This window comes from Abramis brama (genome assembly GCF_963993115.1).
Source record: "Abramis brama genome assembly, chromosome: 9".
NCBI lineage: Eukaryota > Metazoa > Chordata > Actinopteri > Cypriniformes > Leuciscidae > Abramis > Abramis brama.
In genome coordinates, this window is record NC_139971.1 from 33841056 (window position 1) to 33912769 (window position 71714).

At 38.6% G+C, this 71714-nt stretch overlaps 5 protein-coding genes across 10 annotated transcripts in view; all 5 read right to left on the reverse strand.

Annotated features, from left to right (window-relative positions):
* Nucleotides 1-1163: 1163 nt before the first annotated feature.
* On the reverse strand, nt 1164-24041 carry uacaa (uveal autoantigen with coiled-coil domains and ankyrin repeats a). Of its 2 annotated transcripts, XR_014607644.1 has the most exons (17): nt 23835-24041; nt 22660-22787; nt 19894-19982; nt 12540-12604; nt 11737-11794; nt 10544-10614; nt 10305-10411; nt 9425-9606; nt 8807-8844; nt 8174-8236; nt 8005-8032; nt 7847-7887; nt 6317-7285; nt 6092-6216; nt 5418-5546; nt 3728-3793; nt 2722-3613 (listed from the first exon to the last, which is right to left on the reverse strand). XR_014607644.1 is itself a non-coding variant. In XM_084123653.1 (16 exons), exons 1-16 carry the CDS (start codon nt 23868-23870, stop codon nt 3551-3553), a joined length of 2358 nt encoding a protein of 785 aa, XP_083979779.1. In that variant the 5' UTR covers nt 23871-24041; the 3' UTR covers nt 1164-3550. The 2 variants fall into 2 exon arrangements, 1 of the variants encoding a protein (XP_083979779.1); XM_084123653.1 differs by having other exon boundaries at nt 1164-3613; nt 6092-7285.
* Nucleotides 24042-25637: 1596 nt separating this feature from the next.
* On the reverse strand, nt 25638-31737 carry morf4l1 (mortality factor 4 like 1). The gene is made up of 12 exons (XM_084124299.1): nt 31579-31737; nt 30714-30760; nt 29933-30000; nt 29691-29777; nt 29429-29509; nt 29278-29303; nt 28929-29017; nt 28704-28805; nt 27170-27258; nt 26902-27074; nt 26168-26252; nt 25638-26070 (listed from the first exon to the last, which is right to left on the reverse strand). The coding sequence occupies exons 1-12, from the start codon at nt 31616-31618 to the stop codon at nt 25986-25988; spliced, it is 972 nt and encodes a 323-aa protein (XP_083980425.1). The 5' UTR covers nt 31619-31737; the 3' UTR covers nt 25638-25985.
* Nucleotides 31738-33850: 2113 nt separating this feature from the next.
* rxfp3.3a3 (relaxin family peptide receptor 3.3a3) lies at nt 33851-34900 on the reverse strand (the record flags this gene model as incomplete). Its single annotated transcript, XM_084124254.1, has 1 exon — nt 33851-34900. The coding sequence occupies one exon, from the start codon at nt 34898-34900 to the stop codon at nt 33851-33853; it is 1050 nt and encodes a 349-aa protein (XP_083980380.1).
* Nucleotides 34901-37946: 3046 nt separating this feature from the next.
* Nucleotides 37947-55996, reverse strand: pias1b (protein inhibitor of activated STAT, 1b). 2 transcript variants are annotated; one of them, XM_084124300.1, is made up of 14 exons: nt 55942-55996; nt 48151-48595; nt 45773-45857; nt 45403-45450; nt 44938-45028; nt 44357-44491; nt 44143-44248; nt 43490-43563; nt 42980-43140; nt 42442-42572; nt 42097-42277; nt 41732-41871; nt 40520-40560; nt 37947-40342 (listed from the first exon to the last, which is right to left on the reverse strand). In XM_084124300.1, the coding sequence occupies exons 1-14, from the start codon at nt 55963-55965 to the stop codon at nt 40025-40027; spliced, it is 1980 nt and encodes a 659-aa protein (XP_083980426.1). In that variant the 5' UTR covers nt 55966-55996; the 3' UTR covers nt 37947-40024. The 2 variants fall into 2 exon arrangements, with proteins under 2 accessions (XP_083980426.1, XP_083980427.1); XM_084124301.1 differs by lacking the exon at nt 55942-55996 and adding an exon at nt 48691-48729.
* A 2663-nt stretch (nt 55997-58659) lies between these two features.
* skor1b (SKI family transcriptional corepressor 1b) overlaps nt 58660-71714 on the reverse strand; it is a 53291-nt gene continuing 40236 nt past the window's right edge. Inside the window, exons 7-14 of one of the 4 annotated variants that reach the window (XM_084124001.1) lie at nt 62357-64103; nt 61683-61770; nt 61468-61578; nt 61313-61387; nt 61058-61132; nt 60406-60447; nt 59844-59918; nt 58660-59287 (exon numbers count right to left, since the gene is read on the reverse strand). In XM_084124001.1, coding sequence (XP_083980127.1) covers nt 59193-59287; nt 59844-59918; nt 60406-60447; nt 61058-61132; nt 61313-61387; nt 61468-61578; nt 61683-61770; nt 62357-64093 — 2298 coding nt within the window. In that variant the 5' untranslated portion in view covers nt 64094-64103 and the 3' untranslated portion in view covers nt 58660-59192. Of the gene's footprint in view, nt 59291-59843; nt 59919-60405; nt 60448-61057; nt 61133-61312; nt 61388-61467; nt 61579-61682; nt 61771-62356; nt 64104-71714 lie in introns of all 4 variants that reach the window. The other 3 variants (XM_084124000.1, XM_084124002.1, XM_084124003.1) reach the window with 3 other exon arrangements.

The following is a 71714-nucleotide window of genomic DNA, read 5'->3' on the forward strand; positions in this document are numbered from 1 at the left end:
GTTAGTAGCACTTAGTAATATGATTTTTCAGGACATCAGAGATGGCTATGGAAGCTTGTTTCCTCCACTGAATAAAAATTAGAAAAGGTAATTGCAACTTTTTAAGAATTGAGAGATATAATCTTACAGTCGCAATTACAAGTTATAGGCCCAGTTTCACAGACAGGGCTTAGATTAAGCCAGGATTAGGGCATTTAAATTGCTTTTATAAACGTGCCTATAACATTACTGGTGTGCATCTTGAGACAAAATGCCAGTGTCATATTTTAAGATATGGAAACATGCATTTTAGTCTGAAACTATAGGCTTAAGCCTTGTCAGTGTAACCGGGGGATGAATTCCAAAATGCAAGGTATAAACTCACAATTGTGAGTTATAAAGTCTGAATTTTTCTACACACAAACACTGAAAATATCAGAACTGTGAGCCAACTTTGTCCCCCCTCAGAATTTGACTTAATCTCCTTGTTTTACAGATGAGGTTTAAGCCTAGTTCCAGACTAAAATGCATGTTTAAGCTGTTTAACAATGAAAGCAACTTGCACTGACATATCTTAAAATATGTCACTTACATTGTTTTGTCTCAAAAATGCACACCTGTGATTTTTTTTTTTCTAGGATGCATTTATAAAATCTACTTAAAATGTCCAAATTAAACTAAGACCTAATCCTGGTTTAATCTAAGCCCTGTCTGTGAAACCAGGCCTATTGCGAGTTAATAACAGTTCTGAGGAAAAAAGTCAGAATTGCAAAATGTAAACTCGCAATTACGATTGTAAAAAATCTGAATTGTGAGATAAAGAGTCACAATTACCTTTTGTGTTCTGTGGTGGTGTAAGGATGAAAATAAACACAAGACTTTTGCTTTCCTGTCCCAACCCACTCCAAGGGCCATTTAAAATAAAAGCAAAGAGGTGCTGATAGTGATCAAGGCCTGTGGGCCAGGTGTGTGTGCATCAGTGGTCTGCTAACTGTCACACCTTTAGTTTGGCAGGGGAAGCTGTAATCTGCTGATTGATCAGTTTGAATGTCTTACATTATGGTTTCAAAGTCACTTGGTCAAGGAAGGGATAAAAGAAGATTGGAACTGTTGCTCTGGCGCTTCTTGTCTCTGGGATCTGGGGAGTAGCAGTGGGTGTTAATAGACAAGAAATGCACAGTTTTCCACAATCATACTGATAATGTTTATTTAGTCATTCGCAATCCTGCAGCCTTAACTAATGTAGTGAAACAACCCTTACGGCAGAAACAACAATATTACTCACCACTCTACATTCATTCTCACAGCAAAATATCGACCCTAGAGACACAAAAGGCATTTTCATCAAAAGACAACGTGTGTTCAGAACACAAGAGGGCAGTCTAAGCACGGTGCGGCTTTGTAAAAGGTCTGACTGTTCCATCATTACAGGGATAGTTCACTCAAAAATAAAAATTCTGTCATCATTACTCACCCTCAAGTTGTTCTAAACCTGCATGAGTTTCTTTGTTCTGTTGAGTTTGTTCTGAAAAATGTTGGTATCCAAACAGTTGCTGGCCCCCCATAGTCCAAAAATAAATAAAAATACTATGAAAGTCAATGGGGGCCAACAACTGTTTGGACATCAACATTCTTCAAAATATCTACTTTTATGTTCAACAGAAGAAAGAAACTCATACAGGTTCATAACAACTTGAGCGTGAGAAAGTGATAACAGACTTTTCATTTTTGGGTGAACTATCCCTTTAATGAACTACGCAATATTAACATTCTAACTACTATTGACTAACAAGAAACTCTGATTAACGTACAAGTAAGTAATGGCACTCAGCTGAATGTGGTAGTCCACTATTAGCTAATCAATAACTACTAATTTTTTCATACCTCCCAGAGGACTATAAGAACTACTATACAGGTTCATAATTAATGTGAACAAGGCATAATGTATAATTCATTCTAAAGTGAAGATTGTGGTAACCCACTAGTTATGACTCAAGTATTAGCATATCAAATCTTTCAGAATTAATTACTAATTATTTGTAACAGTATTCTAAAGTGAAAAGCATAATAACTCCCTAAAACAATTACAACTCTCCTTTTGCAATAATCCTTATTTTCGAGCCCTGACAGGTGAGTTAAACGAGAATGCATGCATTGGCGGTAATGCATACTGTAGATGGACATTGTGAGAAAATGTGGAGAGTCGAAATAAAGACGATTTCTTTTTACGTGTTGCATTGATACATCGCATCATTAGTCATTTGATCAATATATCAATCCATTTATATCGATGTATTGTTCATGTATTGATGTATTGTTTGGAATAAATCACCAAAAACAAATATACACATATTTATACAAGTAAAACTCAAAAAGCCCTAAAAAAGAGATTTTTTTACAGTGTAGATATATTTCAACATGTTTAATATTTTGTTTAATTTTGTTACAAAGAGCAACAGTTAATTTGCACAAGACACTGAGATGAAAGGGGGACATAAATAAACCTAAATTACACCAAATTTGATTCTTTGTTTTCTGTTAAAGATCTAGTGATTAACATTGATACTAGGTTTAAGGTGGGGGTTATGGTGTGTTTGGCCCTCCTAGCTCCACCAATTAGGTCCAGAAAGCTGGACCTCAATGGATTTACAATGGTCTCTTCGTCGTGTTCATTGTAGATACAGTGTAATGTATATATTTACTCTACATTTCAAAAGTTAAGGGTCAGCAATGTATTTTTTACAGAAATAAATGAACACTTTTATTCAGTAACAATGTATTAAAGGTAGGAGAGGCAATTTTCAGCATGAAAGCATAAGATCCCACCCTCCATTCAGAGCACTCTACAAAGCCACGCCTCCTCCAAAATATGAACACGTACAGAAGGGAGTAAAGCGTCACACTTCTGTTTCTGTTGCGGTGCTCTGTGACTGATGTCTGTCTAACTCTGCATAACATGAAACGCGAACCGAATGCAATGATTGGATGAACATTTATGGTCCTATGCCTTCCACGGACAAATATATATACATATAAATACATTTAGACCACTTAACTTAGTGATCACTATCAGGATGTGAAAAGACTTTCAACCAGCATTACAAAAAAAATCTGGAACTAATCGCCTACCCTGCCTTTAAATTGATCAAAAGCGACAGTAAAGACATTTAGAATGTTATTTCTATTCAATTCATCAAAGAATCATGAAAAACATTTATCACAGTTTCCACAAAAACATTAAGCAGCACAACTGTTTTCAACATTGACAATAATAAGAAATGTTTCTTCAAATCAGCATATTAGAATGATTTCTGAAGGATCATATGACACTGAAGACTGGACTAATGATGCTGATAATTCAGCTGTGCCATTACAGAAAACTGTTGACATGTTTAAATAGAAAGCAGTTATTGTGAATTGTAACAACATTTCACAATTGATCAAAAAAGGCAGCCATGGTTAACATATGAGACTTCTTTCAAAAACATTACAAAAATCTTACCAACCCCAAACATTTGAACAGTAGTGTCTATACATATATGCATATGCACAATGAATGCTCAGCACACACTCAGCACTCTCTCATCTTGGCAATCTGAAGCAGAGCCACTCTGGCCTCTTCATCCATGAAACCCTGCAAAAGAAGACCACAGCTTCTAGAACATAAACACTGCTATTTTCATGGGTTTACTTTTGAAAGCACATTAGATAATAAGAAAATATACATCATAAAATAATAAAATGTTACCTGTGCTGCACTGAGCAACCGTGTTCGGTATATTGAAAGCACATGTCTGTAATGCTTTTCCGAGTTCTGGCAATAAAAGTAAGAGAACAAGTTCATAATGCATTGGTTTTCACATCAGTTACAAAAGAAAAATGATTAATGCTTAAACTTGCATTTAATTTAGAAATGTACAATACATGTCAAAGTGCTGGATTACAGTAAAAGCATTGTGGGCGAGTACTTTAATGAAAGTTAACATGTCTCCTGAGAGTGATTACTCTGTGGGAGAGCAAAAATTGCTTCTGTGAAGTTACCAGCACGGTGTACCCTGTATGAGCTTTCCTTACTACTCCCAGTTCTCTCTAACAGCAACAGGCTTGACTCAACTTAAAATCCAGTCTCCTCTGGGGCATATGACATGGTCTATTTCCAGTGGTAAAATGTAACAAAAGTACATTTACACAAGAACTGTACTTTTCTTAAGCATTTCCATTTAATGTAACTTTATGCTTTTACTCCATATGTCAGAGACTTTTTACTCTACTACACTTGTTTGACAGTTTGACACTTGTTTGGCTCACGTACACTTCATTTTCTGTGTTCTGCTCCATCTCACAGTTGGGTGCACAAGCCTTTCAAAGTATACTCCTTTGGCTGTTAGCAAAAAAGAAGCGTTCTGCGTATGCACACTATCCAGTAGACTTTGTTTTCAAGTGCTAAAGTCACTCGCACGTGCTGTTGTACACAAACCGTCCGCATGGACACGAAAATTGGGCTGCACACAAACGTTCGCGGACCCTATTACGTCATGTGGACAGTGCACGGGCCGTCGCAAAACGCGACCAGCCGAAGTATACTTAGGGCTTTAGGTACTACAGTAGTTACTTTTCAGTGTACAATTTTTCATACCATTTCTGTCCAGTGAAAACCACGCATCTCCAAATGTGGTGATTTAATAAAAATGTTATGATAAACTGATATGTTTATGAAAAGATTAAGTGTTTCCTTTATGGTTTGGGAAAATTCTCCTACTTAAACTAAACCAACTATTAAACCCAGAATGAGTGCCGACAGAAGGAACCACTTATCTACCCTCTCCATGGATGTATTATGTAATAAAATGTGTTGTTAAGTGAATTGGCTGTCTTGTTTTTTTGCACAACCAAACTTCTTTCTTGGGTTGAATTGAGCAGTTGTTGGTATTTATTGACATTTATTTGCTGTGTGTGCTTGTGTGTGTCTTAATATAAAAATATAAATATGACCATAAAAGCATGAGAAAAATATTAATGCATTCATACTGTAAATGTATTCTATATTATAGGAGCTTATATTATGGGAGTTATGGAAACAATCCACCTTCCCTCCAAAGTTAAACACAACTGATTAATGCTGGTTCTCCAGAAAAAATGCTAACATAAATGTAGTCAACGAAGTAATCAGTGCATATTATGCGTTAATATTTACAAAAATTGCTGCAAATAAACAAGCTGCTGCTATCTGTCCTGCTTAAACCCAATCAAACAGGTTGACAGTGTAAGTTTGTGGTGGCAAAATCCCAGTGTGTCTCTCTTTTTCAACAACTCTGCCTATACTAAAGAATCCTATCAAAATCCACTAAAAGCACTGACTTCTCAAGTCTAACAAAGCTTAAACAAAGCAGACTCTCAAAAACAGCCCTAAAGAATAGAGCGACCTGTGAGTAACTAACCTCTAGCTGCTGTTGTAGGCTGTAGACCTGAGCCTGGAGGGAGCTGTCTGATTGTGATGGTTCACAGGAGCCGACGGCTTCTGATATGTTGACCTGAGCCGACCTCTGTCCCTCATGCTTCACTGATGACTGAGATAGAGAACACATGTAATTACATTTTTACAATTTCTTTAGGCTATTTGCTGATATTAGAGATATTGCTCATTTCCCATATTTTTATATTTTGATTACCTTCGCTGCCATCTAATGCTCACTTAAAGTTGATTTTTTAAAAACATTAACAATTGAATTACACTTCAATAAAATGTCATCTATGGCAAATCTCAAAATGAATAGAATTTTTCTATACTGTGCACATTATAAAGTTGTGATGCCTAAATGTACTTGTAGCATTTAAAATGACTAATTTTTGTTTTTAGTTTTAGTTAGACAAAAACGTATAGAATTTGAATATCTGCCATTTATCAATCATTTGAATTCATTCGAATTTTAGTATTGGTGCATTCCAAAACATTTTAATAATATGCTTGTAAATGACAAAATGATACATTAAACGTTTATTAATATAATCTGCATTGATTTCTGCATTTTGGGACAATCTCAATGTATTGATGATCTGTGAGGAAAAAAAAATAGTCATGAATATAATAAATATACAAGCAATAATCATTAACCTTGACAAATTGATCTGGTGATGTTCTCCCCTGGTCCTCAGTTGTGCTACTTTTGCTTTCTATTTCACTTGGCTGCACGTTTTCCGCTGCAATTCTAGTGACTTCACATTCTGCTCTGTCACTCCCTGTAGAAGAAGATACTTGGTTATGCTGTACTTCACTTGCGCATGGCTGCCTGTGTTCTTCTCTCTGAACACCCTCCTCTTTTGTGTTTGAGATGCTCACACTGGCCTGGTTCTGTCTCTTCTCCATCTCTTCAAGGGCTAGTTTGAGTCGTTCCACCTCTTTCTCCTTTTCCTCCACTAAGACAACAGGAGCAAACTTGGATTTCAGAGCCTCCTGGATTGTGTCCAGCTCTGTCTTTTGCTCTTGAAGTTCTCTCAGCAGGCTCTGGTTCTCTTCCTGGGCGCACTGGTACTTCTGTAGAGCCTCGTCAGCTTTGGTTTCAGCATGTTGCAGTGCATTGTTCAGTGAGCTAGTTATGACTGTGTGCTCACCCTTGCTGATGTAGTTCTCCAGATCTACGGTCGGTTCGCTGGTCTCCGTGATGAGGTCAGTCATGGTGCTCTTCGCATGTGTCGGGCACCATTCTGATGGGGTCTGAGTTTCTTTACACAACGTCTCAGCCTGCTGTGTCTCCATTCCTGTTAACCTTGTCTTCAGTGTGTTTATTTGCTCTTCTCTGCTGAGCAGCTCCTGGGAAAGCCGGCTAAGTTCCTGCATCAAGGAGCCCTGGTTCTGCTTCTGCTGCTCTACCTCCCTCCTGCTCTGGCTGAGCTCCTTCTGCATCCTCCCTAGTTCAGCTACGGCTGCCTCCCGCTGACCTTTGACTTCTTGAAGCTGGACTCTCAGCTCTTCCACCAAGTGCTCCCTGACGGCTACTAGATGAGCTTGCATCTGTCTCACTCGGGATTCTGAGCCGGCCATCCTTCTCTGCACCTCACCCAAGGCCTCCTCCAGCTCCCATGACCGGTTATGGGACGCATGCAGAGCTTGTTCACTGCTCCTCCTCAGACCTTCGTATTCCTGACAACGCAGAGCCAGTGCCGCGTCCAGCCTGTGCACCTCCGCCTCTGCTACTTCTTGCCTCCTCCGTGCATCTCGTAGTTCTCTCCTAAGGGCCTCCACCTCACCGGGCAATAACTCCACCGGAGTAGATCTTACTGGCGCAGGAGCTGACTGTGCAGGCCTGACCTGAATAATTGACAAGGGTAATGTTGAAGTAAGAAATACTCTTTCGTTTTTCTATTTTAGATCAACTGCTGTAATGTTTCAGTTTGATGAGAATGGGATGTAAATTAAGTCTGATATCAAGTGAAGTTATAACCCTTTAAACTCTATATTCTGGCAGAAAAAAGTGTTCAGATTGTACAAATTATATTACTTGGTTGACTGCATTATATATAATATAATAATGGAAAGTTAATGGAAAGTTTAATTTAACTGCCTGATAAAAGGACTATGAGCAAGATATCAAGGTCACATACATCATTTTTTTTACCAAAACACTAAAAATTGATTGATTGATTGGTTGGTTGATTGATTGATTGATTGATTGATTGATTTTGTGGTGAAGACCGTAAGGTCTTCGTAAAATTGAATTTAAATTACTGATAAAAGGACAAAATGAGAGCAAGATATCAAGGTCACATACTTCAAAAATAAGGAGTTAACTCAATCTAAAAATACTTAATGACACTGTCATAAAGCAAACTCTTCAGACACAGATCAGGTTAGGCAGGTTAGGCAGGATACCTGTGTAGAATCCAGATTATGACCTTGTTTGGCAGCTTTTCCTTCAGGGAACAGAAAACATGTTTAAAATATCAGAGCCCAGACCTGGAAAGCTTTTGTGATATGACTGATTGCAATCATGATGTTCTGCCATTACATATAAACACATTCCAAGTTACCTTCAGTGGAGTGACTGCCATGTTCCTTCTGTAATTCAGACACAACCCTTTATTGATGACATTCACAACTGATCACAATCAGCTACAGGAGAGCAAAATGACAGCCTGATAGCACAGACTTCAAACGTCAATCAAATGAAATCAAATGCCATCCTCTAAAGAAACTCACTGTTAGTGGCTCTGACAAAGCTTTCTCCGTCTTTACTGATCCTGCTTTGGTCCAGGGTTTAGCCTGTGCATTCAAAAAAAAAAAAAAAAAAAACTTTCTATTCTTGACATGGTCTTTAGATAGAAATAAATCTATATTTCCATAATAAATTCTCTAACAATTCTTTAATAATAAATGCATCTCCCTACAGTAACTCATTGAAACATAGTCTGAAGAGTGGATCTATAATAGATGTGTTAGAAGTAAGTAACTATAGATTGTATGGTTGAAATATTCACATGAGCATGAGAATCAGTATTCATCTCCATCAACAGCTGCAGAAGAACACTGAGTTTCATCCGACTGATTTCCATCATTGCAGAGATGGACATAGCACACCATCATCATTCTCAAGTGACCGCAGATTAGGATGGCTCTAATTAAAGTGCACTGCGATTAGCATTTAAGACTCTAGATGGCAGTAAGATCAATAAATAGATGGAGTTCACTTGAGTGCAGTGCAGCAAACTCATGACCTTATTTGTCTGCTGTTACTGCCTTTCCTGTCTTGGATTAAAAATACTTGAACTTGACTGTGAATCCCGCATGCAAATGCGTCAAAGAGTTAAACTGTCAGCAAAAAGTCAATGTTACCTGTTGAATCTTCTGTGAAACATTGGCAGTCTCTTTGGCTGAAAACAAAAAAATGTTATAGCACGTTTTAGCACATAATGCACATTTCAGACAAGATATTATTATTATTAATGTTTAACATGCAATGAATGTGCCTTGATTTACATGGCAATCACTTTATTAAGTAATTGTTGCATTTTAATTGTTGCATTTAATTTTAATCTGGTGATATGGCAGATATTATATGAAAAGCATCTTTCAGGGACCCAAGTGATCTTCTAATAATAAGCGGCTGCTTTGCTTGGAATAAGCCTCTCTCTTTAAATAAGACAGTTCTTGGAAAAGGAATACAGACCGGTCAACTCTAGAAATTGATGCTTTTAGTTAGAATCTGAGAAGTCTATGTGAGCACAGCTGGATCTGTATCTTTCAGACATTTCTCTTAAATTACATGACATAACCCAGTAATGACAGTGTGATTGTTGATATGGGATCTAAATTCAAATCTCGTCTGACCTGCTGCCTGCATGAGCAGGTTCAGCAATTTCTACATGTAATGATAACAAGACTGTCACTTTGCGCTACCTTGCTGGAAAAAAAAAGCACTGCTGGTCACAAAATTACATGGTGTTATTTTACCTTTAGTGGTTGTTTCCAAGGCATGTTGTACAAGAGTGATCAAGTCTTGATTCTGACTTAGTCTGGCATAGTGGTAAGCATCATGGCCATAAATGTCCACTGCTGAAACATCTGCCTTAGTCTTCAGGAGAATCTCCACCACTTCTTTACAGGAGTTCTCACAAGCTAATATTAGCGCAGTCCTAGACAGAACACACACATATACAGAACATCAAATATAACAAGTCAGAAAAACAGAAGATAGAAAAAATTATTGATCAGTTGGTATGGCACAACTCAAGGTCAAACAAACTTTATGATTATTTCCGCAAAGCTTAAAAGATACCTTTACTTGAATGAGCTTTTTCAAGACTCATCAAAAGCAGTTCATGAGTTATACTGAACTATATCATTATATTATTTATTAAATAATTGTAATGCTTTTCAACATTTAATGAATCTCATGAGTTGAATTGGTTTTGGCAGTCCTAAAAATGTTAAAATATTGATTAAAATTGTTTGCTGCACTTTCTATATCATTGAATGCTGATAAATAACAAATAAAGGTATATAGTGAAGCTTCACTAGTTCTGAGAATGAATGCAACATAAGTGTGCTATGCACTTCAGCATTGTTCCTATTGCTGCTTTCTGCTGTGTACACATGCAAATGTGTGCCACTTCAATGGAAAGAAAACAGGTGACTTCCTTGTAGAAGATGGATTTTCTTGCAAGTTGATTCACATTAGTGAACAAAATGAAACTGAATATAAATATATTTGAATTTAAAATGTAATCTTCCTCTTCTGGCTGATACTTTGCTCATGCATATTTGATTTTTGTAAACTCTTTGTGGATCATTATTAATGCACAAAAGAAAATAAGATCATGCTTTCCCTTACTTGCTTTGCTTGTCTCGAAGAACAGTGCGTGCTCCATATTGCACAAGCAACTGGCATGCTCTTGGTTGGCTCATCTTAGCAGCAAGCAACAAAGGTGATCTACCATCCTGAAAAAGGTACATATTTACATGTATTGCAACACTGTGTCAAAATCAATATAACATCTCACTTTCTCACATCGCTTCTTATATATACACAGTGTGCAAAATTATTTGTTCTTTCAAAACCATTTTACTTACTGCATCAGTAGCATCAATAGATGCACCGCTGTCAAAGAGCATTTTGATGGTGGCTTTACAGCCTACATTTGCTGAAAAACAATAACATGACACAAGACGTTATAATTTTCCAATCAACTCTGACAGCTAGACATTATATCGGTCCTTGATGCTCCCTTATGCAGCAGTTGAAGAATTCATAATGAAAGATTTGCCTGAAAAGAATGACAATAATAAATCTGACACACACACCCAAAATGCATCTGAGCATGCAACACCCAAAATTGTGGTATGTCCTCCATTAAGCTTAACAACAAGCAAGCTAGTCTGATGTTGATGTAAAATAGTGTCGTGCAAGGTCGGAAATGTCACTAAAATAATAATAATGCCCCCAAAATTCAAGATATGAATTGCCTTGCATGAGTTCTTGTATTTTGTGTTTATAACATAATAGTTAATCAATACTACAAGAGCAAGAGTGCCATTTTCTCGAATATCAGCACGATTACAAATATGACATTAATTTTATATAACAGTTCAATAAATAATAACCTGATTTTTAGACACAACATTGTAAATTTTGACCGCTTTTGCTCTATTTTGCAACAAATATAGTTCCAAACATAGCAGAAATGCAAGGTCTCCCAGCAACAGACAGCAACGTTTCGTTCTTAAAGGGATAGTTCACCCAAAAATTTAAATTCTGTAATAATTCACTCAAGTTTCTTTCTTCTGTTGAACACACAAAAAAAAGATTTTTTAAAGAATGTTGGTAACCAGACAGTTGACAGTAGCCATTGACTTCCATAGAAGGAAAAAAAAATACTATGGAAGTCAGTGGCTACTGTGAACTGTTTGGTTACCAACATTCTTTAAATGAAACATTGTTGTCGATTAGTCTGAAACAAAAGCAAATGTAGAATTATAAATTATGAGGGAAAAAAATTACTAACATTTTAAAAGGAATATTTTTTTTGTTGGCGTTTTTGCCTTTTATTGGATAGGACAGTAGCTAGACAGGAAGTGAGGTGGGAGAGAGAGAGGGGGGACGTGATCGGGAAAGGTCCACGAGCCGGGACTCGAACTCAGGTCGCACGAAGCGCAACAGCGCTACATGTTGGCGCACTTGCCCACGAGACTATCGGCGCAGACTTTAAATGGAATATTAATAAAATAAATATAAATATAATTTTAAAAAAGAAAAATCCACACACCTGCATCATGCAAAGCTGTACGGCCCTGCAGGTCTGCGCTGTCAACAGGACATTTGCACTGTTGGAAAAGAAAATATTTAACATGCATATGGGCAATATCATACATTCTGAGTTTTCAAATCTTCAATGATTTATTTTACAGCTAAAGTTCATTTACATATTCCTCTGCTCAACAAGCTAAGAAAACTGAAAAAGAATGAAAGACATTGAAAAGAATGTAAATTGCACAAATGCCTCTCAACACACGCTTATCATAAATGCAAATATATATTTAGAATTTGGCTCAATCAAAAGTAAAAAAATTGAATGCTTTAAATTGTTCATGGTTTTAATTATTTTGCTTTTGCACTACTTTAATGCAATTGACTGCCAGTTGAAACTCATTTGCATTCATTTCCTTCGTTTTCACTTGCATTTAATTATAGCTGCATTCACATAAAAGCTTTACGAAAGAAAATTCACATTTCCACACCAGATAACACACCTCGTATTCTTAATGGTGCGTTTGTGAGCAAAAGAATGGTTGCTATATAATATAAAAAAGTGGAGTAAATTGCTTCAGCCCTGCCTTAAGCGCACAGTTTCATGTGGAGATCAAAAGCAAAGGAAAGTCCAGAGAAAGTAAAATAATAAAAAAAAATAAGCAAGGGCTTTAAACATAAAACAGGGTATGAAAAGAAAAGAAAGCATTGAGCGGTCTTTGGCAGAGCAATCGCTAAAGGGGTTGGTTATACGTCAACACTGTGACATTCCATTGCAGTTTCTCATTAGTCTTTCTTCCTGTGATTGTTGTTGGACAGTACCTGCAGAAGTCTCTGCACACACATGGGATGACTGCCTGCTGCAGACAGATGCAAAGCTGTTTTCCCTACAGAGAGGAACAACATACATACAGTGAGGTTTAAAAGTCAGAAACGTTGTTTGCAGCACTTGAGCTGCTTGAATTCCATACGTTTGAGTTCAAACTGATCATGTTCTTCATGATTCTGGTCATCTGTACGAAGGAATCTCATGATCAATTTCACAAATTTGCTTATTTAATTGTTTGTTTAGCGACTTACAAATAGCACAGAATACTATTCATTTTACGTCATAACGCTTCTTTGCTTTACATTTTTCAAAATCGAATCCTTTCTGTTTATTTCAAGGTTTGAATAGATTTTGAATCCCAGTTTTTCAATGTGATCTCAGACCAGGGCTGATCGATTATGTCAAAAATCATAATAATTTTTTTGTCAATATCGTAATTACGATTATTTAACACAATTATGACCAAAACCTAACATGTGACCCTGGATCACAAAACCAGTCACAAGTAGCACAGGTATATTTGTGGCAATAGCCAACAATACATTTTATGGGTCAAAATTATCGACTTTTCTTTTATGCCAAAAATCATTAGGATATTAAGTAAAGATCATAGAGCTTTCCATAAATCTCCTACCGTACATTTATAAAACATTTATTTTTCTGAGTGAATGCAGCACAATCGCGAACATAAAGTTTCTGGTCTCATTGACTTCCATAGTATATTTTTTTCCTACTATGGAAGTCAATGAGACCAGAAACTGTCTGGTTACTGACATTCTTCTAAATATCTTCCTTTCTGTTCAGCAGAAGAAAGAAATTCATACAGGTTTGAAACAACATGATGGTGAGTATATGATGACAGAATTTTAATTTTAAAGTGGAGTATCCCTTTAAAGGCGATTTTCTCAATGTTTAGATTTTTTTGCACCCTCAGATTCCAGATTTTCAAATAGTTGTATCTCGGCCAAATATTGTCATATAGATACCAGCGAAATTTCTCAATTCTCGATTCCAATTTCAATACAACAGCAGAATAATAGACTAACGTCTCGGTTACGTATGTAACCCTCGTTCCCTGAGTAGGGAATGGAGACGTTACGTCGGATGACGACGAATGGGGTTTTCGCTTAGAAAGCCTATCATCTTCGAGTATATAAAACGAGCCAATGGCAATGAAATGCCATGGGTCTGCGGAATTTGCATAGCGTATCTCCGCCCCACGCAGGGGGTATATAAGGAAGTGCGCGAGCAACATGCAGATATGTCTTCGCTGAGGAGCCGAGACTGAACTCAGGCGTTCCAGCGGTACAGCGGAAGTGGCAGGGAGACGTAACGTCTCCGTTCCCTACTCAGGGAACGAGGGTTACATACGTAACCGAGACGTTCCCTTTCGTTGTCACTCCGAGTTTCGTCGGATGACGACGAATGGGGTTCCCAGTGTAATCACGCCACCTCTCGACTGTCTTCCAGTGCCCTGCGTAAGTCTGAGCTCCCTGTCGTGAGACTGGCACGGATGAAGGACTCCTACCTAACACAGGAATACCAAGGTACACTGGGAAGCATATCTCAGTGGAAATATGCAATCATGCCCAACCCGAAGGGGGGGACTTAGAATACACATATGACCCCGAAGGGCTGCATACGGAGTAACACTGGGGTGTCCAGCCGCAGGTGGAATATTTCAACCCCAGGGGTGGCAAGGTGGCTTGCCGAGGGAAAGACACATGCTCAGAGAGGCTTACAGTGGAAATACACATGTGGGGGTCGCCCAGAGGGGGAACCATGCACATGGAGGCACCTAGCCAAGCGCGAAAGCTGCCAGTGGCATAACTCTGGCGTTGACGTCGTCAGTGCTGGAGGAGACTCAGGGCTTATTAGGCTCACCTGAGGAGAATATCGCACGTATCCCGTCCGTGGAGAGGAATGGCGAGCAAGCGAAGACACCTGAGCAGAATCTAGTACCGGCTAGTTGAAGCGAGTACATGAGAAGAAACTGGCTCTACTCGGAGATTGTAGAATCTCGCGAATGTGTTAGGTGTCGCCCAGCCTGCAGCTCTGCAGATGTCTGTTAGCGAGGCGCCATGCGCTAGAGCCCAAGAGGATGCCACACTCCGAGTGGAGTGGGCCGTCACACCAAGGGGGCACGGTCGACCTTGCTGCTGGTAAGCCAAAGCAATGGCGTCCACTATCCAGTGAGACAACCTTTGCTTGGAGAGAGCCTTTCCCTTCAGCTTCCCACCATAACAGACAAAGAGCTGGTCTGAGGTCCTGAAACACTGCGTTCTGTCAACGTAAGCACGAAGGGCGCGTACTGGACAGAGCAGTGCCAAGGCTGGGTCTGCCTCCTCCAAGGGCAGCGCTTGCAGGTTCACCACCTGGTCTCGAAAGGGTGTGGTGGGAACCTTGGGCACATATCCAGGCCGGGGTCTCAGGATCACGTGAGAGTTAGCCGGTCCGAATTCCAGGCACGCTTCGTCAACCGAAAATGCCTGCAGGTCCCCTACCCTCTTGATGGAGGCCAATGCAACCAGGAGCGCTGTCTTCATTGACAGGAACTTAAGCTCCACTGATTGCAGAGGCTCAAAGGGAGCACTCTGCAGGGCAGTTAAAACCACTGAGAGGTCCCAAGAGGGTACGAGGGGAGGACGAGGAGGATTCAATCTCCTGGCTCCCCTCAGGAACCTGACGATCAGGTCGTGCTTCCCTACGGACTTACCATCAACTGCGTTGTGATGTGCGGCAATGGCGGCAACATACACTTTCAGGGTGGAGGGAGACAGCCTTCGCTCCAACCCTTCTTGCAGGAAGGAAAGCACGACACTGATGGGGCATTTCGTGGGTTCAAGATTTTTAGAAGAACACCAGTTGACGAAGAGGTTCCACTTCAACGCATAGACATGTCTCGTGGACGATGCTCTAGCGGAAGTGATGGTAGCCACCACCGCTGGTGGTAGGGTACTCAAACCTACCTCGTCCCGTCCAGGAGCCACACGTGGAGGTTCCATAGATCGGGACGAGGGTGCCATAAGGTGCCCCGTCCCTGAGAAAGCAGGTCCTTCCTCAGGGGAACAGGCCAGGGAGGTGCTGTCGCGAGGAGTACTAGTTCTGGGAACCAGGTGCGGTTGTGCCAATACGGGGCAACCAAAATTACCTGCTCCTCGTCCTCCCTGATCTTGCGCAAGGTCTGCGCAAGAAGGCTCACTGGGGGAAACGCATACTTGCGGAGGCCCCGCGGCCAGCTGTGCGCCAGTGCATCCGTGCCGAGCGTGCCCTCGGACAGGGAATAGAACAGGTCGCAATGGGACGAGTCGTGGGAGGCAAACAAATCTACCTGAGCGTCCCCGAACTGATCCCAAATCAGCTGGACTGACTGGCTGAACTCGAGACAGCTCGTCGGCCGCCTGATTCAGGTGTCCCGGGATATAAATGGCTCGAAGCGACCTCAGATGCTTCTGACTCCATATGAGGAGGTGGCGGGCGAGTTGCGACATACGGCGGGAGCGTAGACCACCCTGACGGTTGATGTACGCTACTGTGGCGGTATTGTCTGATCGGACTAGTACGTGTTGACCCTTGAGCAACGCCCGAAAGCGGTGCAGGGCAAGGCGTACGGCCAGCAACTCGAGGCAATTGACATGCCAAAGGCGCTGGGGTCCTGTCCAGGAGCCCGCGGCAGCATGTCTATTGCACATGGCACCCCAACCCCTGGCGGAGGCATCTGTTGATACAACAACATGCCTGGAAGCTCGTTCTAAGGGAACTCCGGCCCGTAGAAAATTGAGGTTCGACCACGGGGGGAAGGTCTGACGGCAGGCCGGAGTCACTGGGACTCGGAGCGTGCCGTGTTGCCATGCCCACCTCGGGACTTGATCACGAAGCCAAAGCTGAAGCGGTCTCATATGAAGCAAACCGAGCGGCGTTACTGCGGCTGCGGATGCCATATGCCCCAGGAGCCTCTGAAAGAGTTTCAGTGGGACCGCACTCTTGCCCTCGAACTGACGAAGACAAGTCAGCAGTGACTGCGCGCACTCGCTCGTAAGCTGCGCACACATGGCGACCGAGTCGATTTCCATACCGAGAAAAAAGATCCTCTGCACTGGGCAGAGTTTGCTCTTCTCCCAGTTGACCCGAAGGCCCAGACGAGCTAGGTGCCGGAGCACAAGGTCCCTGTGTTCGCAAACCTGGTCTCGAGAGTGAGCTAGAATCAGCCAGTCGTCGAGATAGTTCAGGATGCGAACCCCGTGTTCACGTAGGGGAACAAGGGCTGCCTCGACGACCTTCGTGAAGACGCGAGGAGACAGGGCTAGCCCGAAAGGGAGAACCGCGTACTGGTATGCCTGCCCCTCGAAAGCAAACCGAAGAAACGGTCTGTGTTGAGGAAGAATGGAGACATGGAAGTAGGCGTCCTTCAGGTCGATCGCTGCAAACCAATCCTGTGGCCGTACGCATTCGAAAAGGCGTTTGGCCATGAGCATCTTGAACGGCAGCCTGTGAAGGGAGTGGTTCAAGACGCGCAGGTCCAGGATAGGTCGTAACCCACCGGATTTCTTCGGTACAATGAAGTAAGGGCTGTAGAAGCCGGACCTCATTTCGGCTGGAGGGACAGTCTCGATCGCACCCTTCGCCAGTAGGGTGGCGACCTCCGCTCTCATGACAGGGGCATTGCCACCGACCATTGTGAAGCGGACTCCCCTGAAGCGGGGAGGAGACTGCGCGAACTGAATCGCGTAGCCGAGCCTGATGGTCCTCGCGACCCAGCGGGACAGGAAGCTCTAACCAGGCTCCCCTGAAGCGGGGAGGAGACTGCGCGAACTGAATCGCGTAGCCGAGCCTGATGGTCCTCGCGACCCAGCGGGACAGGAAGCTCTAACCAGGCTCCCAGAAACTGAACCAGCGGGGTCATACGGACCACAGACGTACCGTCGGTGGTGCAGCGAAGCGGAATGACCGGCCCAGGCGTGGGTGGCATAGCGGCCCGGTGCGGGGGCACGGTCATTAGCCGCGTCCTGCCAGAGGAGGCCAGGGGAGGACCAGCGTCCCACGGGGGTGTGCTCTGGCAGGGGTCTGGCGACAGAGGGGGATGAGAGTGGCGGGGCTCGTGAGCGGCGCGCACTGTCATCCGAGAACTCTGTGTGCTCAGAGATGGGGGTGTGAGTTCTTTCTTTAACCATTTTAGGGTGCTGCCCGTCGTGGGACGAGCAGCGGGAATGGGATAACCAAGGATTCTCCCCCGGCCCTCCACCGGGGGAAGGAGCGGCCCTGCTACCGTCTCCTGAAAAGAACTCAGTGCCATCTCTGAGCAGCCCGTCTCAGGAGCGCCGCTTGGCCTGGCGTTTAGCGGGGCGCAGGGCGGGAGAGGGCTGTGGCGCCTTCCTGCGGCTTCCTCCACGACGCGACCCGGAAGCAGCGGACTGCTGGGGCCGATCGGGAGGGGCGGGAGCCGCAGGAGGGTGCCCTCGGCGGCGAGCAGGCTGAGGCACCTGTGCCGACGACTGCGCTGCCGGAGCAGCGGGCCGCCGGGGCAGGACATGTTTTAAAGCCTCAGTCTGCTTCTGGGCAGTCGAGAACTGCTGGGCAAAGTCCTCGACTGCACCAGCCGAAGAGGCCGCCGAAGAGGCCAGCGGCACGCAACTCATCGAAGAGTGCTGGGTCAGTCCTCCCCTCGTGCATGTCACGTAACAACTGGGCCTGGTAGACATGCAGTGTCGCCATGGCATGCAGTGAAGAGGCTGCCTGCCCCGCAGCTCTGTAGGCCTTCGCCACAAGGGTGGAGGAGAACCTACAGGCCTTGGAGGGGTGCTTTGGGTCGCCACGGGAAGAAGCACTCTGAGGACACAGTTGCATCGCAACAGAGCGTTCAACCTGGGGAACCCCAGTGTACCCTTTAGCAGCCCCCTGATCGAGAGGAGGAAAGGCGGAGGAGGTCGCCGAGCGATCACGGGAAGACAATGGTGCCTTCCAGGACCTCGTGACCTCCTCATGCACATCCGGGAAGAAAGGTATTGGGGTTGGGCGGCGACGAGGGTCAGCGGCCGCTCCCAAAAACCAATCATCCAGCCGCGAGCGCACTGGACCAGGTGGCGGGGACCACTCAAGGCCAATGGCCGCGGCTGCCCGGGAAAGCATGGCCGTCAGCTCGGGATCAGACTCGGGCAATGCTGGGACACCCGAGGGTGGCAGCACAGCCGAATCGTCACTTCCCAAGGACTCCTGCCCACCTTGTGATGCAGCGATCGACATACGGTCCTCCTCTGGAGCGCCAAAAGAGACATGCGGCAAGTCAGAGGACTGTACTGCAGGCTCATTTGAAACACTCGCGGGTTGCACGGCGCTAGAGGACGGTGTGGAGCGTGGAATAGTCGGCGCTTTGTTCCACACCGTAACCCTCAGGTCACCCTGGCCGCCAGCCGAAGTACCAGCTCTCGTGGAGCTCGTAGATCGGGGTGCGGGTGAGGGGACTCTACCACGAAGGTCATTGAGTCTCGACCGCAACCGTGCGATGGGCATGTTCCCGCAATGGGAACATGACTCATCCACAAACGCTGCCTTAGCGTGTTCAACACCCAGACACACAAGACAGCGATTGTGCCCATCAGAGTCAGACACATACAGACCGCAACCAGAAATACACGGGCGAGGCATCTTTAAAAAGACGTGCCGCGTGCAATGCTCTTTTGTGAAAGGAGATTTCTCCACAAATGTTGAAGCGACCAGGGAGATGAACACACAAACTCTGGCAAATCACTGCACAGATAAGCAGGGAATGTGCACTCGCTGGAACTCGCTGTCACACCAACACTTGGAGAGAGGCTCGTCTCGAAGAGAATGAAGAGATGAACTCAGAATTGGCTGTGGAGTGAAGAATCAACTTGGCTCCGAAGCGAAAACATATCTGCATGTTGCTCGCGCACTTCCTTATATACCCCCTGCGTGGGGCGGAGATACGCTATGCAAATTCCGTAGACCCATGGCATTTCATTGCCATTGGCTCGTTTTATATACTCGAAGATGATAGGCTTTCTAAGCGAAAACCCCATTCGTCGTCATCCGACGTAACTCGGAGTGACAACGAAAGGGAACTAGTATTCACTAGTTCGCCTGCCCTTTCAGCCTTAAAGGTTAATAGTAAACTAACTTGGCTTGCTGTCCTGGAGGCTCGAACCCGAGGCTCGGCTTGAGCTCCGAGTTAAATTAAGCTTGTCTTTAGGCTAACGCACGAACAACCGCACAACATTTAAACAAAATGTATTGGCTGATTATCCACAGCAGGAGGGTCAGGTCTTCAGATAGAGGAATGAATTATGACTTAAATGGTTCATGAAATGTGATTACTTCTGAAAGTCTTACCGGCAGCATCTACAGCCTTCAAGTTGACACCGTTATCCAGGAAAACATTTAGACTGTTTATGAGGCCTTTGCTAGCAGCAACATGAAACCTTAAAAAAATAAAATAAAAATACAAGTAAATTTATTAAATATAAGCATTATATTGCATTATAAGCATTATATTGATTATTACATCAATAATATTGTTAATTAATTTCAATGTCAATACTTTTATTTTACAACATGAATAAAGTATATTTAATGCAGATATTTGCACAGGTTAATATATAGCCTATCATACTTCCATGGAGATCAAAATATGCATTTACAACATATGTGAGTTTACCAGTGATTCACCAGTGATTTTGATTATGTATTAAGAGCCAAGAAACATGAAAAAAAAAAAACATGCAACAACATAGCAGCCAAGGCCTGTTTCAACAGAAAATAGGCACAACCACTCCTTGAGCCTAGTCACAAAGCAGACATGATGCATTTGAGTTAAATAGATCACCAGAACGAACTGTTGAAGCTTGTACGTTGAAATAGTTAGAGCTTAGAGGACAAAAGAAAGATCAAAAAGATGTAGGAGTGGGTATGAACATGTTTTGTAGCAGAAAATAAGAGGAGAAAAAAATATTTTTAAAATCTATTTGAAAAAGGAATGACAATTAAATGCACAGGAGCTAAATATAAAAAAATGACACATTTTTTTATTCCATCATGTTTACTGACAAGGTTAAGGCAAGGAAATACATATTCTATTTGCCAGAAAAACATTGGAAAGTAGGAAATATTTAACATCAACAGAACATGACTAAAATCCTGTCATGAGGCCCGACACACCTAATACAACCCCCTTTAAAAACAGCTGACCGGAAGAGATAAAAGAAGAAACATAGGAAAATCATAGGCTACATAGCACAGTGCACACCATATTTAATACCCACCCATAAACATATTATCACCAGAGCACTGCTGTGCCACACATTTATGATTTAGTTAAACACCTTTGATGTTAGAAAGCTTTATGAAGACATTTACTCTCCGGAACAACTTCTATGCTTCTCATGTTCCTGTTTTGGAACTTCTTTCATGCCTTATTTACAGTTGTGGTCAGAATTCATGGCACCCCTGGTAAATATGATCAAAGATGGCTGTAAAAATAAATCTGCATTGTTCATCCTTTTGATCTTTCATTCTAAAAAAGAAACAAAAATCTAAGTTAAAGAATAGAAAGTGTGTGTGTGTGTGTGGGGGGGGGGGGGGATAATGTTGGCCATAATTATTGACATTTTTTATGAGTAAATATCTCTTAAGTATATTCCCATTAATATTTACATATTTAGCACACCAGGGTGACTAGGAACATGAAATTTTCTATCTATGACTTCTTGTTTCACAGGAGTTTAAATATGTGCAAACACAAAGGCCTAATTCAGTTCTCAGACACGACTGGAACTTCAAAAGGGTCCTGGTTCTACGGTCAGATGAAACAAAAAAAGTGCTTTTTGGCAGCAAACCCACCAGATGTGTTTGGTGCAAACAGGGATAAAAAGTACCCCATGTCCACGGTTAGATATACCGCTAGATCTTTAATGTTGTGGGCCTATTTTTTTTTTTGCTGGAGGTCCTGGACATCTTGTTCAGATACATGGCATAATGGATTCTAGCTAATACCAACAGATAAAAAAATCAAAACCTGACGGCCTCTGCTAGAAATCTTATAATTGGCCATGGTTGGATCTTCCATCAGGACAACGATCCAAAATAAACATCAGAATCAACACAAAAATGTGTCACTGAGCACAGTCCCCTGCCCTGAACCCTATAGAAAATGAGTGGGCTGAACTGAAGAGAAGCACCAACATGGATCTGGGAATCTGAAGGATCTGGAGAGATTCTGTATGGAGGAATGGTCTCTGATCTATTGTCAGGTGTTCTCCAAACTCATTAGGCATTATAGGAGAAAACTCAGAGCTTTAAAAAGGAGTTTTTTTGTGTACCTACTACCTAGTGTACCTTTAAACTGCTTAATCAGAAAGTATACTAATCATCTTGGAGGCTCATGTTTCAACATTTATTTTTGTGCTTAGTTTTTCCTTGTTTACACATACCAGTATTTATCATGAGAAGTGTGCTGCAGGTCCATGGAAGAAATACAAAATACAAAACCCTACACAAGGCAAACAGGGCATTCTATGTAGCTTATCCTTGAGGGTAAAATATAAGAAGAGTAAACCAATGCTGAGGAGAGATTTAAATAGCATTAAGGGTGAAATTGCCTCAAAATTTGTTTGAGGGCACAAAAAAATTGGGCTGTCAAAATTTCTTCCCTCCTCCCCTGGCTGGACATTTGCACTTTTATTAAAAAGCTATGCTGTGGCAAGAGACAAGTGTGATGAAATGCATACAGAAGTAAACACAGGAGTACCAGCAGGGAGGATAGAGAACTGTTTTTGAGATTTACGTCCAATCAAAGAGCGCAAGACCACTTGATCCCAGAGCCTTTCATAGAGGGGTTCAGCTTCCACTTTAAAACATAGTGCGGGAATGAGCTCAGTAGTGCACAGAACCATACAGTAGTGCACAGGACAGTAAAATGAGTTGTCCTTGCACATTATTTTTTTTTTTTTTGCATAAACATAGAATAAAATATAGATTATACTTAGATGGAGAATTATTCTCAGTAAAATTCAAGTAAAGACAATAAAAAAACTGCTATTTGTACATTGGATACAATTTTTTTAAGCATCACAGAAGCTTCATGTTGAAAGTGGCACTTACGCAGAACGGCCCTCTGAGTCTAGTTTGGTGGGATTGGTTCCTTTCTTGAGTGTGGCTGTGAGTTTCTCTATATCTCCATTCTCCACCGCCTTCATGAGACGCTCATCATACTTTCCCCATTCTGTACTCTGAGACAGAGGCAAATATAAGACATCAGAAAACGCAATATTCATTCCATCAATTTCACAACCAACTCTCTTACAGCTCTACAGAGCCATCTCTGAAACTGCCATCACTTTTATCATCGTCTGGTTTGGCTCTGCTACTGAACACTTTCTTTTTGAAAATCCTAAAACTTTCTTTATTTCCATGTCTAAGAGAAACAAATCATATTTTAATGTGAAACCTTCACTATAGTTCAGTATAGCACTAGCAATTGCCATTAACCCCTTATTTTATTAAGCAAAATTCGATGTATTATATTTCCTCCTGAAATAACAGAGCTGCTATGCAAAAAAATAAAATAATGACTCTGCTATACTGAACAGTGATATAGTGAACATGTCCACTATATTGATAAATACAACAGGCTGTAAAGTGTATGAACCAATCAGCATCCAAGACTAGAACTATCCTTTTTATAATGTAATTTATGGCGAGGTGATGCTGAATTATTGATTTTGATGAGCTCACAGACGTTCTAAACTATCGATTATTTTTCAATAACAGCACTATGAAGTATTTCCCGGTCTGTTGACCGCATTACAACTGCATTTCCCAAGTTATTTCAAATATCACAGCAAAGGAACCAGAAAAATAAAGAAATTGGTCAAGCAACTAGGATGAAATTACAAAGAATATATGTGAAATGTTCTACAGTTGTTTAAATTTGCAACAATACAGTAAAGTAAATAATATTTGCTTGTGTCAATCGCTCAAGCGCAAAGTAGGCGTAGCCTACAGTGTCAACCACGGTGAAATCCAGCGATAAAATCTTCTAAAGATACAAGTCAGACGCATGGTTCTTATCACTTTAGCCATAAACATAACAATTCATTCCTGGAGTTCAGCAAAACAATTTAGCAACTTACAACCACGCAGACTGACCACCCACCACAGTCCCATTCTATTACACACACACACACACACAGTTTCAGGACATGTTATGGGCTTGGTCCAAAGTCTTGACAAGCTATTCGAAAGAGTAAAATTTCTATCTAGTCAATAATGTTTACCTCGTTTTTCTTAAGTCGTTGTTTAAAACTTTTCATAGTTCCAGTATACAGTAACTAAGCCCAGTGCACTTGTCCAGGTGTCCAAATGTGCGTCTCTTGTCAAAGTTTGCCTGTAAACTTTATTCCACCCCTTGGTTACAAGGTTCAGGCTCCATTGAGACCTGACGCACTCCCATGAACCAATCGTCAGGAAAAATGTGTAACAATGAGCCAATCGGCGTGGACAGGGAGTCTCCGTATGAAAGTCACCCGTGGAAAAGCTGATTCACATGATTTGGTGGGCTGCAGATTCCACACACTGTAGATGCCTTCAAAAGCAGCTCGACAATGAGTGTTTGTTATGGATATAGCTTCGAGTTATACTGTCAGCAGGCTTGTCCTGTTTGCAAACTTGTAAACACAGTTGCGTCATCAGTGGTTGGTTAGAATGCGTATTTAAAATTTAAATGACTTAAATGAACAAGTATTTATTATTAACTGATATTGCACCTTTTGTAGAAACTGAATTGATGTTCATGTAGCCTATTTAGCTGGCAAATTTTATTATTTTACATGTTTATGAGATTATTCATATCATAATATGTGCAATGTTATCAGACAATTATCTGGGTCAAAGAAGTTTGGCAAAACAGAAAATGATACAAAAAATAGCAACATTTTAAACACAGCTCAAGGGCCTTTGACTATAGCTATTCTCTTTAAAATCCTGTTGTACCATGTTTTGAAGTTTGGACATTGCTCTCACAAATGAAAGGGCAACATTTTTTTCAGTTCAAGCGTTATAAATGAAAATATAAATGATTTTTTCATAGCGCCACCTAGTGTCTGAAGAAAGTGTATCTAAGTACGTTTGATTTGCAGTTGGTCTTTGATTTACGGTCTCTGAAGCCTAAAGAGTTTTAGGGCAGAAAAATAATGAAGAAAAAGATCAACAATTCGGTGTTTGACCCCTAATTATGACCCTAAGCGTTTTACAGCTTCTTTACTAAAAAGCCAATCGAGCGTGTTATGAATCACATCCTTTGTGGTATCATGTAACAGCCCTCTAAACATAAACAAAATGAGACTCATTTCTTTGTTATAGTACAAAAAACTGAACAATAATAATGATGCTGATGCTACTTCTGATATATAAAAAGGGCATCAAACAGGGTTGTTCTTTCTTGAGGGGTAAAGTCTGCCATTTTATGATGTTTGAATGCCTCTAGCTCAAGTCTGGGAACTCGCCAAACCCAGTAGACAAACCAGTTTCAAACATGAGCCTCTTGAAAGACCTCATTCATTCCACCTTTAAAATATGTAACAGCAGCCTCCCAAATAGAGTGTATTCATGGCCGTGTGCCAAAAGTATTTTTAAAAAAACAGTTATATAAGTGTTTTAACTGTCATTGCGGCAATGTTATATGAAGCTGAGCTACACTTTAGACAGTGGTGATGTGTGGATTCTTAACCTTTGCAGTCTGCTGAAAATACAATCCATCTGTACAGTGAACATGCTCTTTAAACTTCAGTGTATTTAAGACCACATACTCAAGTTACAACTACAAATCCCCTAAATCTACATTATCTTGAAGCAAGCAAAGTAAAAATAAAGACTTGAACTTTGCTATTTTAATCAAACTATATTCAAATTTGAACCCAGGTCAACAGCATCTGCTTTCATGTAGCCACATATTGAATTGCTATTGCTACATAACCTTTACTGTTCTTAACATCAAGATATGATTCTGCTTTAAAGCTATTTAACTCCATGAAAATTGGCAAGAGTTTATCTGAAGTTGAATAATGAGACTGAGCCACAGCTGTGAAGGACAATTTATTGACTGACGTTTTTCAAAAAAAAAAAAAAAAAAAAAATTGAAAACAAATAATGCAGCATTTCAACTATACATGACCAGGATCAGTTTATCAATATTACATAAACCAAAAATATGGATCAATAAAATGAGAGCATTACCAGCAGCTTTTAAAGAGATTTAATTTAATTCCTTATCTGGAATACCAGACATTAATTATCCTTAGAGTCCTGAACCAATATCGACTGATGTTGTGAGCACTAAAATCTTCCACAAGACTTATGAATGGATTTTAAATAATAAAAATAAAATGATGATCAGAACGTAGCACCAAACATCCTCGCTGGCTTCGCCCTCAGACAGCTTTGCGATGATATTCCGGAGGTGCAACCTCATAATCACTTGCACAGAACAGACATGACGAATTCTTCACCAAATACCTAAAGCAAGCACAAAATATTTTACATTACAGTCAGTAACTACCTGCAAGTCAAAATATTAAAATCACTTTATACTTACTTACGTACTTATACTTACTTTAAAAAATCTTGCAGGTAGCTGAGAAGCAGGGCTAGACTCTTCTCATCCAGAGGTGTGTAGGCCAGCATTGCTCCAATTCTCACTGTCAAAGGACACAAAAGAGGCCATATCAACAAAGGCTACAATTAAACATAAAAAAAAAAATAAAAAAAACTGGGAAGAATATGCCATTACCAATAATGTAATTAAAACATGGCTCTTTCAGAACTCAATTACATGTTCTTTGCTGTATTTCCATGATTACATTAAGCTTTGAGGATGAATTTATGAGCATGGCCATGGATTATTAATAGTTTGTAGCATTCAAAGCTCATATTCAACAGTTTAAGTTGCCTTTAAATGGTACAATTAGGTTTCAAAACACAATTAGCATTAAAAGTTGGCATGAAATGGAAGTTGCAATAGTCTTTTCATCCCTATTGTGACGTACAGTATATCCAAGTGAAACGGCTTCCCGACCAAGAAATAAAAAATGTAGGGTGGGACTTGATTTTGTCCACTGGGAATTGATTGGATGGGTGTGGTTCGCTATTGCTGTGATCTCATGTGAGTGACAGGTTGTCCCGCCCTCATGACATCATCAGAAAAGAGATGTTGTTGCAAGAGGAAATTATTTTTGATAAAAGATTACGAGGGCACATGATTTTAAAAACAAAAAATACTGCAATTTTAATAAAAAAATATATATAAATAAAAAAAATATTTTGATTTCATGGTGACTAAGTTCATACCAAAAAGCCTCAGCAGGTGCGGCGCCCCGTAAATCTGAGACATGGACGTATCTGGATGGTTTGCTAGGATCTCTGCATACTGCGGCCTCTCAAACTTGTAGAGGAGCTGAGTGCCCAACATGACATTGAAGTACTCACGGATTCCAGCAACCACCTCATTCACGGCAAATTCCCTGAGTAAAGATCAAGTGTGTATGAGTATCTCTTCAGAATCTAACTCTACAGCCTGTTGTTTAAGAATTTCTACAAAATGGATAAGTTGTTATACTTGTTATCACAGTTTCCTCTTGATTTCTTGTAATTTGCATAGTCCTCCAGGACAGCATCCACATTCTTTTTTCCAGGCAAGTGAAAAAGCTAAAAAAAATAAAATAAAAAAAACCACGTAAATATTTTCAGTGCATATTATCTTTCAAAACTCAAATTTTAAAACCAATTTGAGCAGATATCAAGGCAAACTCCAGCAAATGTGCCGTTGGTAAAACTTCAAATACCTAACTATATATTTCCTCTTCTTTGTTTAGTTGCTGCTCTAGACAGCATTCTGTAGTTTAAAGGTGCAGCAAGCGATTTCTGAGAAACGCTGTTGAAAGTGGATCGGACCGAGCACCACAACACACTTGTAGCCAATCAGCAGTAGGGGGCGTGTCAACATGATGGGGGAGGAGAGAGAGTGAGCAAGATAGAGAGTTGAAGCAAGACTGTGGAAAAATAAATGGCTGAGATACAGTACAAAAGAGAAAAGTTCAGAGGAATATCAATGGAAAAAGAAGGGTCATGATCAGGCAAAAGCTTTAGGAGTCACATTAATATTAGAAAAGCTTTCCAGCACTATAGACCCAAGCGGGAAAGCCTGAAAATGGACACCGAGGTTGTGTTTCTGCTCCATATATGTTTTGCTACATTTCACAGAACCAAGATATGCTGCTGTTGTAATGTTAGCTATAGCAACAGGACAGTTTTGAGTGTCATTGTTTGTTTGGAGCTGGTGTGCTGCTAGCGACTAACAACTAACTCTTGCACTCTAAACTAATGAAACTGCATTGAAACTGCATTGAAACGCAGACACATACAGACAGAAGCTTAAACATCACGTGCAGATCGCGCGCACACAGAAACATTCAGTAGCGCAGAAATGTAGTCAACACTGTTCTGTGATACATCAATAAAATAGTTTAGAAACTAAAAAGTTCTAGCATATATTTCTTAGTAACTAAAACCTACAGCTTCACTATAAGTTGAGAGACTATGCCAGGTAGAATTAGTTCACATTCAATCGCTCTCTCACTAATGCATTCATATAAATGTAATCTTTACTGTGCTACTATATCTGTATCTGATTTAGAACGAGCAGAAATCTGTGAGAAATATAACAACCCAAAAGAACTGATACAATTAAGCTGTTATGTAGGAGCAATAGCCTTGTGGGAAGCACTGTGTTATATGCCATAGCTGTGCACAAGGCAACCCGTGTTCAAGTCTCAGCTCGAGGTTCAGGCTTCTATGTTCATTAATGAGGTCATCGGCGACTAGTCGATGTGGACTCGACTTTATTCACAAATGTTCCATGTTAATTGTTTGCTCTTCCTTTTTGCTCATTCGCCATCTTCACATTATTTTTTGATAAAGAAACATCCACTCTTGCATTGCGTGTCCGTTCGTGCAGGGGTTTGTTTGGGCTGATTTCAACAGTGTTTCTCATAAATTGCTTACTGCACCTATAATCATTATGCAATGTATCTGAATGATTGAAGAGCACTGCAGGAGGATTAGGGTGAGCATGGGATGACATTTGTAGTTACCTGCTTCTGTCTAGTGATCAGGTCCCAGTCATCTACCAGCCACGGTTTTAACTCTTCAGGAATTTTTACCTTTACTTCTACTCTGTTAATGAAAGTCTCCTCCTGCACACAAAACCAGTTTGGGTGTCAAAAACAGCCTTATTCTTTACTTATGTAAAAAACACCAGTTCAAAGAGACTCTTAACATTGGCCTATTTGTTTTAAACAGACTTTGAACTGACATACACTCTCCACAGTTGGGTCAACACGTGCCCTCTTCTTACGTGGGGGGTGAGGCATGTCCCCAGTGCTAGTGCCCTCTCCAGACCCTGGCGCTGAGAAGTTAACAAGGTAGAGGTTTTTTATCTTTATTTTTTTATCAGTAACAATAAATAATCAATGGCCCCAAGCCACATTTAATAATGTATGCATCTGCAACTATTAAACTTCTGACAAATACTAATGGGAGAACAGCATGACAGATTTGTATACCATCTGTGAAACTCTTTCAATGGCTTTTTAATCACATTAACACAATCAAACAGCTTCAATAGGTCAAAATACATCAGCATTTGCATAGGGAAATGGAACTTACTCTTTTGCTTGTTCTTCTTTGTTTTTCTAGTGAAATAGAAAGCCCATGGTTAAATATGCACCAGTAAGCATAAGTTTGCAGTTCTGATAGATAAATGTTGAAGTGCCCATAAATGCACTTTGCGTCTTGCCTCAAACAAAGTAATACTCACACATCTACATTTTTTTGCTGCACAGCAGCGATTTTCTTGCTCGGTGCGACACCCCTCATCCTTCCCTCAACATAATGGTCTCTGGAAAACAGTATGTTCTGCAATAAATCCTTCATGCAGATTGTATAAACAATGACGAAAAAACGGATATGGAAGTGTTATGTGCATTAAATTGGCTTTAAATAATTTATTAGGTAAAGGTAATTTCTTTGAAAGATATGTTTATGTCAACAGGCACTTGTTTCCAAACTTTATTACTCACTGATTTGCCTTCTGAAGCTCTTTCTGTTTTTGCAGGTTACTGTCCACATATTTGAGCACACGGCTTTCAGGAACCCATTCGTCCCAACTAGAAACACATTAAACACACATTTTTAGAATTAACTGACCAAACCGTAAAAACAAAACAAAAACAAAAAACATGATCATTGGTGGAAATTACAAAAACATAGGGATGTTAAAGGTGTCCAAACAAGCACTGAATTTTTTAATACTCAAACTTACTTCTTATTCCATCCACTGTAATGAATAAAGTATTTCACTTGTTTGTCCTTGATATTGATTTTCACACACTGTGAAGAGAGAGATAAAATATGTTTATACTTCCAAATTATCTTTCAGAGGAGAACATTTCAAAGGTTTTTCAGGTTTTCAAAGGTCACATTTCAGGTAATATGATAACTAACACGTTTGAAATAATTTATAACATTAAAATTACATTCAAACAACACAACCAGGGAAAAAGGCCTCTTCATGAGAAAACACACCAGGATAACAAAACATCTTAAAGGAATAGTTCACCCGAAAATGAATATTTTGTCATACTTACTCACCCTCAAGTTGTTCCAAACCTGCATGAGTTTCTTCTGTTGAACACAAAAGAAGATATTTTAAAGAATGTTGGTAATCAAATAGTTGAAGGCACACATTGACTTTCATAGTAGGAAAAAGTCAATGGGTGCCGTCAACTGTCTGGTTACCAACATCCTTCAAAATGCCTTATTTTGTGTTCAAAAGAGAACAAAGAAACTCATACAGGTTTGGAAGGACTTCAGGGTGAGTAAATGATGGCAAAATGTTCACTTTTAGGTGAACTATCGCTTTAAGCCCTGACATTTTAAAAGAATTGTTAAATGGATACTTGTGTCCATTTTAAGTGCTTTCCCTGAATGTATACAACTATCAAAAGCATAACCCTGATCTACAAAACCACTACATCAAACACAACATTTACACATATCAATCAGGCTTTTGAAGGATGCATAATGGCATGAATGATTCAAACCTTAGCTTCGTATAGCAATGGCCCATGAAAGCACAGCACTCGTTCACCTGAAATACATCAGAAACATTAACGTGTAATGGCGTCCACTGGTAGGCTAACAAATAAAGAAGAAGCATTTAATTAAAACGTGTATGAGCACAGGAGCAAATGTTAATTATGTATATTTTAATAAATGCATTCAGAACAAGTCACAACACACATGATACATTTTAAAAGTATAAATGGGTTCATTGCATTTTTTTTTTTTTTTTCAATTTCAGTTTAATAATTGACGTGACGTGAAGGCCAAATATGGTAACCAGATCAGTGATGGTAACCCATGCTCGGAGCAGTGAGTATTACAGCCTGAATCAGCTCATTAAAACAAACGTACCGGTACTTAGAACCTAATTCATTTAATTAAATTAATAAAATTAAGTCGAAACGAAACGATTCAACAACACCCCTAACATTATGTTAAGAATAACGATAAATAATAATTCCCGCCAGGAGGACTTCAACGCTATAACTAGAGCTTCCTGTAAACAAGGCCTGCTGGAAGCTAATGGGCTACATAGACAACAGCTAATGTTTTGTTACAGAAACGCGGGGCGCGTGCATGTATAGGGGCTGTTACATATAACGGAAAGCATTAACGTGCAATTATGTATGCACTTGATTGCTTATAAACAATTCTGCACATTTTAAAATAGGCAATTAGAAGTGCTCAGCTAAACAAAACTGCTTTTCTATACACATCTCGCTGTGCACACGCGCCATTGTGCAGTGGCAGCGCCCGCTTCCTTTGCGCGGCTGAATGAGAGGATACACCGAACAACTGATGACTCCATTAGAGGATACAAAGCTATCCTATAGGGTATCTTACCTTCTTGAAATTTAGGTTTAGGGTCCTGTTTAGGCGCCATTCACAGATTAAACAATAAAAATAGCTGGAAAATCAAATCCAGGCATTGCCAGCTCCGATTTAATTCACACAGGGTGAAGGCGTCGCGCTGCGTTTCTATGACGCACTTTTTTGGCGCCCCTGTCAGGTGACTAGAGCATCACAATTTCTTCTTCTTCTTTTCCTTTTTTTTTATTGGCAGCTCGCATTTTTGCATCACATTTTGTTCCCTGTATTAAAACAGAATTCATTTTTTGTTTGTTTTTTGTTTTTAGATGTTAAGATGTATTTTCTATAACTTACTGAAATTTGCAATGCAAAAAATAAATGCTTACAGTTGTAATAAAGTAGATTATTGGTATTTGTATTGTAATTTTGTTTATATGGTGCTGTAAAAAACGGGCATGAGTGTTTTTACTCTCTCAATTACACTATGTATGAGATGAATAATTTTGTTACTAAACACTTCTGATATAGCCTATATATAAAAAATAAATATTTCTAACCCATTTGACCTAAAATATTTACTTGGAAACCCCTGATATTTTAGTACATTTTTCCATAATTTAACCCTTTCATGCATAAATTATGAAAACCTCCGTAAGGATTTTTCTTCTTCTTATGTGTTTTTATTGAAAACACTTCTTATGTGTTTTTATGAAAAACAAGATTTGAACTTTTATTGTTTTATTTTTTTTACACACATTTTTCAGATAGATTTTCAGATGTCAACTTGAGTGGACAGTGCATTTTTGGTTTTAACTGAGGAGATAGATGTATTAAACATAATACAGTTATAACAACAATATTGTGTGTATTTAACAAACCAATGAATAAAATGAATCGCATTACTTTTTTTATGTAACTGCAAATTACATTCTAATAACACAAATACATTTATTTACAGCCAAAAAAGTTACTGCAGATGAAGTATATTATCAAGAACAACAGTCACAGTACTCGTATGAATTGTAGCTGAAATATAGCAGGTGATGCATGATGTCCAATTTAGTGGAAAGATGATTAATCAGAATTCAGTCCCAATCTAAAATCAGTACATGGTAAAATGACCTGCTAGAGTCTCTTAGGATAAAAGGAATGAATGGCTCTCGGCCATCTTGGTTTGGAGAAAAAAAAAAAAAACTTGTATGGGCAATGTATAGGATGATGCATTGTCCACTGTATGTGCAACTATGCCATCAAAACCCATGCATATAAGAAAATGCTTTTAGAATAGCTGTCAACTGTAGAGACCTCTATGTGTGCATTAAGGGTTAATAACACTATTCACAGTTCTCTGATGTTGGATAATGGTCACATTGACATGCAGATGAACAAATCAAATATTAATATTTTTAGTGTTCAGTCGTTTATGTTGATTGTTTTTATTTTCAAATAATTTATTCATTTTATTCTGACATTTTTTATGATTTAATTCATCATCATCTTTTCATCAACTCAATCCACCTGCAGTTTTTTTTTTTTTTTTTTTGAGAAATAGATTGAGGAAATCCTGGCATAATGTAATGCTTAAAGGATTAGTTCACTTATATATATTTATACGGTACACAATAATCTCATTCAAATCTAAGTCATACGAGTTAGGTCAAAAGTAATCAAAAAGTAGTCAGAATACATCACCTAAAATGAGTAGCCTAATCTAGATTACTTACTACAATTTTCGTCATGTAATTTGTAATCAGTACGGAAACTGAAATTGTGGTCAGAAGTGTACTGTTTACATCAATAATGATTTATTCATATTATGCCAACCTTAATCACAACAGGGTCAGGGTTGCTTTGCTTATGTTTTAAAATTGATAAGATTTAATATTTGTAAAGACAGACTGTTGTTGTTTTAATAGTCATATTTAATCATGCATGCATTTTTTAACTTATCAGTTTAGCAAAGGGTGACATTGTTTAAATTACAGATATCAATCATCAATTTGAACATTTTTTAAAACAATATTCACTTTTCAGCTTAATCGATATTGTTTTTATAGCAATACATTCAGTGTGGTCTCTAAAAAATATCACCCAACAATAATTATTATGTTCAACTAAACTTAATAATAATCTATTATTGGTAATAATAATAATAATAATTATAGGTTAATATTGCATCGTTTTATTATAATGATTTTACTATAATTGTGTCAATTAAACATTAAAAATTAAACATTGCTTCAGCATAAATTATTATTAGTCGATATGCATTTTTAATTTCCATGCATTTGTGCCGCATCTCGGTTCACACAGCCCTCCTAGATTTCTGAAGAGACCTTTTTAATAACCAAGGGGCAATATTTGACAGACAATTTTTCAGTTTCTTTCTCAATGCCCTTCTCGTAAGACAATATATAAAAGGATTTAAGGAACTATTAGTATGAGCTAAGCAAACAGTAACAGGGAATACATAAGTATGGACAATATAATAAGCCTCATCCCAGTGAATCACGTTCAGCTTGACCAGCACACCCCAAAATGTAATTGCGTGGTTCGGCATCCAGCAAAGAAAGAATGAAAGAACCACAACAGTGACAGATTTGGTAACATGAATCTTGCGTTTTGAATGAGTGTTATTCAGATTTCGTTTTCTCACAAATCTCAGAAGCAACAAATAGGACACGGAAATTATCAGCATGGGAAGAATAAAAGCAATCGTAATTTTTTGCAAATGATAAAATGCTAGCCAGTAGTGTCCGGCTGGAAACTTTAGTAAACAGAGCTTCTCTCCAGTCACGTTTGTCACAGTGGAGAAAATGGATGTTGGCGCGGTGGCGACTGTAGCAACGACCCACAAAAACGCGCAAACCCATTTGACAGAGCATGATGCTGGTGGCCGGACTCTGTTCTTGGTGGCTGAAGCAACGGAGCAGTATCGAGTGATGCTCATAGCAGTGAGGAAGAAGACGCTGGCGTACATGTTCATCACAGTGACGGATAGTATGATCTTGCACATGGCGTCTCCAAACGGCCAGCTGAAATCCAGAGCGGTATCCACCGCCCAAAACGGTAATGTCAGAACGAACTGGATGTCTGTGACAGCTAAGTTAATGATAAACACATTAATGGTGGTCCTCTGTTTGCAGTGTTTCACCCTCATGATGAGAAGGACGAGCGAATTCCCAACTAAGCCTATTGCGCACACGAGAATGTACACCACGGAGATCATGATCCTCAAGACCGGGCTCCTGTCCGCAGTCACGTCAATGTCCTCCAGATTTCCAAATGTGACATGACCCTGAAGGGTTAGGTTAAACACCCTGCTGCTGCTGCTGCTGTTGAAAGGGTCACCCATAGTTAAGCATCCAATGGCGCGTCCCACCTGCGACATGCGCGCGCAATGCGCTCAGCCAGTGTTCAGTACTACTTCAGTTGTGTTGAAGAGGTTCTCTCAGCGGTTTGCCCACCAGCCGTGAGCTTCTACGATTATATCCAGATGTACACGCGCATTAGCATTACCCGCCCATGCGGGGCAAAGATTGGCTAGAGACATAGCCTATGACTGCAGTCACCCAGGGTGGGAATGATTGGGGTTTGATCCCTTGGTAACGCGGGAATCACGAATGCCAAAAGTTCTTCATTTTTATAGAAACCGACGTTTGGTTGTAGGCTAACTTGCAAGCCATTCAACGGACATACTTATGAAACCTGGGATGATTAGTCTACTGTGAAAGCATGAATTTGATGTAAACAATAGGTCTACATAATATTCACATATGCAGTTCATATAGGGGACATAATAAAGTTTTAGCCCTGTATTTACAGCATAAAATAATTTTTAACATATAACATTTTGAACAACATATAACAATTCTGAGTTTTTTTAACTCTTATGTTAAATGGTCCTGAGAAAAATAGTCATAGCTACTCCTCGCAGTCAAAAATGACCGCATTGGAAACGAATGGGATTGGGATACGAATTTCATCTAATGGAAGCGTTTGGAACTGCGCCCAAAATCTTACTAAAAGCTAAAACATTTTTTTTTAGATATTATTTCCAAAAGTTTTGTGCCTTTACATGCACATGAACTTTAATGACATCCCATTCTTAATCCATAGGGTTTAATATGGAGTTGGCACCCTTTGCAGCTATAACAGCTTCAACTCTTCTGGGAAGGCTTTCCACAAGGTTTAGGAGCTGCTTGTGGACATTTTTGACAATTCTTCTAGAAGCGCATTAGGCACACAAAATCAGGCACTGATGTTGGATGAGAGGGCCTGGCTCACAGTCTCCGCTCTAATTCATCCCAAAGGTCTTCTATCGGGTTGAGGTCAGAACTCTGTACAGGCCAGGCAACTTCCTCCACACCAAACTCGCTCATCCATGTCTTTATGGACCTTGCTTTGTGCACTGGTGTGCAGTCATGTTGGAACAGGAAGGGGACATCCCCAAACTCTTCCCACAAGTTAGGAGCATGAAATTGTCCAAAATGCACTTGGTGATGTGAGGCTTGGATGCAGCTGCTAGGCCATGGAAACCCATTCCATGAAGCTCTCTACGCACTGTTCTTGCGCTAATCTGAAAGCCACACGAAGCTTGCAGGTCTGTAGTTCCCAATTGCTTCCACTTTGTTATAATAACAGTTGACCTTGGAATATTTAGTAGTGAGGAAATTTCATGAATGAACTTATTGCACAGGTGGCAACCTATCACAGTACCACGCTTGAATTCATTGAGCTCCTGAAAGCTACCCATTCTTTTACAAATGTTTTTTGAAGCAGTCTGCATGCCTAGGTACTTGATTTATACAGTTGTGGCCATTGAAGTGATTGAAACAACAGAATTCAATGATTTGGAGGGGTGTCCCAATACTTTTGGCAATATAGTATATTTCATATAAAATTTGAAAATAGAATTTTGTGGAAGTATAGCATGATTGTGAAAGTAATTTATGTTTCAAGTTGAAGAATAGTGTATTTTAAGTTCTTTGACAATGTTTTACATATTGTTTCCCATCTAAATCCAGTTAAAACTAAAGTAATAATGTAACTGGTTGTATTTGAGAGGTAGGAAATCATCCATCCATCCATCCATCCATCCATCATCCATCCATCCATCCATCCATCCATCCATCCATCCATCCATCCATCCATCCATCCACTTGTTCACCCTGATATTATTTTGTCCATTCTGTTATCACTTTATCCACCATTTCTTTTTAAAATCAGCAACAAAAAAAAACATACTAATAATTCAGTGACAATTAAAATGTACAGAAGTATCAATGCTCGATGGTGTTTTAAGCCCCCAATGGCTCCTTAGAGGCAGCTAACCCTACCCTCAACCTTAAACCTACCCATCCCCTCGCTGCCTGGAAGGCGCCGTTGGGGGCATAAAACACCAAACACCAGTATCAATAATGCAGTACTTTAAAAAGTAAACAAAAACGCCTTTTAAGCATTTGTATCTGAAAACGAAAAATGTTAAATGATGTTTGTGAGAAAGTACAATTCATACACAATATTTATATAATATTAATATTATATATTTATATATTAAAGGGACAAAGGTACATGAGTTGTCTAAGATAATGTTCACAGCCCATAAATTATAAAGTATTTGAAACTGTTGTTCATTTGCCCCTATAGGGTGGACATTTTTGCAATTATTTTGTTTAATTAATGGTTAAATCTATTACCCGAGCTTAAACAAAAAGATTTTTTCAAATGTTTTAGGGCCTACATCACCCTATTGTCACACAGACAGACAATGAAGAAGGATAAAGTTCAAAACACGAGTCTTAGTCTTCCACAGCATAACACAGAACAAAAGGAAGTTGCATATATCCTTTTCTCCAGTCTCTTTCAAATTACAGTAGTTATGGCGTGAAAACAGCATAAACTCGTTGTTTTGGTACAGGAGGAACTGTGAAAGGCGGCTGCTGTTTCTGTTGCGGTGCTCTGTGACTGACGTCTATCTAACTCTGCGGAGCATGAAGGGTTTTTATGGTCCTACACCTTCCACAGATGATATGTTTACGTTCATATAAATGCATTTAGACCATTTAAGTTATTGATTGCTATAAGGATTTTAAGAGACTTTCAACCAACATAACAAAAAATGTTTCTGAAACAAATAACCTACCCTGCCTTTAATCCATAAACTGTAATGAGTATTTTGTGCATTCACTTGAAATAAATTATATCAATAATAATATTAGACCAGCTCTTTGTAAATCAAATTATAAAACAAAAATGAAGTTTAACTCTTTTTGTGTTGTTGTTGCTGCTCTGTATTAAAAAATAAAAAAATACAGACAAATTCTAGTCACCTCATGAGTGTGATATAGGGATTTAGCATTCTGCAACCAGAGGTCAAATAAAGACCAAAATTCAGATAAGACAGAAATAGAAAAGATTTAATGTATTTGTTTTATTACAGCTAAACCGCTCTCTACATAAACAAGTAACATTCATTAAGTAAACAATGTATCCCAATTCAAATAATAAATAATTCATATAATATTTTGTACAAACTGGTATTGGTTTCCTGTACATAATGGTTTCTCTCATAGCGTACCATACAGTAAGAGAAGAACTTAAGGCAGAGAGTTCATACTTGCCAGTTATTGGTACAGCTATAACAGACTGACTGTCTAGTGGTTTACTTCAAGGACGTAGCGGTTCAGTGGGCACATGAAATGTATGATTTCAGTGCAATGTCAAATGGGAGATTTGTGTAGAATGATGGCCGTCTCAATTTTGTGTGCTATTATGTAACTCAGTGCAAATGTAAAAATATATAAATTAAACAAGCATGGGTTCATCAATCCAATTGTTAATTTTCAACACTTTGAATACAAAAAAAAATCACTCATTCAGAAAGGTTAGCGGACTGTGCACCGGCTGTCATCGAGTGATTAAAAGTATGTGCTAACGTTCATCCAGGTCCAAAATGAGCTGTTCCACAACCTTTTTTTTTAATGCAGGACAATCAATGACAAATCAAAAACAGCTGTCACTTCACAACTAAGCCAGAGGGTGTGCACACAGCTGGCTTTTATCCTTTAAACAGTTTCATTTCAACCAAAGTTGAATCTGACACAGCAAGTACGATTGTGGAATTAATGCCTCAGAAGTCTCATATAGTACAAATATGAGAGAAGAAGAGACAAGGACACGTAATTAGCTACTTGTACGATGCAAAGCAAGTGTTAAGAGCTCTTGAAATAATTACGAAATAAATGCATGATCAAACAAATAGTAAAAATATAATATATAGATAAAATAAATAAATTCAGTTTTACACAGATGAAAATAGACAGCACAGATTATGTTGCAATTCGGTCACCTTCCAAGCACACTTTCAAAAGCTATAAAGCTAGAATTAGATAATGGTTGCATTGGAACGGTTGGTTCCGATTTTAATAGTAGCCCAAACCACACAGACCTTGAGAAAATGACATTTCATCCATGGTGTTCTCGACCTTTAAAATGGGCCACTCGAAATGGCAAGTGCGTTTAGCCATTTTTACAGAAAGCCGTCAATTGCCATTTGATGGGTTTGCTAGTATGGGAAATTACATGTCTTAAGGAAATAATTACTCGTCTGCAACATCCTTCTGGTTATTTTTCAGTCATCTTTGCAACACACTAAATGAGGTATACTAAAGTGTCTGATACCCTCAGCGCTGTTTTTGCAAACCTCACCTCATCTTTTGAGGTTTGGTTCAGAAAAAAAAAAATCAAAGGATATAAGATTGTGAATAAAAGTACAAGAGTTTACTAACCAGCAAATCTGGGCAGTGACGTCTTTAAACTCCGCTTCTTACATAATTAATGTGGTGATGAAAGAGAAAGAGTGTGCAACTGGAATAAGATGTGACCTCCGTCGCCTCTTCAAGCATGTCGTGGCTAGATTCTGTATCGGCATAAGGGAATGCTTCTGTACAGCATACATCCTACATAACTTAAAGCAATAATAAATTACCTGCACAGGATAATGGCATTAAATAATGTGATGTTCCCTCACTGATCAAACAATGGCTGAGGGAAAGAGTCTTAGAAATAAAAATGATGAAGATGACTGCCATTCTATTACTGTGACTAAAATAATTATTTGAAGTGAAATAAAATAGCAAAAAAGTATAAAAGGTACAGAATAAGATAATCAAGGAACAACACACAGAGCAGTGAAAAACATCTTCAGTATCCATGGAGAAAATACCAACTGAAGTCACTCACTGGGTAGGCAGCGTCCTATTGTTTATATACAAAAGTAAAACTGAAAATAGATTTTTCTTCTCTGTACACAGCAATTTTATTCTTCTCTTTACAAAAGTCTTTGTTCTCTTTTTTTTCCCTCCAAACTTTCGATCCCATTCATGTCTAAATCCTATCACGAGTGCACAAAGCTCCTCCTCCGCCCTCCAGCTGTTTGTGATAAAAGCGTGTCCGTTTGCAGGGCGCCCCAGTGTGGTCAGTCCAGTGATATGACGTCGGGGATGGAGCCGTATATTACGGAGGCGGCGGCGTCGGAGCGCGAGCGGGAGGCGCTGGTGTGTGTGTGGCTGTCTCTCAGACTGCTGGAGGACACCAGACTGCTGCTGCTTCCACTGCTGCTCCCCCCGCTGCCGTTGGCAGGCACTAGCGAGCTGTTCGCCGACGTCCCCGACTGCTCCAGGAAGAGCTGTGACGAACCATAGGGCATGAAACGGTTCAGCAGCAGCTCGTGGTCTTCTGATGCTGACGCGGAGGCTGAGGCGGCGGCTGCAGCGGCCATGACCATGTTATAATGCTGCAACAACAAAAACTTTAGATTATGTTGATGTTTAATAATAAAAAAAGTTTGTATTTTAATTCTCTCTCAGTCAGCTCTGGGTCCTCAATCCATGTAATTTGGCACCAGACGTTTGTTTAAGAACAATGCCGCCCTCTAGCTGTGATGTGCTGCTGTTTCAGAGAGTGAACCTACCTGGTGATTGTCCCCTTGTAAAAATGAGAAGAAATTCAGATCTGTAGAACAAGAAAAAAAGTTGCTTGGGATAAATTTGCCTAGAAATATATTTGTAATTTTAAGACACAACATATTTTAAAATTCTAAAACTTTGTTCGCTGGATTAAATAAAAAGAAATCCCAGATTTAATGTATATACAGATTATTTTGCTAAACTATATTTATAATTAGAGATGCGCGATTAATCATTAAAAGATCACAATCTCGATTCGGAAACAATGCAATCTCATTCCTAAATGACAACAATTCGCCTGTGTCTATTAAACCTTTGTTCACAGTGAACATTCAGATTTGTCATGTATAGGTATGAAAAGGCTTCACAAACAGTCTTTTCAACTACACAGTATCTTGCAATAATACAAAATCACAGAAGTACTGGGTTTTTAACTACGGTAGTGATGATCTAAATAGAGTAAATCATCTTTGGAAAATAATTTGAAGCATCAAATAAAGATTGTATCAATTACATCATTACACCAAAAATGTACGTCACTGAATCATTCATTAAAGAGATTCATTTAAAAATGCTGATTCATCCATTCTTTTAGATCAAGTCATTGAATTATTCATTCAAACAGTTTAAAAAAACAATTCTAATTAATTCAATATTTTTAATAGACTGCAGCAATTAACCTTTTTTAAGTTATTTTGTTTAGTTGTCTGCTCAGAATCATGATCTCTATTTTAAACAAAAAAATGTTGATTCTCAATTTATCCAGAACCATGCAGCTCTATTTGAAATGTAATAAAATGTTGATTTCAAATGCATGCTGCTCTTCTGAACTTTCTTTTCATCAAATAAACTTGAAAAAATTATCACGGTTTACACACACATTTTATGATAATAATAAATGTTTCCTGAGCACAAAATCAGCACATTAGAATGATTTCTGCCATCACAGAAATTAATTACATCTTAAAATATATTCAAATAGAGAATAATTGTTTTTAAGTTTTTCGCAATATTACTGTTTTTACTGTATTTTTGAACTTTTCAATTCTTTTCAAATCTTACCGACCCCAAACCTTTGAACAGAGGTGTAGCTAAATGACAACCAATTCAACTGAGCACGAACAAACGAGGAGGTCAAGACGAACTGTGCCGTTTGAGTTAGTAGGCACACTCGTATTAAAAATGAAAAATATTATATCAGTGGAATGAAGCGGTACCTGACAGGTCATTGGCTGTGTGGTAATAGTGACGATAATCCTGGATGAGAGGAGGAGGGGGAGGGATGTAGTTTGTCTCCATTGCAGGCATGCTGGGAGCCCGTGCCAGAGGAGACGTCTGATGATGTAGATTTAACACTCTACAGCAAAAAATAAATAAATAAAAGTAACATACAGAGGTTTTAAAATGATCTAGACATTTAAACCACATTTCAAAATGTCTGAACATCTTTGCATTATATGACAAAATATGAATCCATTTATAAGAAATAACACACTTTTCAAATTTTGAGAGACATTTCACAAAAACATTAGTTGGGTTTTAAATGATAAATCAATAGACATGCTGAAATATAAATTCTCACCCTTTGTTGGCAGTTGGGGAGGTGGGAGATAGAGATGGACAGGGTCTTTTAGGTGGAGGCTCGTCGTTATCATCTTCATCATCATCTGAGGAGCTGTCCAGCGTCAAGTCAATTACCTCCACTTTCTTACTGCTATGGGACGAACTGTTTCTGTGGTCCGATACAACCGACCGACACGAGTCTACAAGAGAGTGAGTAATCTTTAAAAAGCAAGTCAAGACTATCTAAAATGTTATGTTTAATACAGTACTCTGCAAATATCTACACATTTTACTACAGGACTGAGACACAACTGTCTATTGTCTCCATAACTCATAACATATATAACAGTCTTTGTGGTAATACCATCAATGCCGTTTGACGATGCTGACACTTCCTGTACCACTCTCTTGGATCTCATAGGAGCCCAATTGCCATCTTCTTTAAACTGAATCTCATCACAGTCCACACAACTGCTCAGAATCTCCATGAACAACCTGTACAACAACAACAAAAAACTTAAAATACGGGAAAAAACAAAACAACAACATTGCAGAGACTTCAATTTTGACAGTTGTTCAAAAACTTAGGGTAAGTAAGATTTATTTTTTGAAGAAGAAGAAAATAATACTTTCATAAAGCAATGGCACATTAATAAATAATCTTTTGTGGATTTTTACTGTATTTTTGACCAAATAAATGCAGCCTTGGTAAGCCTCAGACTTTCAAAAACTATTACCAAAAATATGACCAACCTTTAACAGTATTTGAACAGCCTTTTGAACAGTTGTGTATAGATGCTCATACACATTAGGCAATGACTGGTACATTAAAACAAAACAGAGTTTTTTTAGATTTCAGATGGCCCACAATCACAGATGTGAAAGGTGAGACCAGTACTGACCCGTCAATAATAAGGTGCTCGTATGGAGCTTTCTTGTCGCAGACTGGACACACCCAGGTGGGTTTCTTCTCATTCATTTGGATGTAGAGCGTAGCATCAAAGCACTGTAGGTGCGAGCAGGTGAGCGCTCGACAGGGAATCGTCAACCGCATCTTTCCGAGCTGTTCATTTACACACAGATGGACACACATTATGTTAGAATACATTGAATGGCCACATATTGCTTTCAAATTTTATAACTGAATTATGATTATACAGTTCTATCTAGTTCCTAAACTGCTGGCTTGTGGTTTATTCTCCAACACTCAAAATTATTAAAATGAAAACTAACACTATGTGGAAAGTCAGAGAGTCATAAGCAGGGCTTGGTAGTCTTGGTGAAAAGAAGCAGAGTTTCCTTATTCTGACAAAATGGTTAATGCAATTGTGTCCAAAGGAATGTCACAAGGTTCCCCAGAATCCCTTAAGAAGAATAAAAACTTTATTGAGGGTTGAGGGTCCATTACATACCGGACAGAGTAAGGAGACTCGCAGGCTGGTGGTGGCAATCTCACTGTCAGGGTCGGCGGTAAGCTTTTCTTTGACTGAAGAGAGGGCACAGAACACAAAACCAATCAGTCTTTTTACAGGCAATATTCTCTTACAGTGAACAGGCAGCTTAAATAACACTTTTAACTTTGTAAGTTATTGGGGGAAAAAAAACACTTTATTTTGGTCATCACTTTATTAAAACAATAGTTGCCTATGTTAAATGGGAGCATTGGTAGGTGAATGTCGGAAAATCCAAAGAAAACATGCCAAAAATTTGCATTTGTGTGCAATATTCAGAATGTAAATAAGCTTTATCTTGAACGTCACAAGAACAAACAGGAATTATTGCATCCGCTTGTCTGAGAAAGTGTTAAACCAATATGAACTGACAACCACATCAATGGACTTTTAAGATAATCATCTAACCTAACTAGTTATTTTTATTGTTGCCGTTTTATTTGATTTTGACATCTTTGGTAGCTCCTCTGAAGGCATCTTGAGGAAAACATCTCTATATTTAATGACGCACATACAAAAGACCTGAACCGGAAGCGATGCAACCTGTTTTTAAAAATACGGAAGTTTGTTGCGCATAACTCGAATTCAACCATCTGGGTTCAGAGTAAACTTACTGAGTGCTCTTGAGTGGTCTGGGTTTCTAATGCCTTTTGATCGTAGTCTCTGTAGCAAAACTGAGGAGGACTGCTGTCGGACCAAGTACACTGCCATGGAGTAGCTCTGTATGGACAACACAGCTTTTAGAAACACATTCTGAGCAACATGACAGTGGTGTTTCAATTTCAGACCAATCAAGAAACAATTTCAAACAGATTTCACTTTCATTACCCTTCCGATTTCTGACGTCCAAGACACAACAATGGTGTTGGGAACTGTTGTAGACAACCTAACCAGGGAGGTAATGTTGATGGGTCTGCTCGGTCGCTTTGGCTCCACTCCATTTTTGGTTGGAGGAAGATATCCCTGAGGACAACCACAAAAAGACATTCAGTTAAACAGCCTGCACAAAAGTTTGTATATGAAACATTAATTTGTTAGAAGAGTTTGTTATAAGAGATGTTAAAGAAGTAAAAAAATATATCTTTAAAAAAATATATGTAATCTTTTTATTTGTGTTGGTTTTACGATCTCCTTTTGAATGTTTTTAAGCGTCAGTTTTGAGTTAACAGACATTCAATGGATGGACAGAAATCTCTCAGATTTCATTTAAAATATCTGTATTTGTGTTCTGAAGATTAATATAAATATTATGGGTTTAGAAAAACATGAGGGTGAGTAAATGCTGACAGAATTTGTGGGTGAATCCCTTTAAATCTACTTGTTAACATACATGTGTTAATCATTGTTTCAAACAATTGTTTCTGAACGATTCTTGCTTGATTTGTGACCAAAAATAAAGCCAGACTCACAGGGAGGTTACAGGGTTTTCCATTCACTTTTACACAAAGGTTGGGTGGGAAATGATCTTCCTGAGGACAACTTGTCTCTGATAAGCAAAACCTGAAAAATATGTTTTGAGATTCTTTTAGGAATGTGTGGGAAAGATTTCCAAGACTCTCTCAGAAATCCAAACAAAAGAAAGCTCTGAAGATGGGGGTATGTTAGCCTCAAAAGAGAGAATCAAAAAGTAGACATCACATTAAAATACACAATATTCAACTGCACAGCACTTTAAACAGCAAAGAATTTGCTATTTTAAAGGTGAAATACAACAATTTACATTATCATAAGATTTTGTGACAACACAAAACATTAACAAACAATAGCGGCAAGAAAAATGACACCAAGTAATTATTTAGCAGCATGTTTCCAGTTTGTCAAAAAGATCCAGTTGAGTTTTATAGATCTTTAGTTGGAAACTTGTTTTATCATACCTTAGCTGTACTTGCACGGTGAAGTCACATTTGGTCCCAGAAATGTCCCTGTCGAGACAAGAGGGTGGGAGTAAAGGAATGTGTGATAGAGCGTAGGAGAGAAAAGCATACCAAACATTCTACAGGACCGCTGGTTTGGCACGTCTGATAAGCACTATCGCCGGCTATGTAACTACAAGATGAAGATATCTAACAAGACCAGGTGAATGGCACAACCGCTGTTTTAAATTCAACTGGTTTTCAGTTCTGGCTGAAATAACTATTTAAAATGTATTAGAAGCACAAAATTAGTTGTGGCATTTCAAACACTTGAACCATGTTATCTTGTCTGACAATGTAATTTGATATCCCCCTCCACACACACACTTACATTGAGCTGCTGATCTGTTGAACTTGCTGAGGCGTTAGTGCAAACGCAAAACATGTTTCCTGAAACCTCTGACTGCTGTCTGAGGCTGTAAAACAATAAGAGAGGAGACGATGGAGAAACCACCACATCACCATCGATTAAAAGACAGAGTTAGAAGACACTTAATATCAAAAGTAATAAAATCAAAATAATACTATTGATACAAAAATGAAAAAATATATATTTCTACAATTAAATTATTTTATAACATAACAAGAATAGTCCATTTTATCCATTTAACATTGATTTTGATAAAATACACATTTTAGAGAATTGTGTGCTTCCAAGTTAGCAAAAGTTTGGAGAGGGCCTTTTCTGTATCGTACAGTCCATAAAGAAATGCTTCTGTAAGTCTGGGGTGTTTACTCAAAAGGAAACTGTTAGGGAGGACCAACTTCCTTGTAATGGTTTTTGCTGGTCCACATACTTTTGGTTATTTATAATATATATTTGCATATGTCGTTACAGCATCCGAAAGTGAACTTCATAGCCTCAAGAAAAATCCAACAGTAAGTGAAGTGAATTATCTCAAACCGATAGCAAAGCAGCATCTCAGTGACAGACACAAGGTTGCTGGTCCTTTCCAGTGGAACCCTGGTGCAGTTTAGTTCAAAGCCAAACTCTACACAACAGATCCAAAAATAACCCGGGTTACATAACCCAATCTTCTTAAATGAAGCAAGGGTTTCAGAAGCAAGAGAGAGTGAGAGAGATAAGAGGAAGCTCTATCAGCACCTTTACAGGCACACATAGGTGGCTGAACTCAATGAGAGAGACTGAAATGAGAGGTGTGCTTTCCTTGAGCAGTCATGTGAAGAGGAAAATCTATTCCAATTGAAGTGGAGAGAGTTTAACAGTGAGATGCTGGCAGATTAATCTGTACTCAGTTCTCGGCTGTGTTAAAGCTCCATCAACACTGGTTGCACTCTCAGCTCAAACAACTCAAAATTCATCACAAGAAATAATGTTCAGTCCGACGGGCTTCAACTCAATATGGAAGGACCATCTTGTTTCCTGGAAGTTGCTTGAGAAGCAATTTAATGTTACAGGGTCCTTTGAATTGCATAGCAAAAATCAGTTATTATTTAGCAATTTGCACTCAAACTGAACTCTGTAAGAGTCCTTGTAAGAAAATTAAACTTGAAATAAGGTAGCATGCTTCCGCACTCCAAAATGAGCAGTTAAGCACTGGTTAAGAACCTAGATTTCAAGCTGCCAACTGCTCAATTCAATTTTTGATGGAGTTTGGCCTGACTGGCTCCATACATTGATTTTGAGGACCCACTTTGGCAGTAATTTCCATTGAAAGAATACAATGACAGGCTTGTATTTGAAAGATCCCTGAAGTGAGATCACAAAGGCTAGTTATCTAAACATCTCAAAGACTAAAACCAGAGAAAAACATAGCCTTACACCTAAACTATCAAAGGACAAAGGCAGTAACACAGCCTTCGGGCTTAATGGCACTTCCTTTCCATATTGGCCTTTTATTCTTAGCATGAGCTGGATGACTAAATATAGCACAGGTGGCATCTGTCCAATCTGATAAGCCATAAATCACTTGAAGAGCACCTTTATGTTTGTATCAATGGGGGAGGAGAAGTCTTCAAGAGAGGCCCATACATCCCATAAGGGATGTACAAATCTAAAGATTTTCAAAATCGATTAGTCAGTGGGTTGTCCGAATGTCTAGTTAGCCTTAAGGCAGCATCATGTCCACAAGCTCCAAACAGATGCTTTTCTTAGCGATATATTGATGCAAACATAAATATAAAGTGAATTATTTAATCAAAACTATGTTGTTATTTTTAAAATATAATTAAGATAACACTTTATTTATGTACTTACTTATGTACATGTACTTACTATAGTAATAACAATAAATTATGCATAATTACAAGTAACTAACCCTAAGCCAAACCCCAAGTCTAACAGTAACCCTATAAGTGAATGCAGTTAATTAATATTAGTCAATACTTATTTCTGTAATTACACTGTAACAACGTAACCTTAAAGCATAACCATAAAAAATATTTCTTTTTTTTTAGTTTATATTTTAGGGGTGCACCATATTTGTGGGTTATTCTTGGATCCAGAAAGTTTAAAACCCCTGGGCTAAATAACTTTAAACGGCTGCAGTAGAAATGGCACAAAACTATTTATGTGCAACCAGGACGAAGAATTGTTTCAGAAGAGATGAATTTAGAGAAAACTTCTTGGAAAGGGCTTTAATGTGCAAAACACTCTCTGACAAGCTCCATTTCTAAATTCATTACTGTAGAAGCACAATTCAACCTTAATCAACTAGTTGACTGTTAGAGATCATTCCTTATACTCACCTAAACTGGTGGGTTTGATAAGCTCATCAAGTAGATCGTAGAAGGGCAGCCTCTGTAGCTTGACGTCTGGATGGACTGGGTGAAGGGCGGAGGGCAGGTGGGGCAGGCCCAGCTCGTGCTTTGGCCCAAGCAGTGCGACAGGTAGTAGAGACGGTGAACCATGCCCATCAAATCCCAGCTGTGTTAGGCTGGTGGGCAGGCCTGCGTGAGCTCCTCCAGAGGTGGAGTGTATGCCAGGGAGGGACAGGTCTGTCGGGGACACCATTTTTGTGGGGAAGCGGCGGCGGTAAAGCTCCTTGATCTTCATCTGCACGGCAGGGCTGCAGCCGGCTTTCAACAAATGTAATGCTTTGGTCAAGAGTTCGTGCTTCCTTCCATGTTTGTTGCGGCCTGCATATCCCAGAAGAACCTGAAGCTCTGAGACACGGAGGCTCATCACCATTTGCTGTTTTTAAAAGAGAGGAAACAGCAGAGAAATTATGTAATTGCCAAAAACAAATAATTCAGAGAGCATTTAACTAGGTTAAAGGAATAGTTCACCCCAAAATGATGATCAATGAAGACAGCATACACGTTTGTACAGCCTAAGGTTGAGTAAATAAATGAAATAAACTTCAAACAATGCTCTTAAGAATTGAAATTGTAATAATACATAGTTAAAACACTACCATTCAGACTTTGGGGTTGTTGGTACAATTTTTTTTATGTTTTTGAAAAAAGTCTCAGTAAAATACAGTAAAAACAGTGTGAAATATTATTACAAATACAATTAAGTTTTCTATTTTAATATTTTTAAAATGCAATTTATTCCTGTGATGGCAAAGCTGAATTTTCAGCTATCAAACATTTCTTATTATTATCAATGTTGAAAATGGTCTTTGATAAACAAAGTTACAAAGAACAGCACATATTTGAAATAGAAAAAAAATGTATAACATTATACACGTCTTTTTTATCAATTTAATACATCCTTATAAGTATTAATACATCCAGAATAAAAGTATTAATTTCTTTAAAAAAAGCTTACCAAACTTTTGATCACTAGTGTATTTTTTAATAGATTTTCCAACCCATTTCTTCATGTTGCAATAACTGACAACAGTAGGCAGTTCCAAGTCATCATTTACTTTCTATTTAAACATTAGTCAACCTAACTCAGGTTAACTAGTGTTAAGGTGCCTCACTTTTAATGAGGGTGGTTTAAAATGGTTATCCAGTCTGTATGGTAAGAGCTATGATTTATATGTCTTACACATACACTTACATGTAGGCCGGCTAGGACTAAATTAGCTTCAGGCTCAGTCTTGGACGAGCATTCATTATAAGCCATAAGTCATAGGCTACATTGTTATGTTGGTCAAAAGGCCTGTCAGTGAGAATACAATCAGTTCGGTTTGCCAAACGCAGATCATATCAGATTTTTAGGCTGTAACGTTTGTATTGTGTTGTTTAGTTTCTGATACAGACATGTAATTGTGATGACCCATGTACGAAGTTTGAGCACATGTGCAAACGTTAACACCTACATGTGTGGGATCGAAGCCACTTCTCATGTGCAGAACAGCAGACTTTACCTCCCCTGTCATTCTTGGATTTTCTGAGACTATAAAGGGCTGTGTTGGTGGTACCGGCATTTGGATTCTATTAAAATCTATGGGCAGGCAGAGTGGTGAAGAGGCTGAGATAGTGGGGGAAGGGAAAATCAAGCCTAAGCCTGGGCCAATGAGTTTTCATAACAAAAGCAGTGGAGAACAGCTCCAGGGAAAACAAGAGAACCACAGACCAGCGAAAGCTCATATTTCTTCACCTCGGAGAGACCACAGTCCCCTCCCCAGTTTACTGCCAAGTGCCAACTGGACTGTTCACACAAATACTTACACAAACACTCTTTATTAATTTCCACCCACCCCACCGCCCAACACAAATAAACGGCTTCTCTGCCGGTATAGCCAGATGATGAGACTCTTGCTCGTCCTATCGTAGTGAGGAACAGCCCCCAATGTAAACCTAGAGCGGTCAGAAGTTTGGTGATTCAAAAAGAACCCATGGGAAAGCCTGAACTTTCTGGTAAATCATATAGCTAGTCAAGGTGTTTTTCCTTTTATACTTCTAAGATCAAATGAACATCCCTTAAAGTATACTCTTGTAGGGTTGTCATTACACCATAAAAATGTCTTTAATACTATACCAGCTGAAGTATCACGATACAAAGTAGTATTGCGCTACCATGCAAATCTACAAAATGAACCAAACTTTCATAAATATACATAGATGTAAATGAAAACAGACCAGATTTTCCATTGAATACTTCATTAATGAGAATTAATAACTGGCTTTTGTTACCAATCAAATGAAATCAGTGTAAACTAAACTAATCTAAGCAAAGAAGCTGCATGAAGTGACATTCAGCATCCCCTGATAAACGGCAGCGCGAACAAAGTGGAACTTTATTTCATTGCAAAATGAACTGAAGCATCGGGAAACACTCAATAAGGCGCTAATTCTACACTGCATTTACCAACAGCACTCAAAAAAAAAAAATAACACCTGTCTTCAATGTTTTTCCAGGCATTTGTGTTCAAAATGAACTTTTAAATAGTGTACCTGCCGCACATACAATATTCCATCTACTACCGTTTGGTGTCGCCAGTATTTTGAAGCTTTAGTATTGCAATATTACCGTAGTACCGGTATACCGTGCAACCCTACACTCTTTGTCAAGTTCAACAGTTGAAATCCCCAGTCAACAGCCAGCAGAGAGAGCAGAGTGAAGGGAGCAAACACTCCTAGTTTAAACTGTTATTAGGATTAGCTCATCCTCCCTATAGGCCCTATAACCCTGTGACGACAAAGGAATAAGTGGACCTTAAGCTGTGTAAAAACTAGGGGTGTAACAGTTCTCTGTAAAAATAATAATAATAATAAAATACACGATTAATCTTAGTTCTAACACATATGGATTATCTGTTTTGCAAAGAAAACAAAGCATTAAATAGACATTCGGAGAGACATTCGTCTCGTTCTACAAGGACACGACCACACTGCTAGTCGGCTACAGGAACAAAGCGTACCAGAAGACGATGCTTGATTATCTCTGTACATGCACCCAGTTGGAGAAGCGGCAGCAATGTTAACGAAAATTCTGATGTTTATCATACTTTCTTAATTTTCTAGTACCGGTACTTAAAGAATGGCAGAGTTTTAATAAAAGCAATATTTACTGATTAGCATCGCCATTGTGTGACGGCGTGATAGATAGTTTGCATGCAGCGCTCTGCAAAAATGAGAAGTCTCTTATCCTCACCCAGGCTGCATTTATTTGATCAAAAATAGTCAAAACAGTAATACTGTGAAATATTAGGCTATAATTTAGAATAACTGTCAGGAGCTCTTCAGTCCAGTCTAACATGATCCTTCAGGAATCACTCTAATATTTTTATTATTAAAAATAACATTGAAAACAGCTGTGCAACTTAACTTATATATATAAAGTTAAGTTAAGGATTTTTTGATAAATAGAAAGTCCAAAAGAACAGTATTTAATTGGAAAAAATAAAAAATATATTTTGTAACAAATGTCTGTATTGTATAAAGTTCATATTTAAAGGTGACTTGACTTCACATGACCTTTGTCATGACATGGCTTTTTTCTATTATTTTACTTTGTTCCCTGTGGTTCATTTATGATGTTAGAGTTTTTTTGTTTTGTTTTTTTTTGCAAAAAAAGCAAATATATGTGGAATAATGATTATTTTCAACCCTCATTCTAACCCTCTCTCTGAAATGATTGGTTATTAAGGGGAGGCTCCTTTAAGGCTTGTCAGCAAATGGCCACTGTTATGATGACTAAAGTCACTGCATAGAAAATAATGAAATGATCACCACCCCCCACTGTTGCAAGCGACTAGATAAGTGTTTTGAAAATATTTACCCTTTAAAACCATAATTTACAGACAAAGCATTAACAAATACTTACTTATGGTTTGCGATGGTGCTGTCAATAAAGTTGACTGCTTGCTTCAACTTTCAACAAAATTTTCTTTGCAAACTCAAGTACACTGTGCCTCATTTACAAAACAATCTGCAATCAAATGCTCTGAACAAACATCTAATCCTCCGACCCGATCTGGGACCCCATTAAAAATAAACCATCCACTTCTTTATGATGCTGGCATCCTTCCGAAGTCCGTACAGAGACTCAAACAAGCTGTTTAAACAAGACTCGTCAAAGCAAATGTTCTTTTATTCTCCAATTTGTCCTGTTGTCAGCAGACCCAAGCACAATGGGGAGGTACATCAGAAATTGAACAGGCCAGGCATTTGTATACTGTAGACAGCTTCAGTGATTATAATGGGTTCTATTTGCTTTTGACACAAGGCCCGTTAAGAGACTGAACGCCAATGGCCTTGTTTGTTCTAATGGTCTAGTGGCAGTCATATGCAAATGTGACATTTGCCTGTGTGACATCACAGGTCCCACATCATCTTCTAAACAAACCGTCTTTTTTAGAAACTTTCAACCCTAAATAATGTTGTTTTAGTGGTAAAAAAATACCCTTATCTGTCCAAAATTTTCATCACCCTTTTAAGATTTTATTAGCATTTCCAAAAATAGAAATCACAATTTTTAAGTTTCCTGCTATTTCATGGCTTTACATGATCCAGGAAACCCTGCAGGTTGCTTTCCAGCTGTTTAAAGCGTAACTCTCACCAAAATGCAACCTAGGGTCTTTTTGTTAATCTACCCGAGGCAAACTTTCGTTTAAAAGCATAAGTAAAATAGAAATGCCACTTTTAAGTTTGACCGTATTTTCGTTTTCGGTCAAATTGCCTTTTGAATGGGAGTGCTAGGGGCACCACTATGATAGCATCAAGTATCACCAGGGGCTCTACACATGAACTCAGCATTGAGAACATTGTGTACACGGAGTTTACTAAAAAGAAAGATTTTGAACAACTCACTGTAGCTGTTGTTGTTTCCGTCCGCCGGCATTTTGTCAGTCAAAAATAGTCGATCTCCGAATGCGGATGAACTGACTCTGAATTTTAGTATTGTTTCTTATATGAGGATCCTTTTTCAAATACAAGGTCAATATTGATTTTCACTAACGACAAAACAACAAATTATCTGTAAATTTATATGGAACTAAGCTTTAGGAGCTTTCCATCTTTACTCTCCTCCCTGTTACGTTGCATTCGGAGATCGACTATTTTTGACTGACAAAATCCCAGCGGACGGAAACAACAACAGCTACAGTGAGTTGTTCAAAATCTTTATTTTTAGTAAACAATGTAGTCAATGCTCAAGTTCATGCGTAGAGCCCCTGGTGATACTTCGAGCAAAGTTTCATGTTGTGTCGAGCCTTCTTAGTGTTTTAAAAATAGCGGTGCCCCTAGCACTCCCATTCAAAACGCAATTTGACCAAAAACGAAAATACGGTCAAACTTAAAAGTGGCATTTCCATTCTAATTATGCTTTTAAACAAAAGTTTGCCTCGGGTAGATTACCAAAAAGACCCTAGGTTGCATTTTGGCGAGAGTTAGCCTACGCTTTAAGCTTGAAAGCTTCAGCACACATTTATTATGACTGGGTGGAAAATAAGCGACCATCGCAGACTTCAGAATTTCTCTTTTTAAAAAGAAAAACTGCATAAAGGTTTAGAACAACATGAGGGCGAGTAAATGACGACAGATCATCTCTTTAGGCCCTCAGATAATTCCAGCACTACTTCCAAAAACATCAAAGCAAGACAATAATGGGCTCTGTTCTATGGTCTGATCTCCTTGCAAAGAACTGAGAACAGTCTGAATAGTAGGCTATACTTCTTCACAGAAAAAAGTGCATTTAATAAAACAACTGCTTGAATCAACAATAAGGTTCCTGATTAAGTTTATTTCATTAAAATGAGTGTGGTTATTATTATCATAAGTCTTGACTCATTTGTGACAAAGACATAATCTAAAGGAAGCACTTCTCTGAAAGGATGTCATTTTGGTAACCGCGTTTGGTAAAGCAAGCTTCCGATCTGCATAACCCACAAATGCATTGATGCTCAATAACATTAAAAAATCGAATTATAATAATTGATAAATTAAAATTAGGCAGAATTCTTGATAATAAACTACCACCCCGTCCCTAATAATTACACAAACAATAGAAGAAACAGGATTTTTAATGTATGTTTTAAAACCACCAGGAAGTGGTGTAAATCGTGAATCTTTTGTTTTGACAGATACCCTAAACATTATGATGCAGGTCTCCAATGCAAGCGTCAAAGCTAGAATTAAAATTTCACAGTAACGTATTATATTAGAAGTATTACAACAAGTGTACGTTTTAGCATTAAATCCTTAAACAACTCAAAATTGGATTTCATTTGATGAGTTCTTTCAGACGGTGAACGTTGAAACTGAAAGCAAATAAAACATTCTTGATTTCAATCAGCGATGAAGACAACTATTTCTTTTTAAGCTGTACAACATTGGCAAGACTAACAGTGTTATAGGATTCTAGAAGTTAAAAGACTGTCCAGGATAGCAAATTGATATTATTATTTTTTTAAAGAAGAAAAAAAGAAGAAAGAATAATTCATATCAACTGAATTCAAATTCAAAAAGCCCCAGGAAATGCCTCCTCAACTGACACATACCTAAAATATACAGCTTAAATCTACTTTAATAAACATAAAACATAACGATAATGCTTATCATCCTGTTTTGCTCCATGCAAAATTACATTTTTTTTTTATTGCCTACAAGAGTATCAAGGTACAATGTGCTATTGCCAAATAAAGCTTTTGTGAAGGAAACTTCTACTACACAGTACACAAGGGCCCATGTTATCTGTTTCGGAAAACCTTAAAAATAACCAACAACTACTTTTGACAGTATTTTGTCCAAGTCACAGTCTGATAAGAACTCCATAAGTAACACTACAGTAAAACAGCAAACAGCTATGGGTCAGGTCACTAGCAATCCATATCGTGATTAAAACAAGACTACACAGGTGGGGCAAACGATAACATCAAAATTAACAACAATAACAATGGCAGAAAGCACAATTAAAACGTCTTCATGTCTTGTCTCAATGCAGGACATCTCAAACCTAAGACATCACTCATGTAAGCACCAGTTAAACATACACGAACTTCCAACTAAAACATACAGAAACTAAAAGTAACAGGCCATGGTCGATGGTTGCGTCTCAAAATCTGGTGTTCTTGCAAATACACAGAGCATTTCTGGACGTCACAGACTCAACACAAATGTTCAAACGTTTCTATGATGCCCAAAATTAAGTCTTGGTTGTCAGTTATCTATGTTATGAGACTGAGCAGTGATTCTGTTCTTATAAATGCAGCGGGTTAACAGAAGTCCTAACTGTCAAAGTACCGAATCTCCAGCCTGTGTTAGCAGCCTACGCACCACCCACATGCTGCTTCACACTTACGACCGACTCCTCTGACGGCCCATGGATTATTTTACACCTCATTTAAACGTTAAAAGAACAATTAACCGTATTAATATATCAATTCAGAAGGAAGGGAGGAAATTTCACACCAGCAGGCAGACAGCTGTGCGGGTTAGCAGCAGGCAGCTAGCTGGATCCATCACAACAATAACACTGTTCCTTTAACCGGGCTCAAAACTGCTCATAAAGCGCTTTTTAAATCAAATACGGAACGACGCCTCGTACAAAAGTCAATCACAAGAACAGGTCAGACGGAAAGCATCGCCGAACAGGTATTTTATAAAGGCTTAATTGACAGTAATTCGTGGGTTACACTTTACCTTCAATTCCGCACTCTCCGCCATCTTGTTTCTCTGGCGCAAGCGTGATCTGAGCCTTGGCACGTGACCAGAACGTGTGTTTGTTCTAATGCTGAGGAATCCCTCTGTAGTTTAAAAATTAGCGCGAGGATTACGCGATTTCACGCTGCTTGAATGGAATACATGGCAATGGCATTACACATCAGCGACAAGATCTCCTGGAACGAAACGCACTCGCTTGATTGATTTATCAATCGATACAATTCGTAAATGTGCTTATTGATTGAACAAAACGGTATAAATCAGTACATTTCCCAGAAATGAGTTTCCCAGAGTCAGCTGTTGAGTCATTTTTCAAGAATCGGTTCTTTCGAACAATTTGTTTCCATGAACAAGAGTAAACAAATCAGATTGTGTCATGTGTTCGCGTTTTTACATTTGTAATTACGTGCACTCTGGCATTCCACCGTGTTATATTACATGCTTGTAAACGTTTTCATTTAGTGTTGTTATTGCATAGCTATGTCGTGTCGAGCCCAAATATAATTATCATTTACATTAAACGATGCTTAAATCCTTTACACCTTTTGGCTGAGTTTAATAAAATAAAAATAAAAAATCGTATGTCGTAAATCAATACGTAGGCCTAACATAGGCGAGAACGTTATTCGTAACGGTTCTTCATTGGCTATTTAATTTTACTTCTTATCCCATTACTTTTCATTGTCAATTGTGCGATTTTTATAAACAGGCTCAGCTGAGTTATTCGATGATAAGATCCGACGACTCAAAGGAACTATTTGCTCACCAAAATTGTTACAGTGTTTATATATTTAAGTAGGCTGTAATAAAAATGAACAACATAGGGTTACGGTTTGGTTGAGGGTTAGCTGCTTGTAATTAAGCATAATTTACATGTACATAGGCTAACATATGTAACAAGTACACTGTAAAAGAAAGTGTTACCAATATTTGTCTCTGTATAACATGAACAAAACTAATCACTTATTACAAATAGGCTATGAAAAAGGTGTCCACAAGATGGCAGACTCGCACCTTTTTTGCAACTCCGTCTCTTTTAGTGGACGATTTCTTTATTTTTTCTTTCTTTCATTCTTGTAGTAAATTGCAGACAATTTGGGAGGGCATTTATTATTTTACGTCGTTTCTTTTGTAAGTTTTATCATTATTAAATAGTTTTAATTTGTTTGTTTTTATTGTGTATTTATTTATTTTAAATAAGGTCATATGGGCACCTAATAATTCTGCTCATCTGTGCTGGATAATTGCAAAAAACAATACTGATAAACCACTAAAGATGGAAATAGGTTATTTTTGGGGCAACACAACTGGGTTCAATGGACTTCCAGATACAGAAGTCTACAAAACAGGTTGGCTTGAGAAATGTGAACTGACTTGAACACTAGCATAATAGGCATAACTGCTCAAATCAATTTATGTGACCTATCAACATTCTGATGGGTTAAAAATAGTAAGGTTCTAGAAACCTTTAATACTGAATAGCCTACAAGTGACTATAAAATAGTAGTAATTATGAAGGCAGAACATTTACCATTACTAATATGTGGGGCCGCCGCATATCTTGAAGTAAGCTACATGTTTTATGAAGTTGATGGGCTAAGAGAAAATAATCAAACAGCATCTTATCTCCAAGGTTGTTTTCAGACCCTTCACAAACCAGCTGAACCAAAAAACATAAACTAAAAGAGCTATACTGTACATGTGGTGCTTCATTGACCTTCACCACCAGCTGGCCTTTAGTGACACAGTGATGCACACTCACAAACACTGCTTAACAAAAAGTATAAAATAATGAGAACTAAAAACTATTTCTACTCTAAAAGTTGCTAATAATTGTGAATGTATACGAATCAATAAATCAAATACAGGTCACTTTTGTTTTTCGAATACTATGAATTCGTACATACTACTCTGCTCGCGTACTGTTTTTCGCATACTAGGGAAGTATTCGATTTCGGACGCAGCTTAAGTGTGTGTATGAGTATTGCAATTGCCTCGATACCTACCAAATATAAAACACAACAAAAGGCATGAAGAAATGCAAAAGCTGATGAACTATTGATTATATAATAATTTTTGTAAGTAAATGTATTCAACTCAAAGTCTTCCTGCAGCTCAATAGAATGGAGCTTGCAACACCAAGGTCATGGTTTCGATGGATATCAAGAACTGATAATATATATTCTAAACGTAGGCAATGTTAAATGTAAACATCACTAACACTCAAAATTCAGTGTTTTTTTTTTTTTTTTTTTTTTGCTATTACTTAAAAACCCACCAAAAAAGTGAATTAAACTTAAAATTCTAAGGCAGGACGAACACTTACTTTTAATTTTTTTTATGATATTATTAGTTATTGTAATGTAATTTTAAGTTGTGAAAACTAATTGCAGCAGTATTTTTTACAGTGAATAAACCAAAATGAAAGGGAATAAAAGGAAGAGAATCATAAATCCACCCCTATGAATACAGTATGTACAAAATATGTAGTAAATTGTAGAAATTAAGAAAAGCATAATGAATTTCAGAATATAGTTTCTAAACATTTTGGATTTCTGCAGTGAACAAAACTGTCATAATGATAAATATTAAGGAATATTCAAACTAAGATTTTGATATCATAATGTTGTTCTTTGTGACTCACACATATGCAAATGTAGCTCATTGTTATGGAAATAGATGAAATAAAGACAAACTCAAACAAGATCATTTAATCCACATTTCAGGGCTGCCAATTTAAAGTGCTTTACATCAATAATATACAAATATGCAGATGAGAATAAACAACCGACATGGACTTGGAATAAATAATATATACAAAAACATTAATTATTGTTGCATCTAATTTAACAAAATGTCCTAACCGATCACTAACAAAAAAAAAAAAAGGTATCACAGGATACATAACAAATATATGCATTGCACATAGCCACTTATTACCAGTGATTTCTACAGCTGATGATAATAATGTTTAAGTGGGATGACATTTTTTTTTTTAATAATGCAATTTTCTAGAACTTTATATAAATTATACAGTACATACAGTGACTCTGAAAACACTCCTTTGCAAATGAAAATGACTTCATTACAGTGTATAGGCTAAAATACTACAATACACGCTTGCTTATTCCAGGTCTAAAGGTTGACAGTGTTGACAGAGGAAGAAAAGTAAAGTTTTATTTGACACAGCGGTATTTCTAAAGAACGTGTATGTCTTGAATAGGTGTCCATCAAGGTGGTAGAAGAGGAGACTTGAAGGTGCAGGTCCCAGTGCAGTGACGGGGAGTCAGCATCTTACACGAGAAATGGTGTAGCGCGTCGTGAGCTTCTGGGAAAAAAGTGAATGAATCGTTTAAAATAAAAGCGGCATACCATTATGTGTTGGGGTGTGTGTGTGTGTGTGTGTATAGAGAGAGGAAATCATGTGTTCTAGGACAATAATTGCTACAATTCAGTACGGCTCAAATCTGAAATCATATATAAACGGTCTACAAATGAACAATCAAGGTCGCACTTCTGAATATGGTCACACTGTGCCTTTCTATAGGAGTCTTCTGAACGCTCGCTGTCCAGCTCGCTGCACAAAGTGTCTGCGCAGGAGACACAAAGGATATCTCAGGTGAGGATTTTCCCCCTCTCATCTAAACTGGTTCAGTTTTATGCATGGCCTTTTCTGGCATCCAAAGCTGACAAAAACCACCAGTTCCCTGTCTATGCAACTCCCTTACGCAAGGGAAAACTGCATAAACATCCTGCTTAGCTTATAAAAGACTGAACAAACTCTTGTGAACTCCAAAATCAGTGATCAGTTCTGATTGAAACCGTTTTAGTGTTTTGTTGTTTCATTAAATACAGTACAACGTGTGAAGTCGAACGCTTACCTCGAACAATCTGGAGTTGCTGCACCATTTCCTCTCTGTAGGAAAGCTCTCTTTTCATTTGGTCTTGAAAACTGTCTAAGAAGAAAAAGTGACCAAAATTAAATATCAAAATACATATCGCTATGTATACACAAAATAAAAAATGATACAGTGCTTTTGTCTGATTTACCCTGCATTTGATTTATTTATGATTTATATGTGTACATACTGTTTTATGTCTTTTATTTATTTAAAAACAATACACAAAAATATACTTTTTGCAATATGTTTTAAAATTCTGTACAGTCATGACATCTTTTGGGGTAATAACATTTAATAGCGTTTAAATCATTGTCATTCTAAACTTTATCATGAGCTTTAGTATTTTGTTTCTGTTGCAGTATTTCAGTGTTTTCTGTACCATTAATTCTCAATTTTTAAAAGATGCTCAGTTTGCGCTGATGGAAAGCCATCCAACAGCAAGAATTATTCCCAAGCATTACATTCAACCAACTGACCACAAAATCTTTTCAATGTCATGAATTTTGTCAGAATTTTCAGTGTAATGCAGAACTCTTCTTACTGAGCTTTGATGGACTCTTTGATGCATCTCTTGATAGCCTCCCTACACATAACAAAATGATTCGTTAACTGTGAGGTTTTTTTATAGAATTATAGCTATTTAAATTCAAATGGACAACTAATCAGCATTTTAAAGGTAATTCATAATCCATAGTTGTTAAAAATGTATTATATTCATATAGTATTTTTTTATTGGTCACAGTTACAGTTCTTATATAGCACTGTATAGGCTACAATAAGATTCCATAAGTTAAGATTAGTTAATGCAATAACTAACAATGAGCAAGACATTTGTTACAGTGTTTATTAATCATTAGTTAATTAATGTTAAACATTAGTTAATAAAAATACAACTGCTCATTGTTAGTTCTCATTAGCTCAGGTCTATTAAATAATATAAACAGATACTACTTTTGATTGTATGTGTTGAAATGTTGAAATTAACATTATATACAAATGCTTTAAAAATATATTTCATTATTAGTTCATGTTAACTAATGATAACAAATGTAAAGCGTTACCTTAAATTTATTATTACTTATATAGTAGCTAATTGTAGCTTATTTGACCCAACTTGATCTGATCTTATTTTTGATAGCCTTGTATATGTTTAAGAAAGATTACATAAGAAAGGAAATTAACATAAAACCTACCTTTTAGATTCTGGAATTCCCGTTCCAACTTTTTCCTAAGCTCGACTTGTTCCACAAGTTGTTTCTGCAATTCCTCTGTTAAAATAAATAAAAGAAGCAGCTTATTTAAATGTTTCAAAATGATTTCCAGAAACAACAAATTAAGGTTCTATTTTGTGCCATAATTTTCCACATGATGTTATGATTTTCTCATCAGTTCTGCTAAATGTGTTGACTAGTGGTAATGTTCAGTCATGTATTGTTTTGTTTTGTTACCTTTGGCCATGTTCTCTATGTTTTTCTCAATCAAGGAGCCCCTGCTGCCAGTGTCATTGCGCATTGCTTCCTCATCTGAACACATGACAAATACAGCATGAAGAAAATCAACAGACTGGTGTTGAATATCAGGAGGTCCAGTAAACGGTACGCACCATCATTTGGTTCCTTCAAGCGCTCCTCGTTGATGTTGGTTTGATCCTGTTGAGTTTTGGGTTCAGTCTCCTCCACTGTAGATGAAGGTTCTTCTTCGTGCACGTCTTTAACTAAAAGTAAATATATTTATAACACAAATGCCGTACGTTATCTTTTTGTTTGTAAAAAATGAAGAAAGAAAGGTAAAAATCCACATGAATGAAAATAGGCCTACCACTCTGTTCGCGTTGATAAGAGGTCGTTGAACCAAAATAAGATGTGCTCATTTGATGCACGTGCTCGTCTCTTTCACGCGCATAGACCTGTAAAATTGAGCAGACAATTATTGGCAATTTTTCACATTTTCTTTCTGAATGTGATTAGAACAATCCGAGTGTAACATTGCTATTTCGATGTAGCCTAATCACATTTTTAACGAACTAAAATTACGAAGAGCCATACCACTCAACAAATTAACAGAATTCATTATTACGTTTTAAAAGCATCGCGACAATTTGGATGCATTCACCTTGTTCACAAATTCGATTACATTAACAACAATTACCCGAATAATGTAAATAAGATTAGAAAATATTATTAAATTAGAAATAAATCGAAAAGATTTACTGAAGAGAAAAAGAAAAAATAGCCTATTAAAATTAGATTAGTGGTTTTTAAATAGGCTACCTTTTTACTATAACTGCCAATTTTATCCTCTATCTTATTATATGTTTTTATCTTAAAAACAACAGGGAATAATAATAATAATTATAAATGTGAATAGCCTATAATCATGAATAAATTCATAAAAACAACCTGTTTAGTAAATGAATGAGAGAATTTAAATTAAAAAATAAAATCCGCAGGAATTATGCGCGGTCCTGTACGCTATTTAGTTAGGCTACTCACTTCAAAGCGCGTCGTGTGTTTATCGCCGTTGCTCTCCAAATCAGACGGCCGCGTTTCACTTGAATTTGTCGGGTGTAGATCACTTATAGTGTGGATCTGGCTAGTCTCTTGGTCTTGACCTTTAACCCCGTCACTCTGCGCTACGGCCGAACTGTGGGGACTCCGCCGGTCATCCACAGACAGCTGCACACAATCCTCATCCTCGTGCGCCTTATGTGACTCCACATCCACATCAGGATCGTCCACGCTGTCCACGTCCGGAGACACCGACCTATAACTAGAACTTTCACTCAAGAAATCTGGCGACATATAGCCGGATCGAGGACCAGAATACGGACCCCTATTGCCGTAAAGTTTCGCGATGCTCTCAACATCTTTAACAACCGGCCTGAATGCAGATATGTAGCTTATTTTTCTGGTGGCGGCTGGCATTCCTTCTACAGACCTGCTCTCATCCCCAGATTTATCCTCCTCGTTCCGGGTAGACTGAGTGCTGGAACACCGTTCATTATCAAGTAAACTGTCTTTAGGGGTGCTCGTGCTTCGGTCACTTTGCTCTGACGCGTCTAGATCACCATGTCTGGTGCATAACACGTCAGAAGGAGGTTTAGGTTGGGCATGGTGGTATGTTGGCATGGCCAAGCTGCCCGTCGTAGGCCAAAACATCGGAAAGGAGGGATATGCACTGTCCTTAGCGCTCGGCCAGAACACACCTGACAGGTTTGTCTTGTTTGGCTCTCCCATCACCACACCGTCATCCTTCTTTTGACACAATCCAAAAGCCGGGAAACCGTATGGATGTGGAAAGAGCGGTGGTGGGATTTTCTGTAACATCCCAAAACTCTTACTGGGCACCGGAATAACAGGGTAACTGCGGATGCTGCTCGGCATGGCCACGTTCCCCCGGTCATCCTCACATCGGAGAGTTTTGTGGGGCACCTCAGACGGTTCCCCCTGGGTCTGACCCCCCGCTCGTTGTGTACTAAGCGAGGACGAACTTTCAGAGCCACCGATTGGCAGCGTCCTCTTGCGGCTGCCACCGTTAAACATGGCTTTGACATCTTCCCAGGCATGGGCCACGTCGTCTGGTGAGTTTTTATCGCTCAGTTTTAAGTGTCTTCTCCACGAGTTGAAGTTTGCTGCGTCGGGTTGCGTGTATTTGGACTCCGGCGTGCGATGGGAGTGAAATATGAACTTGTTTGGAGAGAAATACATGTTGCAGAACGAACACTTAATGCACTTCGCTCTCGAGCTATTGTATCTGGCTGGGATGAAATTGCCCCTGCTGCCCCACGCGCATTCGTGCGATACGTCAAAAGCGAAATTTTCTGGTAATTTCGGCGGGCTGTGTGCGCCCAGGAACGACTTGCAGAGCCTCTCGGCCTCTCTCTTTGTAATCATCCCGCAGCGTCTCGAGGAAATGGGCATTGCTCCCGCGCGCCTGAGAATCTCCAGCTGGACCGGGGTGCACTGCACACATGTGATGCCCAGGGCCACGCGCCGGTTGTGGATTTCGTTATAGCTGTAGTGCTTCAGAAGGGTGTTGGATATTTGGGCTAGACAAAGTCTCTCTTGACCGTCTATGACTAGTGAAACGATCGGTATTCCGTATAAAGAGGTCTCACTGACTTGGTTCGGCTTGAGTGTTGGACCAGAGTAAGACTGCAAGTCTTGTTTGGAGTTCGGCGAACAGCTGGAGTCTCTTCCAGCCGGCAGCTGATTTGGGATAGATTCCATTCCTGGAAATCTGCGTAGAGGTACAAAAAGAATATTTTAGGGACACTATTAAAAGCTATAGCCTACTGTATTACAAACGGGGGGTAATACTAAAACAACAACAACGACGTAGGCCTATTATTGTCTTTATTTCACAGAATTCTATACCGATCAAAAATATAAGCAAATAGTAATAATAATAATAATGAGAAGGAGAGAAGAATAAGATTGTCTCATGCTGAAAATTCAAAAGACTACTTATGCCTCTATGGCCGCCAGGTTTAATTAATCCATATGCAAATAATTTATCTGTCTTAAAATCTTACCGAGATTATCATTTTAAGAGGTCTTTTTATTGCATCGAAATTCTGGACGTTCGTCATATTTAGCCAATTTTTAATTTATTTAAGTTTGTTTAGGATACAAGTTTACTTTTTGTGTGCAATACAATAGACTGTTTTGAAAATCCACTGAAAAATGAAAATTGTACTGTCAACACCAGAAGAAGGAAATTCCTTGAGCTTTGAACAAAGGTGTAAGAAGCTTAAGCCACTTTTATTGTAATTATACTAAAAGATGAGCTTTACGTCTTGGATCTGTTGTTAAAACCAAGTGAACTAGCCCATAATTAAGACTGACTCCTAGTTTGCATTTTCCATTTACAATTTCAGTAGGCTACATTTAAAATGCGCTTTTTTATTTTACAAATTGACAAATACATTTGATTTTATATGTCTATATTGTAAAGAGGCTAGATATATATTTCAGTAGATTTTACATATTTATATAGCCTGTTTTATTATCCTACGCATGCAGTTCACTTATAGTGTTCAACACACAAAGCAGTAGCCTATTATTAAGTAGCCTAGCCTACGCTTTTGGATAAAATTGGATAAAGACACAGACAGCGCAGTTCTTCGCGGTTATTCCCGCCTCTGAACAATCAAAGAAACAACAATTTACATTGCAAACATGGACAAATCTCACCTTTTTTTCCAGAAGAACGCGAAGTGCCTTTATGTGGATGAAAATGCGTATTCGAAAATGCGTCTTGGAGTCCTTTGGAAAAATGCGCTGTCCTCTATAGAGCGTTCTGGTAATCAGACGCCTTGGAATCCCGCCGAGCTGATATAAAATGTCCACGAGCGCTTGTTTAGCGGTTTTCTTTCAGGCCTATTAGAGCGCGTGGACTTGCATCGTACTCGGCTCTCCCGCGACTACTGTAGAGGTGCGCGCGGTGGGTGACCACATGCTAGTGCGGACCACAACGACACAACCACTGAAGACATTCGACAGCGCTCAAGTGACAGCTAAACTAATGGCGAGGCACTCCCACTTAGCGCCAGCATATTTACATTAACTATTTGCCTTCGGGACCAATGGGGACGACAGTCAGTGCTGTCACTGAGGCCTGGAGACGTTTAAAGTTCACCACGTGATCTTTTAACACATGAAAGTGATTGCTTGTCTGCCAGTGTGCGCGGGGGCGTGCGTGGCATTTAGGAAGACTTTAGATTATTCAACCCTAGTAGTCGTCTAAATGCTGTATGTAGGCTAGGAAAAGGTTTGTTTAATGTGAAATACCACTATGATGCGTTCTGAGAAAACGGGTAGCCTATGTGTTGTTGTAGTAAGTTTTTTTTTTTTTTTATAAATATTGTTGCTGTCGCATGATTCTTTTTAAATCGCACCAAAACCTAATAGGCTACATAAAAATACAAAATAAGAAAAGAAAGAAAAGAGCAAGTGTCAGCTGACGAAGTCTCTTGGATTATATTGTTTACAAAACAAAAAGGCATAAAGGATTCACTGATTTGTTTTAATGTCTTTTACTATGTAGACGGACAGACACACACAGACACACACACACACACGGTGTGTTTTCATGTTTTATATTTTGCATTTTTACATTTTCAAAAGTCTCTTAGTATGATTTATATGCTGTATTCCTCTTGGGGACCAAAAAATAAATAAATTCACCACAAGTACAAGGATTTCGGATATTGCAATATTTGTGGACATTAGGATTTAAGAGGCCACACACACACACACACGCACGCACACAGGAAGTTCTAGATAAAATAAACAATTTATTTTGTGCATAATTCGCGATTTAGGCTACTTTGTTATGAAATGGAACGTGTTATGGGAATTATATGAAAAAGAATAAAGTAAAACAGTGCATAAACAAAAACGAAAAAGGGGATTGCCTCGAGCCTTTTCATCTATATTCAGTGTCTTAAAAAAAAAAAAAAAAAAAAAAACTATACTACTGTTATTGAAACTACATGGTGCCGGGGGACTTATAGGTTAAGCAATGATTGTCTCCGGGGGCTATTTGGATCAGTGTGGGTTAGGGGTGTGCTGTTGCCCGCATATGTTTAAGTTCCCACGGGTTAGTTTAACTTTTAGGAGCAATCATTCTTATGAAGACAAAGCGCAATTTACAACGTTACGCTTTAAAAGCCGTGTCTGCATTAAATGTTTCAGATATAACGCAAAATCAAGTGGATTCTATCTTATGCAGAAGCAATAATTAATAGGATAGCCTACTACTAATAAAAAAATATCACAATAAGATAAACCCTTATAAACTCTTAAATTGCGACTACAAAATTAAAATCGGGGTCCCCCAGTTACTTTAGAAATGCTTGGCACAAATGACTGTCAATGAAATAAATCAAATGAAACCAACATATCTTATTTTTAATGCTTTTAAAACTATTCCATGATTAAAGTGAAGAGTGACTTTTATCTATATTTCCAGTTTTTAACCTCGCTAAGTTGAACTGTTCATGATAGTCTCTCCAGAACTCTTGTGATGTGAAAAAGCGCTAGCTTTCTGCAATATTGATAGCGGAGGGAGGTCCTGGGGAGGGAGTTTGGAGTAATGCGACCCAGCCCAGCGCTATTGACTTTCACAGGCAAGAGACTTTCTTTCTCGCCAACAATAATTACCATTTTGGACTGTAATTATTCACTTCTTTTAAATTATTCAGGGACCAAGCTGAATGCCATATTGTTATCCATCCATTATGTCTTTTACTCACCCATCATGGTTAAATTCAGGGCAGGTAGGCTACGGGAATCCGACACCTCACACGATATTTAATTTAGCCCTTTTGTTAATCCTTAAGAAATTAGAGACCCCATTCTAGGACAAAGAACACTTCATATGTCAGACTTATATCTTGTTATAGGCCTACTGATAAATATTTAAAAAACGGCTTAAAATAGCCTACAACGTTAATTGCAATTAAATTAATAGTAGCCTAATCAAACAAAATAAACCAACAACAATATATTAATAATAATGATTAAATTAATAGCCTATTATTTATAATTATTATCATTTCAAATGGAAAATAACTGAGAAGTTCTTTATTGAAGATTATTGAATGTCATCAACCAGATTTAATCGGTTAATGGAAGGGAAATAGTTTATTACAGTTTCTCTATTTAGCATTTCAATAGGCCTATAAAAGTTGCAGTCAGTTTTAACGACAGATATAGGCGAGCATTGTTAGATTAATAGAGCATTAAACACGCAAATTCGTGTCCTTCCAAAATAGCTATTTAAACTAAGATTTGCCTAAATTACTAAAAGTCGAAGACGATAGGCATCAAGAATATCAATAACGTATACATTCATAAAAGTCAAAGAATTAATAACCCTTAGGCTAAATATCAATCTAAAATTATTTAGGCCGTTTAAAATTAAAATGTTCAAATTTATGTTTTTTTCCCCTCAAAATATAGGAGTAGGCTAATGCAACAAAAACAAGAAAAAAGAAAAGATAAGAAAAAAAAGTAAAAGATAAAAAGCCCGAAAAAGCCAAACGCAATATTTCAAGCTTAATTACTATTGGATTGCACGTGCTGGCATATCGACAGATTAGAACAAGAACACGGAGCAACCGTGTTGTGTTGCTGTATAAAGCGGCAGGGAGTTTCCAGTGACCCCTATTCATTCCTGTTAGACAGCTCGTTTGGACAAGTTAATGGCCTTTGAAATAAAAGTGGACAAAATAAAACTTTCTTTAAAAGTTACATACCAAAACATATAAAATAACCATTAAATAAAATTCGCCTCAGAAGGGAGCTTGGGGAGTAAACACTATTCTACAAGGTATCAGCATAAAACCATGACCCCACTAAATTTAATTTTAGGGACAAATCAATCCTCTTCTCCTTTATCGATCGGAACACTTGGGCTGCGTTTCAACGCCTTTTTGTTTCACTTCGAAATAGCATTTCGATTAGATCCTTTATTAAGAGCGGATTGCTCCAAAAGGATCGGTGTGGCCAGAAAATTAAATGGTGACATTTTAATTACTGGACATTGTTAAAAGCGGACGGTAGCCTAATAGTTGTGCACGAGGACGCTGTGTCAACCCAGGTGGACTGAAAAGTGAAGGCTGTGCTTGTGTAGAACAGACCGCACAATACAAACGAGAAAACGCGCAACAGCTGCACTGCAAATGAGCGAATGAAAAGGCTGTGTGCCTGTGAATAGCCAAGCAGTCAGAGACTCAGTTCGGGTTAATTATTTATACAGTTATAAATTGGATTTTTTTAAAAGTGGATATTCATTTTACAAATATTCTATGTATGCTATGTGTTTCAACATCATTTCAGTAACCAAAAATTATATTAGACCTACAGGTTTGCCAGAATTTGCTAAATAGGCTACGCTCGTGAACAGAAGTCGCCTTTGCGATTGGTTAGCCTACAAACGCTAATAGCGGTCTATTGGAAGGCTATCGACAAAACATTAGTAGGCTGCTGTCATTATTTGCACATATATGTAGGACTAATAGCTATATAGCTAAATAAATAAATAATTCATTAAAAAGTTTCTGCCTTAAATTTTTTAAGTAGCTACAATCAATTTGGATGTTTAAGTCATTTCAACTTAAATTACATTAAACTGACTTGAATGAGCTGAATCTTGTAAAACTTGTGAAAAAAAAGTTGAAAATTGCTTAACTTATTTTTATGAGTTAAAGCAATGTAAAACCATGTGTTGTCATAACTTATCGATCATATGTTTTATAGTGAATATATAGATATAAATTTCAAAATAATAACAAAAACCTTGAGTTGTGCCTAAAAAAATACAAAATAACAAAAGGTTGACCCTCCTGAATGTCACTGGCTGAAAAATTCTTCCAATCTACATAGAAAATTAAGAATGTTAATGGAACGTATAAATGCACACAAAAATAAGTTTGTATGCTGCTTTGTGTCTGTCCTCCATTGTGTCTATAAGGGTCAGGATAGGGTCACCTGATGATGTAGTGAGGCTGCCCATTTGTGACTGGCAGCTGCGGTAATTTTACTTGTCAACTCTGAAAATTAGGTACAAAACAAACAAGGCTTTTAAAATGAACTTGTCACTCTTGGTTCCCTTGACACAGGGTCACTGTGCTTAGACTCCACTAGAAGATTTTAAATTGCAGAGACTAAAAAAATAAATAAATACAAAAATACAAAAATAAAACCCAGCAAGGGTAATAGTATCTACTTGGTTCACTAATTGGGTTGGTCAATCCTTGACAGTATCAAAACAGAAATAAACAAATTAGTAAATGAGGAATGAACTGGTCTCATTCTTAACATTAAAAAACACATTAGTGTTGAATAATGAACTTAAATTAAATGATTAAATTAAAAGCTTTTGGACAGAAAACTGAACTTTTAAAACATTTTAAAGGATATCTACACTAGCTCAAAAAAGCCAGCCTCTATTATTACACAACGACAGCAAGAAAAAGAGAACGTTATTAAGAGATGAATCAGGAGGGTCATTATGTGGATCATGCTTACCTTTACAAGACTGAAGGAAAGAAAAACTCATTTAAGTGTTCCTACATTAATCACAGCCTGCACATCAAACTGCGATAATCACCTGAACACTCCATTAAAATAAAACTGCCAGCCCTAGGGAAATCTCACCTTACTCTTTAATTGTTTTGAGGCTTTGATCGGCTTTTTAATCCAAGATTAATTTATGCATTTTTAAATAACTCTACATATGATTAATAAGCTTGAAAATTAAAAGGAGTCTGAAGCAATTATAACAAGTGGTTGGTCATCACCTCATTAGATGGTGTTGGGAGAGAAAAGCGTGTGTTTGTGTGTGCGTGTCTGAAAGAGAAAGGCACGTAGATTTACATAAGACTGTCCGTACTCATATATTACAAACCGGAAGAATAGCAATGCAGCTGTTTATGTGCATTGCATAATGCATTATGGGGCTGGATGAATTATGATATGACATGCACTCCATGAAAGGCACAAGCGGTGCTAAGTGGTGAAATAGAAGAGAGAGTAGATTGGCAGAATGAGAGTGGTAGCTAAAAGGGTCAGTATAATAATGGGGACTTTACAGATTTACATACTAATAGTTTTATTCCCAAGAAAGTAAAACTCAGCTCAGAGCTCCCAGACTGCCGGCCATGGCCAATTTCAGTTCCACAGCACTGGCTCGATTATTTTGGGAATAATGTCTCTATAACTAATTGTGCTGTGGAGTAGCTTCTCCAAGTGTAGATTTACACCAGCCCTTCAAAAGCCATACAGTCTGTCAAGGTCATACAGGAGACCAGTGTAGCTTCAACCATGTGTGTGTATGTGTGTATGAGTGTCACGCCTGAAAGAAACAGCAGCAGACAGGGATGTTAGGGAAATCTCTAGAGTGTGATGGGGAGAGAGAGAGAGAGTTTTGAGAGTAAAAGCAGGGGTTTCTTCAACCTGCTAATGTGTAAACAAGACATCACTCCACTCCTTGCCTGATGCTCATCTTCTTCTATAAAAACCTTCGTTGCCAGCTCTCAAACACACACATACACACACCTGCTGCAAATAATAACACGTTATCTGCTGCTTGCTATAAAGCACGTCGCTTTATCTTGCTGTGGGAGGGCTGAGTGTTTGAAACAGACTTGTGTCATTTTGTAGCATGCATTTATCTCGCCAAATATGAATTGATTTTTGAATTTATAGCCCGTATAGAAGTGGGAGGCATTATAGTTATCCGTGACGTGCGTATGCGTGTCTGAGTCTGTTCACAACAGCCAAGAGCACAAGAACCCTTTTGTCACAAACGGGCCTCATCTGTCACAGCGGAGACCTGTTCTCAGGAGAGAAGATGGGAACAAAGGTGCTAAAAGGCAGTGTGTCAGTGAGGGCATCCTGAGGAAAGGGGAACCCTTTCACACACAACCACAGCTGTCAATCATTCTTCAAATCACAAACATGCGCACAGCACGCTCTCACCAGAGTCCAGCCCGGATTGACTGACAAAGCTGACAAAAAGAAGCGTTTTACAAAGGTTTTATAAGAGGGGTTTCACAGCAATGCCATAGAAGAACCATTTTGGGTTCTCCAAAGAACCTTTTAGTGAACAGTTCTTGAGAATATTGAATTTGGCAGTGGTTATTTATTTATTAATGTGCCCTCCTAATCTTTAATCAAAATAACTTCCCCTCCCTCTTGCAGCGACATCTCTTCTCTTCTCTGATGATGTGTTTACTGGCATGTGGGCGGGACAACCTGTCACTCACACGACATCACAGCAATCATCAATCCAATCAATTCATGATGGACAAAATCAAGTCCCGCCCTACATTTCTTCTTG

Coding starts and splice junctions, on each gene's coding strand:
- uacaa (XM_084123653.1), bottom strand. CDS start 23,870: ATGAAAAGTTTTAAACAACGACTTAAGAAAAACGAG. Junction 12,605..19,893: donor GAAGGCTGTAGATGCTGCCG/GTAAGACTTTCA, acceptor TCCTCTCTGTAG/GGAAAACAGCTTTGCATCTG. Junction 10,412..10,543: donor CTATTGATGCTACTGATGCA/GTAAGTAAAATG, acceptor TACCTTTTTCAG/GATGGTAGATCACCTTTGTT.
- morf4l1 (XM_084124299.1), bottom strand. CDS start 31,618: ATGGCGCCTAAACAGGACCCTAAACCTAAATTTCAAGAAG. Junction 29,018..29,277: donor AAAGAAGAACAAGCAAAAGA/GTAAGTTCCATT, acceptor TTAACTTCTCAG/CGCCAGGGTCTGGAGAGGGC. Junction 27,259..28,703: donor TGATCACTAGACAGAAGCAG/GTAACTACAAAT, acceptor TATTTTTTTTAG/CTTTTTCACTTGCCTGGAAA.
- pias1b (XM_084124300.1), bottom strand. CDS start 55,965: ATGGCGGAGAGTGCGGAATTGAAG. Junction 45,451..45,772: donor CAACAGATCAGCAGCTCAAT/GTAAGTGTGTGT, acceptor TTGTCTCGACAG/GGACATTTCTGGGACCAAAT. Junction 45,029..45,402: donor ACCGTGCAAGTACAGCTAAG/GTATGATAAAAC, acceptor CATATTTTTCAG/GTTTTGCTTATCAGAGACAA.